The 72,089-nt window shown below is 38.8% G+C and overlaps 3 protein-coding genes across 3 annotated transcripts; 2 read left to right on the top strand and 1 right to left on the bottom strand.

Annotated features, from left to right (window-relative positions):
* The first annotated feature begins 1,079 nt into the window (after positions 1–1,079).
* On the top strand, positions 1,080–2,132 carry LOC139713363 (G-protein coupled receptor 52-like). Its single transcript, XM_071625100.1, has one exon. It carries the CDS (start codon positions 1,080–1,082, stop codon positions 2,130–2,132), a length of 1,053 nt encoding a protein of 350 aa, XP_071481201.1.
* A 7,942-nt stretch (positions 2,133–10,074) lies between these two features.
* On the bottom strand, positions 10,075–16,348 carry LOC139713362 (uncharacterized). Its single transcript, XM_071625099.1, has 5 exons — positions 15,096–16,348; positions 14,469–14,658; positions 12,480–12,662; positions 11,200–11,342; positions 10,075–10,156 (listed from the first exon to the last, which is right to left on the bottom strand). The coding sequence occupies exons 1-5, from the start codon at positions 16,346–16,348 to the stop codon at positions 10,075–10,077; spliced, it is 1,851 nt and encodes a 616-aa protein (XP_071481200.1).
* A 10,197-nt stretch (positions 16,349–26,545) lies between these two features.
* On the top strand, positions 26,546–67,629 carry LOC139713361 (RNA cytidine acetyltransferase-like). Its single transcript, XM_071625098.1, has 26 exons — positions 26,546–26,653; positions 27,395–27,486; positions 29,028–29,199; positions 29,779–29,963; positions 33,756–33,870; positions 34,771–34,878; positions 35,587–35,720; positions 36,357–36,450; positions 37,880–37,978; positions 38,495–38,631; positions 41,683–41,828; positions 42,984–43,134; positions 44,390–44,486; positions 45,190–45,306; positions 45,851–45,952; positions 47,834–47,908; positions 49,037–49,147; positions 50,885–51,018; positions 54,853–54,901; positions 55,575–55,677; positions 56,473–56,580; positions 58,051–58,220; positions 61,915–62,133; positions 63,170–63,243; positions 65,936–66,016; positions 67,500–67,629. The coding sequence occupies exons 1-26, from the start codon at positions 26,546–26,548 to the stop codon at positions 67,627–67,629; spliced, it is 3,111 nt and encodes a 1,036-aa protein (XP_071481199.1).
* Positions 67,630–72,089: the final 4,460 nt, after the last annotated feature.

Below are 72,089 nucleotides of genomic sequence, written 5' to 3'. Positions count from 1 at the left end.
AATCATTAAAAAGAAGCGTGTGAAGCAATCAGAAAGCACAAAGAAAAAAGGAAGTCATTACTTCATGAAACGCTTCTTCAAGTGAACTTAAAGATTACACACACGGTTAAGGAAAAAACAACAAAATGAATTAACCACAGACATGACAGATTTAGGCGAAGCCGTACTGAATTAAATTTCCTCGTGCGAACTTTGCTGAAGGTGTGGAAATAGATATTTCCTTAATTCTCCTGATCAACACTTAAAATGTTTTGAAATTAAGATGGGCAAAATACAATGAGATGCTAGGCAATCACATAACATCGCATGTGTGGGCGCTGCGGCATATGTGGATAAGACTCCCGACGCCAAATCGGACGACTCTAGTTCGATTCTCGACCAGTGCTGACTTCGTTGGACGAAAGCACTTGACAAAATGGACAAGATGTTTTTACCCACATTGTCCCTCTCGACTTAGGTGTATAAAAAGGAACCTGGCAACGCTATACAGTGGTAACAATATGGCACCCTGTGGTAAAGCAGTGGCAACACTGAGAGGCTACCCTGGGTAAATCAGACCGTATTAATATTATTATTATTAACAACATCATCACATTATCGCATAGTCCGACCAGCCTATCCGATCGAAACCGAAAGCTGCAGGCAGCTATATAGCGTAATCGAATCCAGCTGTATTGTACAAACGAAACCATACCTTAGACAGGCCAACAGCGAAGTGGCATTTTTGTATTATGTATTGAAATTATAGCAGCTTTCACTGAAGTTTCCCATGCACTCAGAATAGAAAAAGATAGGCCAAAGTGAATGGCTTTAAGGTCACGAAAATAGTTCAGTGTACTTCTGGTAAGATGAGGCTTTCTGTATCTAAACGCGGTGTCAAGTGACTATGGACAATGACAAGGCATACGTTGTTTGATTGTTGTTTATAGACCAAGAAGGATGAACCAGTTTTCAGGACGTCAAACGCTTCCAACAAACACTAGTTCTTACTTTGAATGTTTTCTCTTTATTGCAGTTTATGATTCTCACTACTATCATCAGCCGTTTAGTTACGCGCCGGCATCCGATGGTCTTCCAAGATGGCACAAATGCACGAACCAAGAGTTTGGAATTCGACGGATGATCCCATGGACGATTTTCCTCTCGAGGGTTACGATCGAGTCACTGCCCTTATTGCCAGCATCGTCGGAGTTGTGTTGTCGACAGTCTTGAACCTGCTGAATCTGATTATCTTACCGCGGATTCCCAATCGCTTCGGAGAGAACGGAAGGCTGTGTTTGCATTGTCTGGCGGTCGTCGATATCTTTGGTGGCTTGGCGTGCTTCGGCAGCCGCGTCGTATTCGAGATCGAGCGAACGTTTCTTACATCGAACTCCATTGTCTGTAACGCTGTGGGGGCGTCATGCACGGTATTTGTCAGCCAGTCAACTTGGATATTGTTCGTTATCAGCGTCGATCGATATATCGCCGTGACGCGTCCGATGCACTACGTATCGATTCTGACCTATCGGCGAATGAAAGCGCTGATCGTAACGGCGATGCTGATGGGGCTCACATTAGCGCTGACCCGAACAACACACATGGCGGTCAATGGATCATGTGACTTCGACCACGGCGCCACTCACTACGTCAACGATCCCGCGATCACCCTCTATTCGGCAATCGTGCTATTCTTCGGCTCTATCGCGACGGCGCTCAACGTCAGAATTCTTCACATAGCGCATCGGCATCGGAACTGGATCGCTGATTACGCGTCGAAGCAGCATCGACCGCGCCATGACGCCGCAACGTCGCCAAAGCCGGGAAAGATATCCGGTTCGAAGTACCGTGGCGCTATAACCGTCGCCATTCTCGTGGGGGCGTTCTATCTCGTCTGGACACCACACACCGTTGGAACAATAGCGGCAGCTGCCACGGGGCGAACAATCCCTGAGGCAGCCTACTTCACGATAGTTTGGATCGCCTTCAGTAATCACTGGTTTAACGCCATCATCTATTTCTTCTTCAACAAGGCTTACAGGACTGCAGTCGTCAACCTTGCCAAGAGGAGACGAAACCCGTTTTCTCAAATTCAGGAAACTGTTTTCACAGTTGACTCGTCTGTCCCAAAACAACTACCACAAATCGAATAATCAGAGAAGAACTACGTATAGGTCTATAATTATGCTGACATGATTATAGACCGTGAGTACTAAAGTATACCAATGATATTGCACTAAAAGTTTTATGTACAGACCTTGCTAATTTAATATCGATATTCTCATAAATACTTAGGGCCTATGACATTATTCACGTTATATTCGTCACTCAGGGAAATAATAATTTTGCTATCAGTAGAATGGTCTTTAGGCGATGAAGTGTTTAACTCCTCTGAATTCAATCATGTCAGCTTCTTTTACAACACTATTATCTTTGTTATCTCACCACTTCTGCTCTTAATCAAATTTGTATATTGTTCTTTCGTGATAACATTCTTTAGTAATTTGATACGCACGTCTTTCACTGAAATGTTTGCAGTAAAATAATGCATTACTCGATGTTTCAGTATCTTCAGTTGATTATTTCATGGCTAGTACACATTACGTGCAATTATCGAAGTTACCTACAACTATTTTCTAATCCTCTTCAGATGAAACGAGCCTCAAGAATGTTTGCCCACTGTCAAATCATACGATAAATTTACAAACTTGTGACGTTATAATGACAACTCCAGGGAAATAGTATTTTTCCGTACAGCACATAAAGCGTCCTTAAATAATCCTTAAATGAATGGTATAGTTTCGGTCCAGATGGGGATTCAGGTTATAACTTTTAGCACGATAATTAGAAACCACTCATGAAATATTAAAAAGCACACAATTCTTAGAGGAATTAATAGTTTATTTGATGAAAATCTGTTTTAAAATGGCTGAGATATCCAAAAACAAAAGTGGTCTTAATAAAAGGGTACCCACCTTTTATTATGACCACTTTTTACTTTGTTATTGATATCTCAACCTTTTCTAAACCGATTTTCATCAAACAAATTCTAAATTCCTCTTATTTGAGTGCATGCTCTTTAACATTGCACATATGAGTGGTTTATTGTAATGTATCGAAAAAAGTAACTCCCATCTCAATCAAATCTATAATTCCTGTAATATTTCAACAAACCAAACAATAATTAGGACGCATCATCGCCGAACTTTTAGTAGGACAGAAAAGCAAATTTCATTTCCAGAGCGCCATGATCTCTTTAAGAAACCAAAAGATTTTTAATAGATGAACAGGCATGAGTGAATGCATTTTATAACATCTTACCATTTGTATATGTAATAATTTCGAAACTTGAGAAGAAACCGCGAAGGTCAATAGGCTCATTTCCTGGTTTGGATTCGTAACTCAAATTTCAAATCCAAGAAATATTCGAACAAGTCTTTTTTTTTTTTTTTTTTTTTTTTTGGCAATGATAAATGCCCGGGCAAAAACATTAGGATGTAGTAGTTATATTTTTCCTGTATATCTGATATTGAGGTATGGTTGTCGATCGTACTTTATGTTATATGATAACGGTATGCGTGACTGTGTCATCATTATGACAACATATACAATCTATGTAAAATTGTATGAATAACATGTGCACTCTTCTGTTTATCAATATTCATATTGGACATTAAATTCCATGTTACTTACAATAAAACCAACCATTAAATACACGATTTGATTGCACAGTTCTCAATTATATTGGTTTTTTGTTTTGTCGTGCTGAGTAGTTTTTACTGGATCATTCCTGTAGTGCGACTGGGCAGTCTATTGCGTTGCGCTTTGGGTACCCAGTTAAGATTGAGACAACGATTTACAATTTGTAATGAAAGTGTTGATAATTACAATCAAAAACAATAGTAGTAATAATAAGAGGAATATCGGTAATGATAATCATGATAATAACCATCGTCTTTCTTATTACCAACATTATTGTTGTTGTAATTATTGTGACTATTATTATTATCATTATCGCTTTTATTATCATTATCATTATCATTATTATCATCATTATTATTATTTCATTATTATCATTTTCATTATCAATGTCAATTCCAATCTAATTTCATGTTAATATAAGTGTAAATTAATCGTGTGGCTAAGTCTGGAATGTATAGGGGAAGAGCTAGATAATTAGTGTGTAATAGTGATGAATGATAAAATCACATCCCGAGAGAAAAACTGGTCTTTTACGTCATACATTCTCAATGTACTGAGTAAATTACATTATAATGCAGTATTTAGTCAGCATCTTACAAATTTCATTCACAGTTTTTGTGCATGTTTGTCCATATTTATCTCATTTTTTATTTATAAGTAAATATTTATATGTTGTATTCAAATCACTTCTTATCATTTCAATATGATTTATGTAAAATGATTCACGCCCCCATTGAAAAACAGCGTTTGGTGATTGGGCATTTTTATCCATGGCAAAATAAAATGAATGAAATGAAATATGTCTATGAATAATTTACCAAAAATGTGAAATAAAATTGGTTGGATTGAATATATAATGCGCATTTGTAATGAATGAAAACAATATATATAAATATATATATATATATATATATATATATATATATACAGTATAAATATCATACATTTACTGATATATAAATATATTGCGCATGTATACACACACACATACACACACACACACACACACACACATATATATATATATATATATATATATATATATATTAATATATTATATAAAATATACATATATTACTGCCTGTAATACATTTACTGCATGTCTTTTACAGGGTTCATCATCACTGGTGGCCCGGGGCCACTAGATATTGGTGTCAGGCCAGCAAATTTTCATCAGGTTATCTTTTTGTGGCCGAATCAGGCAGCTACATTTTAGAATGAGTTTTTTATAATTCCCTTTATTTTAGTAAACTAAATTCCTTTTTCAGACCACCAAAATTTGAACTTCACAGATTTGAGTGACCCGAATTAGCCACTATAGAGATATAAAAAGTTAGTGTCAAGACCTGCTTAAAAACATACATATACAAAATTATATATATAAAAATATATATATATATATATATATATATATATATATATATATATGTATACTGTAAAAGTGGATAACATTGCGCGATTAATTCATTTTTGCGCTTGGCGGGGTAAGAAGAGTTCCTCATGTCTTTAATTCCATGGAGTCAAGACATCAATTACTGCAACATATGGCAAGCAAAAATATTTGTGTGCTTTTATTTTCGCGCTATATAGTTTCTGGTTGTGTGAAATGCGCAAAAATTTCAACTTTTACAATATATAATACAGTACATACACACACACAGTACATATACGCGTATATTCTATCTCTAATGTATTCTTTTTTGTTCATTATATCTGACTTACCACATATCCTTAGACTTCTGATATGAATTTTGTTAAACATGATTAAAAAAATATATATATATATAGAAGTATTGGAACAGGTTCACTCGGTTGACAGCAGGTTCATCCGTATTTATTGCTACTCAGAGTTTCATGTCACCTCCATGAGGCGCAATCATCAGGCAGTCTCTTCTTGAATGAATTGCGCGTTGGTACTGGGATGTTTTTCGTGGAATAGTTGAAGTTCACTCGGTTTAGATGATCCATTTTGTCATCCTTGAACGGATAGGCAAGAGTGCTAAACAGGTACCAGGAGCGGATAAACACTTGGTGATTCTATCCTTCTATGAAGAGTGCTCGATATCCTCAAAGGAAGAGCTTTAGACAGAATATATATATATATATATATATATATATATATATATATATAAATATATATATAGATATGTATATATATAAATATATATATATATGTATATATATATATATATATATATATATATATATATATATATACATTATAGTTGTTCCGCGTATTGGCAGTACTAGAAATAGCAATAATAAAGTCACAACAGAGGAATGCAGGGAATGCATTAATAGCCAAATCTTGATTTAATGAATAATCCGAATTTTCGAGGATCCTTCCTCTTCTTCAGGGATATATATATATATATATATATATATATTCGCACTGTCATCCCTGAAGAAGAGGAAGGATCCTCGAAAATTCATATTCATTAAATCAAGATTGGCTATTAATGCATTCCCTGCATTCCTCTTTGTGACTTTATATTTATATATATATACAAATGTATATATATATATATATATATATATACTTTACATATATTTATATATATATATATATATATATATATATACATATATACAAATAATCATATATAACACAATTCATATCAGAAGTGTTAGGATACAAGTCAGATATAGTAAATAATATATATACATTATTTCAAATCAGTGCATGATGTATACCATCTTATTCAGATATGGGTACAGTACTAGTACACTGCACATGTAATTTCATAAGAGTCTTATAACAAGACTGTATTGCTAGATATGATTCACAATAAAGAAAACAAAGATGATACATGTATCTTACAAGTTTAGCAAGACATTAAGCCATGTATATTTACGTGTTTATTTCTGTTAGAAACAAGAGATATGTATGCAGTAAATTGGAGACAATAAAGGCAAATGCAAAATACAAATAACAAAGTTACAGACATTGGAGAGCCCAGATATCCCAGTATCAGTGTTCCATGACTATCAACAAGATAAAAGATTGCACAAATCCATTAAATAATCAATAACAATACAAAGTATAGTACCATGAATTTGAATATAGTATGACAACAGAAATCAAGACAAAAAAGTTATTAAAATCTGTCAATTAATCCTGATTTTGACATATCATTCCTCAGATTAATCCAGAGGTCAGAAGTGATTAGCAAAAATGAGTCACCAGCAGCAAATTTGTTTAAGCTGGGAATTTCACCAAAGAAAAGGTAATAATGAGGATTTGGTTAAAGGACAAGTTCACCTTCATATACATGTGGATTGAGTGAAGGCAACAATATTAGTAGAACACATCAGTGAAAGTTTGGGGAAATTCCGACAATCCGTTCAAAAGTTATGAATTTTTGAAGTTTCTGCTCAGTCACGGCTGGATTAGAAGACTACTATAGCTTGTGATGTCATATGAGTACAACTATATAAAGAAAGTATAAAGAAAATTCAAGATATTCTCACTTTTCTCACATAATAAAGAACACTCGACTTCTCTCTTTCAGATGCCAGGGGAAATAATATTACCCCTAACATAAGTCAGTAACATGTCAAAGAAATGTGCACTTTATTCAAAAAGTCAAGATTTGTGAAATTCTCTTTTTATTTTCCTTATATTGTTGTACGCATGTGACATCATACATTGTAGTACAGTGTAGTCTTCTCCTCCAGCAGTGATTGCACAGATACTTTAAAAATTCATAACTTTTGAACGGATTGTCGGATTTTCCCCAAACTTTCACTGATGTGTTCTACTAATATTGTTGCCTTCACTCAATCCACATGTGTATGAAGGTGAACTTGTCAGATTAATCCAGAGGTCAGAAGTGATTAGCAAAAATGAGTCACCAGCAGCAAATTTGTTTAAGCTGGGAATTTCACCAAAGAAAAGGTAATAATGAGGATTTGGTTAAAGGACAAGTTCACCTTCATATACATGTGGATTGAGTGAAGGCAACAATATTAGTAGAACACATCAGTGAAAGTTTGGGGAAAATCCGACAATCCGTTCAAAAGTTATGAATTTTTAAAGTATCTGTGCAATCACTGCTGGAGGAGAAGACTACACTGTACTACAATGTATGATGTCACATGCGTACAACAATATAAGGAAAATAAAAAGAGAATTTCACAAAACTTGACTTTTTGAATAAAGTGCACATTTCTTTGACATGTTACTGACTTATGTTAGGGGTAATATTATTTCCCCTGGCATCTGAAAGAGAGAAGTCGAGTGTTCTTTTATTATGTGAGAAAAGTGAGAATATCTTGAATTTTCTTTATACTTTCTTTATATAGTTGTACTCATATGACATCACAAGCTATAGTAGTCTTCTAATCCAGCCGTGACTGAGCAGAAACTTCAAAAATTCATAACTTTTGAACGGATTGTCCGATTTTCTTCAAACTCTCATTGATGTGTTCTACTAATATTGCTGCATTCACTCAACCCACATGTCTATGAAGGTGGACTTGTCCTTTAAGGGATAAAAGGAATGAAAAAAAGGGATTGAGTAAGAAATACAAAAAATTAAGTACTGTCTTTATTTACTGATACTAAAAAAGGATATCTGTGGAATAAATTTGACTCCATATCAAAGATTTTGCTGTGTTGTCTGTGTTTATGCTGATACATCACTTTGCTGAATTTTAAAAATGGAAAAACAGAATCTAAGGAGACTTGAACCAGTACCTTGCATGCTAGGTAGAGACACGACCGTCTCTGAACAACATGAAGTATTTTTTATTACTATTTACTTTCTAGTTACTATAATTGTTATTATTGTACATATTATCATTATCATTAGTAAAATAATGATGATGATGATGATGATTATCATTACTACTACTACTACTACTACTACTACTACTACTATTACTATTATTATTATTATCATTATCATTTCTTTCAGCAGTTGATGTTGTAGTGTGACTTGAATACTGACAGGTGGTACCCACTAATACACCTGGGTCAACAAAGCATGTGATTGGTAAAAACCACTTGTCCACGGATGTATACATAAAAGAGGTTGGATTTTAACCAAGGACTTCTTTTGTACGTGTCCACCAGCTATATCAAGGCGACCAAACTTATTTGGTGCTACCAATGCATTTATCATAAAAGCAAGCTTCAAGCCATGGAATTCTCCCAACTTTGATAATGAAGTCGATAAAAAAAAATTATAGTGAACCCCTCAACAGAACAAGATAAAGAGTAATTTCACGAAGACCAAAATGGGAAAAGAAACAGTTAAAAGAAAACAGAGACAAGAGATAAATCTGGGCCAATCCCTGAGACCAACTTCAATAACATTCACCTTGTCACATCTAATATATTTTCTTGACAAGAGACATTCAAAATGTCCAAAGTATGTTACAAGACAGTGGTGCTACACTGGTTACATATTTCTGCCCACAAAACGAATTTCAGTGGTTACCCGGTAACTACACTATGAAACTGTAACAACTGATTACATAGCTGGCTGATATTACACACCTCTTATTTTTTTTCTCTGAGGTAAAGTTTCAACTGACCTTGCTTGCATACAAATAGAAAAATACCACAACAGTGATAAAAACCAATGTCACATCCATACCTCACCAATCATAATAATGTATGTGATGTACTGTAAAAGTGGAAATTTTTGCAGTGTTGAAATTTTCGCACAAGCAGAAACTAGTGCAAAAATATAAGCACGCAAAAATCTCCACTTTTACAGTACTGCACACTTGGTGTCCGCAAATGATTCTTATTTGACTTGTCAGAGATGATTGGGCAAAAATAGGAGACGAAAGAAGGATACTGTCAACACTGAATGGCTATGGTCACAAGGAAAAAACAAACAGAGACAAAATCACTATGAAGAAAACTGTCAACACCAAAAGGCCAATAGGCACGAGGAAAGAGAATGATCCATTTCTTGATCACAAAATGCTGCTACATTTAAAAGGTGAACTGCAGTATTTAACATTATGTTGTTAAAATGCGTTTGATGGGACTTACTTGTGAAATTCACAGAGAGAACATCTTTGTGATTCTTCCGAGTCATTTCTTCATCTCTGACTTGCTGAAAAATTCCTGATTGTCTCAACAAAACATGTAGTAGGATCGCCAAGTCATCTATCACGGTGAATGCTCCCAGGCCGACAAGAGCTGAAGACGTGACTTGGACAAGTCACCAAACAGTTCTCCTTGGGAATTTCACAAGTAAGTCCAGTTGAACAGATTGTCATTCTACTACCTGGGTAAATGAAAAAATCTTCATCAATATATAACATATGACATTAACACCATAAAGATGCATGTGGAATGTGGTCCAAATTCCTGGCATGGAAACTGATGTAGGAAACAAGGCCCTGGTGTCACGGGTGCTGAGGAGCTGTTCATCAGAGCAAGTGTCTGTAGTGTGGGTTGATGTCTAGTGGGCACCTTGGACAGGGGAATTCTTTGGTCAGGAACGGTTCGTACCTACAGTTGGTAGCAAAGATATTTCAAGCAAAGATTAATTTCATGAATTACAATCAACAGACTGACAATATTTATACTCCAATGATCAACTAAGCACAGATAAAAATTCTCCTTTGTTTGAGAACCATAATTAGCGGTATTATGAACCAAAACAGCACACTCAAAAAAACAAAAGAGAAAGACCCTCATCAGCAGATTTCCTCTTCATACTTTCCTATACTGATTACTTGCTGCTACTCCAAAGATCAACTACATACTAATAAAAAGTCTCATCTGGTAAAGAAGAATCATAACTTATCATACGATAATTCAAAACAGAACAAAAGAAAAATCTAAAACAAAAAATGAGAAAAAAAAAACACTGCACAGATATGTTTTCATAGTTTCCCACATTTATTACTGTACTTACCTCAACTCTAACATTGATAGGCAAAACTACAAAAACATGCCTTTACTCCTGATGCTACTAAGATTTACATCTGTGAGATCACACGTCATAATGTAGATTATTTGTTTTATTTGTTTGTGAACTGAACAAAATTATGTAATCAATTAAATATGTCTTAAATTTCACTTTTGTTGAAACAATACCTTTGCATCTGGATTATGACATCTCATTCCTGACACCTGAGAAAAACTCTGATGAAACATGGCAGTACTTAAGAGATGGTTTCCCAAAACTATTACCAAAGCCTTGGGAACTACTCATTTGTCTGAAGAAGTGATTACCCCTATAAAATTTCTAAATGAGCAGTACTTAATCCCATCAAAGTTTCTTTTCAAATATGCTAACAGTTTGCTAAACAGATAAAGTGCCAATACTGAAATTGCAAAATAAAAGTTGCAATAAACTAAAAGATGTTTTTTTGTTTTTTTCTCAATTAAATGGTTCATATAAAGCAAGTATATGTTAATTGCAGTGAACATCACTCCTCCAAATAGACAAATAGTTACTGCTTTATAGGACCTTCTTTAGAGCTTTTCAAAACTTGAAATACTCAAAGCCAGTGAAAAAACACGCTCAAAAGTGCAATCCCTCTTACCAGAAATTGACAGCCAGGTTTCGTCTCTCAATCTCGTTCGGGTAAGACTGCACCTCGTGCCACCAGAATGCAGGCATGAAGAGAATGTCGCCCTCGTTTATTGTGCAGTTCAAAGGTTGTGCGTCTGCGAAGGCTGGGAACATCTGAAATGATGAAAAGAGGTATAGCCATGACAATTCATCTCAGATGTGAGGGAGATTGGGTTAAATTAAGGCCAACAGGGACCAGGAACAGTGACTTTGCTTTAACCTGCTGATGACAGACTGATCTTGCTACAGTATAACATGCATTTCCCATAGACACCTGCCCGAGTATACTCGGGACTACTGTATGCGCCGAATATTTAGCCGAGGTTTTTATTTTCATGAATTTTGCAAGTCAGGTGCATTTCATAAATTCAAAAACACATGAAAAATATTGAGTCGACTCTGATCCCGATATGAATGTGACATGCACGTATACATTTCTCTCTTCAGTACAGGACTTCACGATCACAAATTTAACCACTCGCGAAATCATCAGGAGGTCCCGATTCGCATAAATTTAGACTTGCTAAATATATTACATAGAGTAGTCTTCGATGGGTTAATATTTGGATGGAACAGGTAAAAGTAAGGAACAAACAAAAGAAATATTGAATTTGTGAAATTGAGAGGAAAAATCCTTCCAAACTGAATGTATAAATTTCTCTTTTTTTTATGCATTATAGCTCTTTATACGATATGTAGAATTTGATTTTAAACTATAGAAAAAGTTTAAATGAAGGAAGCAAAGTGGAATTTGAACCCATCGCTTACTGGGAATCACACAATGGCACTACCAACTGAGTTGACACCATTTCATGGCAGCGACACAATCGAGTTTGTAGAAATGCCGACTGCCTCACCTCTTTTCTGTTCTCTCTGGTTTGATTTACAAGTGATTAAAATTCCTGCGTATCAAGGAAGACATGCTACAATATCGTACATGAATAAAGCGGAATATATCTTATCATAACTATATAATTTTTAAGATTAATCTTTGGTATTGCATGATTTTTCTTACTTTGAGGTAAGTTGCAGCCTTACAATAAAGGAAACCAAAGAGTGGATCATAATTACTGAATCTATTCTTTAAAGCATCCAGCTTCCTATACTGTTACCCACTTATAAACAGAGAAGCACTGTACATGAAGTAGGCAGCGCAAGGATGCAAGGACCGTGTTAGTGCTTGAACCACTGACTCTCCAATACAAAGCCCAGGGTGCCCAATCCACTAGACCTCAGGACCACACAACACACCTGGTAATTTGGCTTTAGAACGTCCACTGGTGACATGACCATCGAGGTACTATCCATGAGCTTCTTGCGGCGGAACGTCCTCGAGACTGGATCGAAGCCTAACAGCGCCTCCGGTACATGGGCCTCATAGAGACGGGTGTTGTTGTGAGGCTCAAACAGAATCAACTCCTTCCTCCCTCGCAGCTGAAATGGAAGCAAACCAAGAGTAAGAATATAAACATGGTACAGTAGCAGATCTGTTTTACAAACAAAAACCCTGCATGGCTGAGTACAAGACACTTGTCATTTTTATAAAAATGCACATGAAAATTAAAACCTCAGCATTCCAGTGTGAGATTGTGTTAAGGTATAAATTGCTTCTTAAACGTAACTGAACAATGGTGTACAGCAGCTCTTTTTCAGTTGACAGGGGGTTTCCATAAAAATATTAAATAATGGTGACTTGGAAACACAACTAATGTGTTAAAGGTGCATAGTCCCGGTAGTGTAGAGGGCACTGTTGATGATACTGCCAATCACCATTAGCACTGATACGAAGATTACCGAAGTTGAGCTGTCATCAAGAGTAAAGTGCGTAGGTGTTGCTAAGTAATGTTACCTTCGTTGTCTTCTCTGCGCATCGTGCAGTCTGTAGTAATGCCAGGGTGCGTGCATATGTGCTATTGTTATTATGACATCACAAAAGAAGTTTGCTAAAGCTGTCATCCCCCTCAGCCGAATCATGAGCCGATTAACTGTGATCCGACCACTGACTACAGTGAATCGGACTTCATCGGACTCGGGGAAGTGGGCCACAGCGTAAGCGCTAAAGAGGAGTCTATAGCGTAGGTCTCAATAGTAAACTTACGCCATGCGCCCGCGTACGCATTTGACTAAAACACCGGGACCATGCACACATCACACTCCATTCATTGTCAAATTATAACGCTTACAAAAAGGAAAAGAGCATCTTTCATTGTTCCTGCAAATGAAAGGTCAACAAAGTAAAACAGGAAAAAACAAACAAACTGGAAAGGAATTTGTATTTTCACAACTTTTCTTGAGACCAATTTTAACTATATTTATTGGTAGTATTCTGACTCCACACACCATCTCAAAATGCAAAATTTGGCAAACTGAAAAACTTTGCAAAATGTTTGGTTGCTCTAACGATTAACCTGTACAGTATGTCCCAAAAAAATTACAACGGGGCCCTCCGCAATGATATCTTTAAAAATAGTAAATCAATCTAAATACAAATTCAGGGTATGAAACTATAACTCATTGCCAACATCTTACAGGAAACCCCACTCGATTTGCTTCAGTGGTCAAAGAAAAATATGGAATTTTGTAGAGGATGTCGGGAATCTCTTCTGTCCAAGCTAAAAATTAAAAAAAAATTAATCATATTGGGCATTATCAATGCGAAAATCTAATTGTAATTTTTTGGGGGACATACTGCAGTAAGTCGCCCCAAAAATTACAACCAGATTTTCAAACTGATAACACCTAATATGATCAACCTGTCTAAGTGCTACTTCAGGGTCTTAAAACATAACATCTTAGTCTATTTTGCAGAAAACCCCATTCAATTTGGTTAAGCGGTCACAGAGAAATGTAGATTGTTGTAAAGCATGTCACGAGTCTGATTCTTCCAATCTTAGCAATTCAATGCTCTTGTGTGTGAATAATAGACAGAATTTGGACAGAATAGATTCCCGACATCCTCTACAAAATTCAGTACTTCTCTTTGACCACTGAAGCAAATCGAAGGAGGTTTTCTGTAAGATGTGGGCAATGAGTTATAGTTTCTCACCCTGAATTTGTATTTAGATTGATTCACTATTTTTAAAGATATCATTGCGGAGGGCCCCGTTGTAATTTTCTTTGGGACATACTGTACTGTGCCAGGGACTTTGGGCAGAGTGTACAACACAACATGGAATTTTTTGTGCCAAGTATCACTCAAAGTGAACAAAGAGTTTGAAAATCATCTGCTCTTTGCCTTACCTGACATAGCAGATTATCAAAGGGGTCAAAGTGGAGTTTGCCGAGGGTGTCACCATCGCTAAGCCAGATGTTCAGGTGTCTTCGATCTAAGAGATTCCTCACAAAGTCGGGCTCTTCCAGGTCTTCTTCGAGTTCTGGAAAGTAAGTCCTGATCGAGGAGTATTCAAGGTATGCCGAGACCCTTGGCTTTCTGCTGGTCAAGAAGAAACAAAAACAAGCAAATGTTGTTGTCATAGTAGCTGTCTAATGGACAAGAAGTTAAACAAAACTAAGCAAACGTTGTTGTCATAGTAACTGATAAAATACTTGATCATTGTGTAGAACAGTCAGGGAATCACCTCTGATAATTATAAAAGATGCTTGGGCTCCCTACATCAAATTCTTCATGACTATCTTAAAAAAAAGAACAAACAAATAGATTTCATCTGGATGATATCAGAGAATATGGCAAAAGATGTTGTATAGTATCATGTTTTTAATAGTTTAGCACTGATGTAATTTCTCCACCACTCGTAGCAAATCCATGGATTTCAATTACTCTGTGTTTCATTTAATTATTAAAATTCCAGCATTCAAAAATATGGGTACCTTTCTATTGAATATCACTGTTCTAGCAAATCTACGTACCTCTGTTTTGGATCTTGAGTTTGAGACAAAGGCTGACTGGAATTCTGGATTATCTCAATAAAGTCTGCAAATTTGACGTTCTGAGTTGCCGGCCGCACAACGACGAGGTCTGGATATGGCAGCTTGTCGGCAATCGCTGCTGGGATTTCAAACTTGTCATGGTCCTCCCATACTTCTGCCGGTTCCACACCCTCAAATATTCCGTCCGGTGCCAGCTTGATGTGAACTTTCTCCTCCCCGTACCATTTTTTCAGGGATTCCATTGACCACTTTCGGAAGGCTGGCCACTGCGATGCCCCGTTCTCGATGACGACGGGACGGGATTGGCTCAGGTAGCGTAGGAAGAAGTCCTCTTTGCTAAGGTGGGATACTCGCTCACATTGCGAAATCTCTTCCACTTTTTTCGAGGGACAGTTTCTCAAAATATCCTGACCGCCTAAAGTTTGACAGGATGACGCATCATGACAGCTACCTCCATCATCACTGATTAAGTCACAAACACTTGAACAGCTTTCCTTGAGATCTGCTCCATACTTTTCCTCAATGTGAGAGGAAACGCCATCATTCATTTCATTGTTACAAGTTTGGCTGCGGCTTTTCTGGAACTGGATACCCCCCATTGATTGGCCAGTAACTTTGAAGAGATTTTCCAATATGTGATGTCTGTGAATACCTTCTACACTTATGCCTCCATTGGCACTTACATACGTATTGCACTTGATATTGATAAATTCCAGAACAGCTGGCGTAGAAAATGGACCAAAATAAATGTCTGCCTCTGGGAAGTGTACTTTTGGGGGAGGGAGCAAACATTTGCGATCTGTTTTTTGTTGCTGGAATACGACTAAGGAGTAACCATGGTGATTGGACATAGTATCGTCTGGTTCATTGACCAGTTTTACTGGTAAAGAATCCTCCCATATGAACTGCCCGTCAAGAATGCCTATTTTTACAAGCGGCGCAATTCCCGCTCGATCTGCATCCGTCGGATCGTCCGCCTCGTCGTCTGCCCAAACTGCCGGGGAGGCAACCGGTGGCTGTACCGTATGGAAGAGCTGGTCGATTTCGTCCAACACCCCTCTCAATTGCGGGTTACCTCCCGACAGCAGCACGACGACACAACCTTTTTTCACGTCTTCGGGGATATCGGTCATAAATATGGATGGCAAAGCGGCTTGAACCTCCAACACACCTATCAGCTGAGCAAAAATACTGCTCATCAGTAACACGAACAGAAGTTCACAAGAAGCCATATTGTCGATTCGTGTACTGAGTATCCGAACGAAAGTACACGTATAGCGTCGATGCAGTTGGCGCGCGCGAGCGAGGGCGAATGTCGTGCATCACATTCACATTGGTCCTCATAGAGGGAAATCCCCCTTTTGATAGAGCTGGGGGGGGGGGGGGGGGGGGGCTAGATGCTGATGGTTAACATGCGGGGGGGGGGGGGGGAAGTGGAAATATGATAGCATTTTATGCAATTGGTATGAAGCAGGAATGTGTGATTACAGTAACATTGGTGTATTTCTTGAAATTTGTGGGCAAATTTCTACTGCAGAGACACGCAATAAATGAGTTCACTGAAAATCGAAGGGCATTACAAAAAACAAACAAACAAACAAACAAACAAACAAACAAACAAAAAACAACAACGAATAAACAAACAAACAGACCATGAATTAGTTTGTGTTCTCTTTTTTCTTTGATAACTGTAGTCTCATTAGTTTGGTGGCGTTTTGAAATTTGTGGGCACTGGAATCAAACAAAAATATAGAAATACACGCGCAACACCCTCTAATGTAGAAATGAAAAAAAAAACACCTCATGTTTGTTTGTTTGTTGTTTTTTTTTTACTTTTTGACACTTATATAGGGCTTAATACTGACGTTAGTAAGCGCATTAATCCGAAAATACATCAAATTGAAATACAGCATTATGTATATATGATATAACAGCAACAACAACAACAATTAGGATTGAGTAAATAAAGTTTTCAGCAATCATTCAAACTTATCGATACTTTCAGCATTTCGAATATAAAGAGGGAGTTCATGTTCCAAAGAGATGGAGAAATAACAGAAAAAGCTATCAGTCGCCATAATGGGTAGGACCTACAGGTGCGGGGATCATGTGATAATTTGAGAGTGGAGGAAGAACGGAGAAAACGGGTTGAAAAGGAGGAGCTAAAAGAAATCAAGTCTTTGAGATAAGATGGGACAAGATTGATCAGGCCCTATAATCTTATAAACAATGAGAAGGATTTTAAAGGTGATACGTTGATGTATGGGGAGCCAGTGAAGGTCACGGGAAAACTGGAATAATGTCATCAGATCTTTTAGTAAGGGTTACAAACCTAGCGGCTGTATTTTGAATTCTTTGTGGTGGTGAGATACTCGAAGCAGGGAGACCAACAGGAAGGGAATAATATTGCAGTAATCAAGAGGAGAAGATACAAATGCGTGAATAAGAAGTTCAGTGGAAGACTGATCTAATAATTTGTGGATTTTACCAATTTTACAACTACCCCAAGCAGCAGAACAACACTTAAATTCTGCCCTCCTACTTTCAGTTAGCTTTGCTTTCATTGCATGTCGGACTTACCTTCCCTGCGCTCTATGAGATTGAACAGAATGTACATGATTAATAGGGTTATAGATTAGAATTTTAGTTCAGGATTAAAACTCTTAATCTATTACACGTGTATCATATAGCTTAGGTTAATGGGAGGTTCAGATTCCATTGTGAGACCGTCGGAGGAACTACTGAAGACCCAAACACAAATAAACCTCATAACTTAAAATGGAGTTTATAACATTTTTCTACTTTATTTTGTGGTTGATGTATAATATTATGCGCTGCTGCGTTATAGTATATATAGGCCTACATTAGTGGGTGTTTCTACATTGTGTGGGCGCTGATGTTCTTTTTTTCCATTTTTAGTTGAAAATCTCTGCATTAAAGTGGTTGATGTTTCTTAAATTGGGGGCGATTATTTTCTACATTAGCGAGCGTTTCTTCATTAGTGGGTGTTTTAATTTGTGGGTTCAACATACACGCACCCCTACAATTTGGCCGACCCAAAAGAAGGTTTGAAAGATGGTCCAGGAGTCTCACGACCTGATCCAGATCCCATGTTTGATGCCGCCATACATTATAACCAACTGAAAAGTATTTGATGTATGTATAGGCTACATGTGCAGGCCCGTAGCCAGGGGGGTGCGTCGGGTGCGTACGCACCCCCCCCCCCAAATTCTGAAAGGTCCACTTTTTCATAATAACGGTTTTTAGCAATTCTCAAGATAACAATCCAAATAAATATAAAGACATATTATATGTTACGTAAATGTGGAAGAGTACGTTTAACAATGTTAAAAATAATTGTACGAAACCCTTTTGTTGTATGAACCATCGGATCGTCCCCATGCACACAAACACAAATGACTGATTGTTATGTATCAATTTGTGCGAGCTATCATTATATTGGCACTGCATGCCTTGGCCCTTGACGCGTGTGACCGGTGTTTTTTTTTCCACTGGCCGCCCGAGTACGTGCGATTCGTGGATGACATTGAGGTTGACACTTGCATTTTTTCACAGGAACAGAGGTAAGTGGATGAAAATCTAATAGCCTCAAGTTTACATATATGATAAAAATTAAAGAAATTTCCTCGAAATTACTATAATCGAAAACCTGAGACATTTTATATCTACGTCTCACAAAGATATAGTATACATGTATATATAAGTACATGTTGGCATGATAATGCCTGGGGATAGATTATTATGTCAACTATTTTCAATTATGAATACATGCTCCAATCAAATTGTGAAAAGGTGGTCATGAGTTAGCATTTCTTACGAACGATCAGGAGAGACAAAACAAAATGAAAGGCCTGTCTTACTCCAGTTCTCTTGTAACACTCATTGGGCCATTATATGCATGCCTAACGAATTATAATAGCTGCTTTTTCTAGCCCTTTTGCTAGTACCAACATTCGAGAAAAGATCATCTATCAAGTAACTGTACGATCTCCGTGCATAATCTAATGCTTTTTACAGTACAAACGATTTCTTGAGCCTGCACCGTTTCAGGCTCTGTTCTGGATACGGCGGTAGAAACTCATTCTTTTTTGTTGTTTATTTTATCATTATTTACTAATCTCTTTTCTAACTTACAGGTAGCGGATTTCTTTGCAGGCCAAATTCGGAAATGTAGTGTTGATTATTACTTATACATTTTCTCATGTTGTGACAGTTCTATTGGTTCTCATTTTAAAGTGAGCCAAAACCTAAGAACATTTTCACTTATAATTTCCAAAGAGTATTATGCAGGCACGCAAACTCATTTTAGTTGTATTTCATTGAAATGTAATGGGTAAAAGGGTATGAGAGAGAATGAAAAGTGCTGAGCTATGAAGTAAAATGGTAAAGTAAAAAGTTTGTCAGATAGTATTACAAAAGAAACTCTTTCTTTTTTGTTTGTTTATTTTATCATTATTTACTTATCTCTCTTCTAACTTAAAGGTAGTGGATCTCTTTGCAGCCCAAATTCGAAAATGCCTAGAGACAGCTAGTAACCAAATATGCTACTATAATTTAATAGATAAGAAATAACCATTCCAGTATGTATCTTAGTGTGCACAGTAAGACAGATCAAATCAAATAGGAAAACATCTGAGCACTAAGCCTGAGGTCTGAATTTGCACTCAACTTCTTCCAATGGCTAACGGATGTTTAATTTTTGAATTTCACTGACCTCCAAATTTCACAAAGAAAACCTTCTTAGCATGATGGTTAATATGACATTTGACTGATATTGGAGATGTTTGCGAATCGGATCTACTACCTTTAATATTATTAAATCTAAAATGATTATTTGAAAGTTCGGAAATGCTGGAAATATCCTACCACAAGGAGGCAAAATATAAATGGTTCACATTTACAATAAATTTTTTAAAAAAGTTTTCTTATTTATTTTCGTTTTTGACAAACTCGCATACCAACGGCTGATATACTGTATAGTAAAGTGAATGTTTCATCTTCCAAACAGCATCCAATGGGATGGAAAACTCCAACTGAAAGGTGGACACCGTGACCATACTCGCTAAAGAAAACGCGCAATAGGGGTCGTTTTTTCTCACGGATTAGATGGAAAGTGTGATGTACGAGCGTATATGATCAAAGGGTATCAAAAAGGCCGAAATTTGGGAAAATGGTATATTGTTCAATCTGATGAAGTACTTCTTTAGGGTGCAGGAAACATTTAAGGAATACTTGTTTTTAAGGCCCGAAAAAATCATATGATCAATACTCGTTTAGGGGGCATTTTGAAAGTCCATGTATGAGCATGGTGTCCACCTTTTAATTGTCGCTACCCCTCCCGGGACAGTATCAAAGGACCGTTTTGTTAATCAACGCAATCCCCCCTTCCTTTAAAAATCCTGGCTTCAGGCCTGCTAACGCGGGTATACAATAGAAAAAATAAAAGTTAAAACAACACCAGGAAAATCACTATTCTCAATTTTGCGGCGCGCTACGCGCGCAGAGTCTCGAACACAATTAAACTTTGCAACTTCCTGGCAAAATGAGTTTTTACTATTTCCTAGATGAAATACCGTAACGCGATTGCATGCAACAGACAAAAATACAAATTTCCTCGAGACTTTAAAACGTCATTAAAACAGTCAACATTCACAATTTGCGGCGCGCTTCGCGCGCAAATTCTTATACAACTTTTGTAGTTCGGTCGTCCAAAGAATATATATATATATATATATATATATATATATATATATATATATATATTGTGTGTGTGTGTGTGTGTGTGTGTGTGTGTGTGTCATCATTGGTATTGGTACCGAAGGTCCGTTTTTTTAGTGACCGCACCCCCCCTTGAAAAATCCTGGCTACGGGCCTGCATGTGCCAAGCTGGATCTGTCTCACAGATAGGAAGAAAATGAATTCATGCCTCATTGCATTATATCGTCCAGGTATAATTTCAAATGTTTGAGTATGATCATTTTTCGCCGCCTCTTATAGGCCAAATTAAAAAAAGAAATGGTAGGCTCTAATGATGATGATGATGAGTAAGATGATGATGAAACAGAATTTATGGCACCATTTATCTGTAGAAACAATTCAAAGGCACCCTGCTCCCACTCACATCATTCACGAAGATGGGCGGTACGCTTATCATTAAGATAGGATGCAGGAATATACATTGTGCAACTGAGTCGCTGAAATTATATTAAAAAAGATATTAATAAAAAATCTCTCGAACCTCCAGCGGGTCGACGAGATTGTGAAATAAAGGGGAACAATAAAAATGATACATTATTAAATAAACTTTGAAAGAAAGAAGGAAAAGAATACATATAGGCCTGCCTGTCCAGACCCATCCGTGGTGATGTACGTATAGGTCTATATAGTTGGCTACATTGATTTTATTTTATCTTATTTGCATCAAATTCTTACGCTTCCACAAGCAAGATACTCTATACACGAAACCATGGCTATCAACCACACTTATTAGCAAAGTAGGCCTACTGTGATGCAAATTTATTTGCACAAAGGGCTATATCAAAATGTGCAAAATCCTATTATCTAGAATACTTGGTCAACGTATGGCGATACGTGAGAAACATAGTACTTCGCATGCTCTTTTATATTTCGTTGATAGAGTATAGTTCATGCCATTGATAATCATTCTCATTTAGTTAGTATTTTCTTGGACTTCTCCGAGGCCTTCGACACCATCAATCATGACATTTTACTTTATAAATTATCGCATTATGGAGTACGTGGGAAGGCCTTGGAGTGGTTCAAGAGTTATTTGTTCGATAGAAAACAATTTGTTACAATTAAAAACAATGATTCAGTTATCAGAGAAGTCAAATGTGGCGTCCCACAGGGAAGTCTTTTAGGGCCGTTATTGTTCATTATTTATATCAATGATTTTTGTCGTGTATCTGATGATCTCTCTTTTATTCATTTTGCAGATGATACTAACGTATTTTTTGCCCATAATGATATTGATTTTCTTGTTCACAAAATTAACATTGAATTGAATAAAGTGACAAATTGGGTCAGAGCTAAAAATATATGAAAAATATATGATTTTCAGCAATACTGTTGATAGTTTAAGCACAAATATAGTTTTAGATGATTCTCATCTACAAAGAGTATCAACTATTAAATGCTTGGGGGTTATTGTAGATGATAAACTTTCCTGGAAATCACATGTTTATAATATTTGTAATACAATATCGCGTAATACAGGTGTTATTAATAGATTGCAATTTCATATTCCTCAAAAAACATTACTTATGTTATATTCGTCGTTAATATTGCCTCATTTGAATTATGGAGTTTTAGTATGGGGCAACACGCATCAGAATTTACTTGAAAGAGTGTCCCTCTTGCAAAAGAAAGCCCTCCGCATTATCTGCCATTCCATTGTACGTTCTCATACAAACACGTTGTTTACCTCCAATAAGCTCTTAAAAATTAAAGATTTATTTCTGTATAATTTAGGCCAATTTATGTGTAAGTTTATTGTAACAATTCACTTCCGTCTATTTTTAATTCCATGTTCTTAAAAAAACAATCATTTCATGAATATCCCACTAGGCGTTCCAATGAATTTCATTTACCCCTCTGACGCACGATTCTTGCTAAAAATACACTTATTCATATTGGCCCAAATTATTGGAATTCTCTGAATCATGATATAAAAAACGCCCCATCCATACATTCTTTCAAGAGGAGACTGAAGTCCTTTCTATTGCAGTCGTATGACTTTCCAGGACACTAGCCATTTGGCCTTCTTTCTCACATACAGACTTACGTTTTCTTCTTTGAAGAATAAATTGTAATCTTTTGGATGTCTGCTGCTATCTACAACTTTCGCCAAAAGAGTCAAAGACATGAATGTCTGTCTTATTCCTGTTCTCACGTCCCTTCATTTCCTTGCTTTTCTCCTTTCAGACGCTACAATCAGTTTTTCCCCTCCACAACCATTTTCTGTTTCTCTTGATACGCTTCTGTCGAAGATCGCTGTCTCTGTTGTGCATTTTCGTTTGCTATTTTGTCTTCTATTATTGTTCATCGTTTCCATTCCGTTTTGTCCCGTACAGCCTTTTCTTCAGTAGTTGTTTTGCTGTCCAGTCTTGTTTCATGTTTGTTCGCGTCTGTTAGTCTTGTCCATCCCGTTTTGTCCCGTACAGCCTTTTCTCCAGTTGTCCAGCAGTTGTTTTGTTGCCTAGTCTTGTCCTATGTTGTTCACGTCTATAATAGTAAGTGTATTTATCTGTGAATCTAGTTCTCAGTGCGCATCCAGACTTCTTCCTCTTTTTTCCCCCTCTCCTTTTGTATTTATGATGCTTCAATTAATCTTTCCATTGATGTTATTATTCCAGAGGGGCCCACATTAATCTCTGTCTTTTTAGTGGGTCCCTCCATTTTTCGCACTTTAAGCAAAGTTATACATGTACTTTATTTCGATCACTTCCGTTTTTTTTTTTAACTATAATGTATAATTACTATAAGGTCCTCCTCAATTGTTTTATATTCTTTTCGATACATAATGTTCTGTTTACCTTATTCTCTGTTGTCAAAAGAAGTGTAACTTTTATGTTTTGTCGAAAAATGAAATAAACTTTGAATTGAATTGAATTGATACAGGGAGGAGGAAAAGAAGGACGAGGAGGAGGGGGAAGAGGAAGAGGGGAGTCGGGAGGAGGAGGAGGAGGAGGAGGAGGAGGGGGGAGGGTCGGGAGGGTCGTACGACCCCCCCCCCCCCCCAAAAAAAAAAAATAATCAAAAGGTCTACTTTTTGTAACAGACATTTTTGTTTTTCGAGGGCTTTTTACCCTGTATATACAACAGAGGAAAAAGTGACCAGGTGGTGTTCCAGCAAATTGTCAAAAACCTCGTAAATTTCGTAACTTAGTTTTAATCTGCCATACCTTTTTTTTCTTAGGCTTAAGCCGCACTGCCATGTTTATTGATTTTCCTGTCTCCCGTCAGCAACTCATCGAACTGGTTGACTAGACTACACACTTACAGCTGGCCTTATTACTCGCGCCTTACCCTATGACAACCACGGCCGTTTGAATTATGGCCTAACCTATTGTCCTGTAAGGAAGAATGAATGTTGTAATTCATACTCATGTTTTCAACTCCTGTCCTTTTGGATTGAGATTGAAGTGCATATTCTACTTTGTTACTACATTCGGAGGCAAAGTTGGGCAGGATTGACTAGCTCTGGAAGTATCGTCAACTCTAGCTAGAATACTATACAGATGGTCTGCAAAATCTTTTACTATAATTATTATGCACTCTTGAGGAAGGTGTAGCTAGTCAGCAACTTTTTTAAAATGCAGTTTTCAACTTACCGATTCACGAACTTGTAAGTGACCATCTAAAGGGGGTATCTCACTGAGCGGCGAGCGTTTGCGAACGTAGCGAATTTGGGAATTCTCCAGGGTTCGTAAACGGTTGCAAAAGGTTCGTTAACATTCGCAAGAAAGTTCGCAAACGGTCTTTATTGTCGCAAACAGTTTTTCTTGTCGCAAAGAAATTTTGAACATGTTCAAAATTTCTTTGCGAACCTTTGCGAATTTGTATTTTCGCTAACAGTTGCAAACATTCGCAAACATTCGCAAAACACTCGTAAGAATTCGCAAACGGTCGTAATACGGTGTCGCTAACATTTTTATATGATTCGCCACTGCTAGCGAACAAGTAACCACATGGTTCCTATATAAAAGCTTCTGAAACAGACAAGGTTCCACTCTAAGAAAGTTCTTGAAGCTCTTGACATCTCCATCATGATTGTAATTGCTTCAAAAGCTTTTCATATTGACTAAAGTCTGTCCTCTGCAACAAGCACTCTCTGACTCTCTTTCTTTTCTTCTTCCTTTCTTGTTTTTCTTTATTCTATTTCTCTTATGCAGCACAGTTAATAGCTATAGCAGCAGCCTGACAAAGCAGCTCTTCAAGGATAGCAACACCTTGAGCCTCTTCTTGGCAGAAATTTATTTCCATATCCTGGAAATCCATCTTGAACGGTTGTCACAAGAGATCTGAATTCAGTGGAAGGTTTTATGTCGTTTTATGGGTCTTACTATACACAATCGCCTGGTACTTTTCTAGGTCCAAGAACATTAGCAAAATTGTCGCAAAGGATTTGCAAACAGTTGCTAATATTTGCAAAACTGTCGCTAACATTTGCAAAATTGTCGCTAACATTTGCTAACATTCGCTAATAGTCGCCACCTGTGTTCGCAAACACTTTCGCAAACATTCGCTATAAGTGTTGCTAATTGTCGCTAAACATCGCTAAAAGTCGCTAACTGTCGCTAATGGCAGAAGCGAACTTTGATTTTTCGCAAACATTCGTCAGAAAAGTTGGCGAATCTCAAATTCGCTACGTTCGCCGCTCAGTGAGATAGGCTGCCTACCAGCTTAGGTTTTATCACCAGTTTTAACATAAATGGTTTTTTTTAAGTATGCCGAAAAAAAAAAAAAAATCACTTTTGTATGCACCAAATGGCCCCATTTTAAGATACTGTCGACATAGTACAATTCAAAAACTCCCCACCGTGGGGGGGGGGGGGACACCACCCTCCCACACCCTCCCCCGCTCGGTCGCTCCGCTCCCTCGCAAAGGTAAAGGTCCAAAAATTGTGATTATGACCCCCCCCCCCCCCCCCAGAAAAAAATCCTGGATACAGCCCGCGGGGGGGGGGGGGGGGGGGGGGGGGGGGAGGGAGGAAGCGCCGTAATGTTGACTCCCGTTTCCAATATTCCTCGGACCAAATCCGACTGTGCACATACGTACAGAGCTAGAGTACTCTGCAACCATTCTAGGAGCACACGTGTTTCAATTGCACACGTGCGCCGTGCACGCACGATTGACACAATCCCTGCAGAGCCAGCACATGCCAGCCTTGGTGGTTAGTAGGTTATCCACAGCACGTCGGCTCCGTATCATCAACTACACCGTATCGTAAATGTAAGTGCAGAAATTCATTTTCTCCTTCAGGTAACTTCTTTACGAATGGCTGTCGATATTGTGGCGATTTGAATGTCTGTGTCTGTGGTGAAGGACAGGAAATAGGTTACAATTGTACGGCCTTAAAGTTAAAGCTACTTAATTTAGCTAGATCTACTTCAGTTTCGCAATAGCCTTATCACGGCCCCACATATTGCGATTTGGGTAAGTTCAGATTTGTGCTGTTCACGCTCAAACAAGCTCATCAACAATCATCCAGCAGTTAGCCAAGCCAAGATTAGAAGGGAATGTGATATGAAACCATATCTCTTGTAGTGTTGTAGTATTGCTTTGTAATCACCCCCATTCTTATTAGATCTAACCAGGTAATTGACAGTAGAGACGAAATTGGGACCTGTTCTTGCTGCTGTGAATTGCTTGCTTGGAGTTGGAGATGGTGCGCAAGAAGATTGATAATCGCATCCGAGTGCTGATAGAAAATGGCGTTGCTCTTGGTCACCGTTCGTTGTTCGTCATCGTTGGTGACAAAGGAAAAGATCAGGTGAGACTTCTATCAGTGATATGATATCTTGTCAAACAGCAAGTTCTGATTTGGTTGTGAAAGAGTAATCGTGAATATCGCATTAGGCAAAAACTGTCAGCTGCTCAAGAACTAGTTTACTCATTTGTAAGTAAAGTCTGATGTCAAGTTCAGCCAGACATACAAGTTTCTTAATTGAAACAGTTGGAATAATCTATTATCAAGCACTTGATAAATTTCTTCTTGATTTTAAAAATTAAATCATATCAGAACAGTTGTTATGTTTGAAAAACAATGCGTTTTCCCTAAACTGTGAAAAGAAAAGGACAAAACTTAGTGTAATATTCTTCTGTTTTGTGCTGGTGTTTTTATCTTCTATTGAACAAAGTTAACCATCACATACTGCATAAACACAACAAATACTAGTAATCACTTTACAGCACAGCAAAACTAGAAAAACAAAACATGTATGTGATGTATGAAACTGCAGATTTAGATGCATCTGTATCTGCATGATTCAGAAGCTGTGAAGATGTATACAACGTGTATGTACCTTGATGATACCCACATTTTAGTCATCAACCTTTTCATTTTCGTTTGATTTTCATTGGAGGATCATTTCTGGAAGAATTACAGTTTACAAACACAAAAATACAAATTGATTGGATGGGGTGAAACCCTTTTCACACCTACAATGTATATTATGAATGCATGCAATATTGTGACTGTGTGCTGTCACTGTTAGTGTGTCACTTGTTACAGGTCGTCATTCTGCATCACATGTTGTCCAAGGCTGTCATCAAGGCACGGCCATCCGTGCTGTGGTGCTACAAAAAAGAACTTGGATTCAGTAGGTAAGTCTCTGCACCCTTTTGCTTCTTAATGGGATGGTATAGTTTCCGTTGAGAAGGCAGTTTCTAGATTCAGTAGGTAAGCCTCTGCACCCTTTTGCTCCTTAATGGGATGGTATAGTTTTAGTTGAGAAGTGGGTGTCTGGATTCAGTAGGTAAGTTTCTGCACCCTTTTATGCTCCTTAATGGGATGGTATAGTTTTAGTTGAGAAGGCGGTTTCTGGATTCAGTAGGTAAGTTTCTGCACCCTTTTGCTCCTTAATGGGATGGTATAGTTTTAGTTGAGAAGGCAGTTTCTGGATTCAGTAGGTAAGTTTCTGCACCCTTGTGCTCCTTAATGGGATGGTATAGTTTTGGTTGAGAAGTGGGTTTCTGGCTTTAACTGATTAGAAACCACTAATAAGAAATTTCTAAAGAGCATAAATTGTAAGTGGAATTACAAACTAAAAGGAATCCTCATCTCTACTAAAACTATACCATCCATTTCATCGATGATTTAGATCCATAGCACCAAGTTGTGTCACAAAATCTTTTTTTTTTCACATTGTGCTCAATTATCCTTCCTGTTGTCTATTTATAGAGGGAAACAATTATCTCATGGTGGAATGAAACTCTCAATATGCTGAGATGCACATATATCTGGTGCAAAACCACAGTACAGTAATTGATGTAGCCACACCATACTCCCAATGTCTGTTTGATAAAATTTGGGGTTTTTAATTCAGACCAAGCTACTCTAGGATGATACTGCTAGCAGTGATAAAATAGACTACAGATTGTCAATTACTGAAAGATTTTTTCAAACTGCATTAGATTGTCATGTTTTTCATGAAGTCAAGCAGACCTTCATCATGCACAATATAAACCAAACAGCCATAAAAGTGCCACTGAACCTTTGCTTTTAGGATAATGAGTAAGGAGTGGGACAAGTGCCTCCCTTCAGGATACTCAAGAAATCTACAACTAGAAAAACACTCCCAGAGCGCAGACCTCCGCCAAGCATGCACTCATTTCCACCACTAATCTTGTTCTCCCATAGAGATATCGGTGATTTCCAACCATACATACTTATGGCATTGTGTGCTGAAAATCGCCCAATTTCCCAATATAGAAGCCTTTGTTACGTCATAAACCCTCTGCTGCACGGCGCGTCTCGCCCTAACAGAAACTAGAGCACGCACTTTAGTGTACGCATGCAAACCTCAAATACATGCAGCCTGAACTCCAAAGTTCATTGACCCTACCTGCCAAAATATCAAAAATCCATCGTAAATTCCCCCAAAATTCTCTATTTGATCACTACCAATATTTAATCATCTGTTACTTGTATCATTCTAAACCTTTCCTGCAAGTTTCATCCAAATCCGTTAACTACTTTTTGAGTTATTTTGCACACGGACAAACTAAACTAACTAACAAACAAACAAACACACAAACCAACGGTAACGAAAATTTAACCTCCTCCCTTGGCGGAAGTAAAAATCAGCAGAAGTGTCGGTAATTATCTTTCTATCATCGCAATTTTAAAATCTATCTTTCTCAAGTCATCGCAAGAAGAGGATGAAGCAGTTGCAGAAGAAGATCAAGAGTGGGATGCTTGATGTGAAGGAGGACGACCCGTTTGAACTCTTCATCGCGGCGACCAACATCCGCTACTGCTACTACTCGGAAACACACAAGATTCTGGGAAACACCTACGGGATGTGTGTCCTCCAGGTATGACATGGATTGCCTGGTCAAGATTTGAGCGTCGGGAAAGTGTGACAGTTGAATACTTTTTTTAAAGATGAAATGTGTCTTGTAAGTTGTGACTCTTCAACCGTTTATGTGCCCTGGCACTCATGATCAGCTCTACCTTCCAAGGTTTTTCATCAAGTTAATAGTAGTTTAAACTAAATCTTGGCCAAGTTGTAGATTAGCAAGCCCACTTAGGTGTAACAATGTGCCTCAGTCTAACAGGATAGCCATGGTGACACAGTAGGGATTAAGGAGGATTAGGTAATCTCTTTTTGTTGAGTATTAGATTCCAGACAAGAAGGCATATTAAGGGCTATACACCGCACTACTGAATACATTGTGAAACAAGACATCCTTGGAAACGATGTTCTGCATTAATGCTTGTAATCTCTAAATTTAACATGTATCTGATGTTGAAAAACTGATGTTGAAAAACTGGCTTTATTTAAAGTCCATTTGTTGTACATTTGTACTTGAATAAAAATGGTATCAAGAATCTACTGATACGAATCTTATCAAAGAAGAAAACTTTGGTTTCTCTGTTATCCAACTGCACAGGACTTTGAGGCCATGACCCCTAACCTTCTGGCCCGTACCATTGAGACGGTGGAGGGGGGTGGCATCGTGGTCATCTTGCTACGCAGCATGGCGTCCCTCCAGCAGCTCTACACCTTGTCGATGGACGTCCACGCCCGCTACCGGACGGAGTCCCACCAAGACGTCGTGGGACGTTTCAATGAGAGGTGAGGCTTGTGATATGAAGATGGCAGTCTTCACAACAAGTTTCTGGTGACATTTCTGCTGCCAAATGATTGATATATGGTGAAATTTCTACTGCGAAATGTTTTAGATATGGTAAAATTTCTACCGCCAAATGATTGTGATAACGATAGCAGAGTTGACTAAGGCACAATGAGGATGATCATGCATGTCAATGACTGTTGTGTCAAGATGTTCTTTATTACAACTAATTGACAAATTTTCCTCCACTAATGTAAATAAACACAAATTGTTCAGTGTTTTAGTAAGAGCCATGATGAAAAATTATCTATAGGCATACATTATCGGGATGGATTTAAACTTACGATCTCCCGATCTAATGACAGGCGTCGTATCCAATAGACTGCTGAGCCTCCGCTTGATAGCTAGCAATGGTTCTTGTCCCTTATGGCAGAATGATGATTTGTATGTGGTTGTTATGATAGAGATGGTGATGATTAACAATGATGCTAATACTTATTCTGTACTGTATTTATTGCTTTAACTGCCATCAGCATAAAAACACATAGTATTCAAACAACTTGAATGAAATTCATGAGCATTATGATTTCGTCATTCGTGACTCCCATGTTGTAAAAATCTATCAAAAGCTCCCTAATATGCAACAGATGGGGGACTATTTTGAACAGTAGAAGAAGAAAAAAAGAATTTCGGAAATGTCACCACTATGATGTGATATAGACTGATGTAAATTCTTCTCATTCATCCAGTCGAAGTACAAGATCAAAGATTAGTTGAATCAAGAAACTGGAAATAAACTCACTGTTGCGACGTTTCGCCAATTATCAATTGGCTTCTTCGGGCGAATGAAGCTCCCGATGATGGAATGGCCCTTAAATAGTGCGAGATTGTGCAGAGCGCACTGGACCTTGTCCAGCGCGCGCTGGACAAGGTCGCTGGACAAGGTCCAGTGCGCTCTGCACAATCTCGCACTATTTAAGGGCCATTCCATCATCGGGAGCTTCATTCGCCCGAAGAAGCCAATTGATAATTGGCGAAACGTCGCAACAGTGAGTTTATTTCCAGTTTCTTGATTCAACTAATCTTTGATCTTGTACTTCGACTGGATGAATGAGAAGAATTTACATCAGTCTATCCGACACGAATTCGGTCAGGAATGTGTGAGATTGTGCAGAAACAGCGAAAAGACGGCTAGGAAAATCACGAATTTCCGTAATCACCTGCGGTTCAATCTACGTTGTCTACACGACAACATTATACCCACCAGCGTTCAGCTAAAGAGTAATGTTCGAGGTCATAAAGCACTGAACATCTTGAAGAACGCCGAGAGGAAATTACTCAACGAAAGGGTCAGACAAATCAATCACAAGTTAGATAATTTGAAAGCACATCAAAATTGCTTGGAAAAGAAGATAGGAGAGCAGTTTCCAGCCGAGGTTGTCCGACAAATCAACGATTACACTACACATGCGCAGTTGGCACAACACGAGCTCACCAAACGGCGCCATATTGGAAAATTCTCGAAGCTCCGTGATACATGTGAATCACGAGCGGATTTGGATCATAACTGGAGACGTAGCAAGCCTACATGTGTGTCATCCACTGTCCCATCGAGTTGGGTGAGAAATCTGTCATCTAGGGAATTATCACATGAGGAAAAATCTCTCTTAGGAAAAGGTCTAAATTTTGCGACATCACCTACACAACTACCCGTATCGGAACTGATTACCGCTACTGAGTCTGCCATCCGACTATGTAACATCAAACCTGATGCTGCAGAGGAGTTACGGCATGACGTGAGTACCCTATTATGTCACTCTGAATTACCGAAACCGAACATCACAGAAAAAGAACGACGTGCTTTGGAAGAGTTAGCAGGGGATAAGAACATTGTTATTGTACCAGCAGATAAAGGGAGGTGTGTAGTTGTGCTTGACAAAGACAAGTACACTGACAAATGTTTAGATTTGTTGGACGATAAGAAGACCTATAAGACCATAGGTTACAACCCTACCAATGGATATAGGAAGACAGTAACTGGTGTCATTAACAAGATCCACAAGGAAGGTGGTTTCAGCGATAGACAAAAACAGTTCTTGACTCCACCTACAGAACCTACAGTACCAGGATTTTATGGCCTGCCAAAGGTACATAAACCTGATCCCATTCCAGTGAGACCTATTGTAAGCTGCATTGGCTCGGTGACTTACAGCCTTGCCAAACACCTTGCCAACATTCTAAGTCCCTTAGTAGGGAAGTCCCCTCACCACGTGAAAAACAGCCAAGACTTCATTGAGAAGATTTCACACATCAAACTAGCGGATAATGAAACATTAGTATCATATGATGTAAGTGCCTTATTTACATCGATTCCCTCATCAGAAGCAGTTTATGCGGTTAGGACATGTCTTAGTCGGGATGACAGCTGGAAGGATCGTACTTCACTTTCCATAGATCAGATTGTTGAAGCGTTAGGGGTTTGTTTGAGTACAACCTATTTCTCTTTCAACGGCAAGCACTACATACAACAACATGGATGTGCTATGGGTTCACCAGTTTCTCCCATAGTGGCCAACATCTACATGCAAGAGTTTGAGGCCACAGCACTGAGTACCTACTCTGGACACAAACCACGTATCTGGCTCCGCTACGTGGATGACGCTTTTGTCATCCTCCATGACGAAGAGAGTGCGTCTTTCTTTGGTCATATCAACTCCTTGGACAAGCACATTTCCTTTACACAAGAAACATGCAAGGATGGACATCTGGCATTCCTAGATGTTGAGGTCCACGTCGATTCAAATGGTACCCTCTCCACTTCAGTGTACAGGAAACCGACCCATACAGACCAGTATCTTAATTTCCAGTCACATCACCCCTTGGTTCACAAACTTGCAGTCATCAGGACCCTCTTCCACAGAGCAGACACCATAGTTCACAGTCCACCGGAGGTTGAAAAAGAAAAGACCAACATCAAAAACGCCCTGGCTGGATGTGGATACCCAGACTGGGCATTCTCTAAAGCAGACACCCCGAAACGACAAAGCAAGAACACACAGAGAACCTATAGTACACAGGGACGGAAAGTCACCATCACTATCCCGTACGTGCATGATCTGTCGGACAAGATCAAAAGGCTGTTTCAGAAACAGGGCATCACTACTGCCTTCAAGCCCCACAACACATTAAGGCAGAGATTAGTTCACGTCAAGGACCGAGTCGCCAAAGAAAAACAGAGAAACGTAGTCTATGGCATCCGATGTGCCCAGGAGGATTGCCATGATTTCTACATAGGGGAGACACAACAATCACTAAAAGCTCGCATGAACCAACACAGAAGACCCAGCAACTCAGAAAGCATCCCGGATTCAGCAGTATACACACACATCAATGCCAGCAAACATTCGTTCAACACCAATCAAGTGATTATTCTGGATAGAGAATCCAAGTGGTTTGAGAGGGGCGTCAAGGAAGCCATTTGGGAACGTGTGGAGAGACCTACACTTAACAAGAGAGGAGGTCTCCGCTTCAATTTATCGCACGCGTGGGACCGGGCCGTTCGCAAGATCCCAAGCCGTCTTTCGCGCGCTGGACAAGGTCCAGTGCGCTCTGCACAATCTCGCACTATTTAAGGGCCATTCCATCATCGGGAGCTTCATTCGCCCGAAGAAGCCAATTGATAATTGGCGAAACGTCGCAACAGTGAGTTTATTTCCAGTTTCTTGTTTCAACTAATCTTTGATCTATGATGTGATATGTTTGAGATTTGTTACGCCCTGCCCATGAATCCGCAGGTTTCTGCTCTCTCTGGCATCGTGTGGCAGCTGCATGGTGGTCGACGACCAGCTCCAGATCCTACCGTTGTCATCGCACACTCTCAATGTCGAGGCCGTCCCACCAAAGTCAAAGGTATTAAAAGGCAGTTGAATGTTAATGTTCAAAGCAGCTTAATCTTAAATACAGTTTGAAAGCAGTGACCTAGAATAAACATGTATTCATATGGCATATATCTTTGACAGTATAAAGAACACTCATTTGCTCTTGAATATACACTGTATAGTTTTAGAAAAGTGGATTATGTTCAATATATCTTAATATGATGATATAATGCTCGCAATCTACATGTATGATGTGTGACATGTGTCTTGGTTTTCATTTGACAGAGTTGTTGTATCACATTTGTCATCATAATAATTTTAGACACAAATGATGACAGGAAAACTGGGAAAAGTGCTTCTTCACAGTGAATGAATATGTAGAGTTCAAAGCTTGACTATGTGAACAAAACATACTTTTTCTATCTTTGATCATCTATTCCTTTCTTGGTATTTCTGATTGTCGTAAATTTCTTCTGTGTATGGGTGTAGAATGCCATACTTAATTGATTGTTTATATCGAAGCGCCATGAATCCCTTTAAGGCCCTCTTGTGTGTTAAACAAGTAGCCACAATAATTGCTATGATTATTGGTGAATTACTACATTGTAAGTCAGATGTACTACAAATGGTAGTCATTCAGAATTTGTTGGTTTAAGTAATCTGCTAAAACAGTACAGTGGACCCCATTACAATGAACAAGGTTATAACAAAATTCTTGTTACAACAAAGTGAAAATTCATGTTCCAAAGTTATTATTTCATATACTTTTACAGTTCAGCTTTGACAAAAGTTTTTACTATGTAACGAAAGATAAAACTGCCAGTCCAGAGGACTTCAGTGAAATGGGAATCCCCTATATCAAAGAATCAAGGTTTTGTCAGTGTTCTTCTCTGATGTATTGTGGCGTTTGTTTAAACTTATTTCTCCTCAGGAAGATTCTTTGACTCCAGCTGAGGCTGAATTGAAGGAGCTGAAGTCGTCTCTTCAGGACACCCAGCCCGTTGGGGCCCTCGTCAACTGCGCCAGGACTTTGGACCAGGTATCACCAGTAACCAAACGATTCCGAGAAGCCACATTTCTTTCGTTTGGTCCTCTATCTTTTTATTATTACACTGATTACCTCGCAGTCATTGTTAGTATTATTGTATATGCCATATATTTAGAAAATCTAAATTATCTTGAATTGGAACTTCCCAACAATTTTGCAAGTGATTAAATTTGCAATTTTGGAGAGCAGTATTGAGCAGAGCAATGTATGCGTGCGCGTCAAATTCATGTTGGGATCAGAGTTGATATTTTTGCATGTTTTAAACGCGCGACTCGCACCTGACTTGCCAAATTTGTGGAAATACCGCAGGTAATAAGATCGCGAAATATATTTGGCATATACAGTACTTGAGGCACCATTCTGCAACAGACTTCCCAAAAATCTCTGTATCTTTTCATGCCTTGATGATAAAGAAAATATAAAAATTCCCCTGATTCAGGAATTGTTTTGCTCATACATGTAGAGATGCATGTACTGTATTACACAAGTATCTCCCTAATTGCATGGTTTAATCTCCTTGATATTTGATAAGTGAATGTTGACAGCCCTGAAAATGTTCCAGCCGTGTCTTGTAAGCCTAATTCATTCACCTGATACTGTCAAGAGGAGAAAAAATGTATATATATTTTTGTGTGATATAATGATCAAATTGGCTTAGCCCTTCTTTGTGCCCTCCCTCCTCTGTCCACTGATTTCCAGGCCAAAGCTCTCCTCAAGTTTGTGGAGGCCATCTCGGAGAAGACGCTGCGCAGCACAGTTTCCATGACGGCGGCCAGGGGGCGTGGCAAGTCGGCCGCACTGGGGCTGGCCATCTCCACAGCTGTGGCATTTGGGTAAATTTCGTGATGTTATGTAAAACTGTAAAAGCAGAAACATTTACGTCATAAAACTTTTGTGAATTTGTACCGCCTGTCATTTTCATGGCACAAACCTTTAGCAAATTCAATTTGTTGACTGGCACTTAATTTGTTGTGTAGACGAAAACTTTTGCAGGCATTTGACGTTTGCAAATTTTGGCTCTTTGCAAAAGTTGTGAAAGTTTCATGCTAGTGAAAATTTCTGTTTTTCCAGTATCCCATGCACCTGTGTGTAGCCATGTTATTGTGCTTCTAGAATGAAATTGTTTTGTCAGTATGCATGAATGAAGGTGACAGTATATGAATGAGAATTACTGCTGTAAAGTTCAATCTGTGTTTGAAAAGAATAATTGCATGCAGGTCTGAAATTTACAGAATTAGAGATCTGACTATAATCAATACTCAGTCCTTCGTGTAACTTGTTTTTGGTCGATATCAATATTGGATCATCATAAAATAGTCACTTTTCAAGGACTACCACAAAGACACAGAAATGCTGCCAGATTCAGTACTTTTTGTGTTCAGCTTGGTATACATACTTAAGGAGTCTTGCTATTTTTCTGACTTGTCTTAATTTTAACTATTTTCCTTCCCCCTCTAATATTTTCCCAGTTATTCCAACATTTTTGTGACAGCACCGAGCCCAGAGAACATCAGGACTCTGTTTGAGTTCGTCTTCAAGGGATTTGATGCCCTGGACTACCAGGTGAATTACAGGAAACAGTTCATTAATTTTTACACAGTTGAACTGTATCATGTGTCTGATGAAGCATTACATCTCTGATAATTAACGTGATGATTATTATGTGTGCCACGTTAACACGCCTGACTCAGTCAACAGCCTGGCAACTTTACATATTTTGTTCAAACTCCCAACAGCGCCAAAACTGAACAATGATTCGCATACTGCCCATATTAAAGGAAAGCATTTTTTAGCTTTGTCATAACAATAATATCACTGCGAAGTTTGCAATTTTCTCTTTGCAATTTTGCTGCACTGCTTTCTGAGCATAGAAGCTTGTTCAAAAAGTTTCATTGTTTTCAAAAAACATCTCGTGCATTGCAATATGAGAATAACATGACGTTTCAGGATTTTTCACTGTGGCAAACAAAGAGTTTGATAAAGGAGAAAAGCAAATATCAAGGACAGCCACATACTAAAAATCTTGCTATAGGATTGGTCAAGAGCTGATCACGTGATAAAGCGTAGTTTCGCCCATCACATCACCTGAGAAGAAAAGTTCGTTACACTCTATGTTGATAGTCCTTTTCGTTTCGCTGATTTCTTCTACCCATACAGTCCTAACGCGAGATGAGTACGCGCAAAAAAGTGCGTTGCACTGTGGACTATCACTTAACTAGGTCAAATGATAGTCCACAGTGTAACGCACTTATATTTCAGTGCCGCGGTACACGGATCATTTACGCGCATACATCTAAAGTAAACTACGTAGCCTAATCCCTGAGGATACCTTATTACAGCTAAAACGGTTTCAGATGTGGAATAAAATGGGAATATCTAGGACCCTAGATGTGAAATATAAAGCAAATAATCAACTTTTAGTTTCAGGCAATGAGACAAACTATCACTTCCTCGGCGATCTGAATGCATACGCTATCTTTCCTCAGCTGCGCTTCGAAAAGATAGCTACATCCAGATCACCTCGGAAGTGATAGTTTGTCCCATCACCTTCACCAACATTGATTATTTGCTTTAATACTAGTAGTTATTTGTTAATATGAGTGTTTCATAAGCTGTATGGGGAAGAAATACAGTAAACTGTCAATGTATCTTAGACTTCCACTAGAGCACCATTGTCTCTTAAATTATCATTTGTTTTATTATGACATTTTTTATCATGATATGTTATTATGTATGTAATATTTCATCGTTTGTTCTATTAATTATAAAGTCAATATTGCACTATCACATGTTTTGGTAAAATGAAGTAGATGCTGGTTTCACCCTTACCCATTGAGGACGGGCTGATTTTGCTACTACACACATTTCCCATGGACACCTGCTCTAGAGTACTCGGGACTCATCTTCAATAGGTTAAATGAGTCAAGCATGCCAAAATTTGGCTTAAAAGATTGAAAAATGACAGAAATCTCCATCTGTCTTTGCCTCCAAGGAACATCTGGACTACGAATTAGTCCAGTCTACCAACCCAGAGTTTAACAAAGCTGTCATCAGGGTCAACATCTTCAGGGAACACAGACAAACCATCCAGGTGAGATATTTCTCCCTCCTCGGGTCTGAAGATGTAGGAAAATAGATTTTGGCACAATGATGTGGTGTCATGCTTGTCAATTGTTAATTTTTCTCTACACTGAAATTCATTGCATTTCTTTTATCTTTACAATGATAATTTTGTGCTCCATGAGAAGTGTGTATTACTACGGTATATTGAAAGATGATGATAGTTGTAAAAATATGTCATAATGCTGATACAATAGACAGTTTAATACTAGAAAGTACACTAGACAGACAAACCATTGCTGATTTTCTAGCTTCATATTCATATTTTCTGGAAGTTTGAGGGAAAATATTACAAACATTTTCAGGAAAGTAATTGATATAATAAGCACAACATATGATCTGGACCAAATTCACGGTTTTATGTAAAATGTTTATGAAGAGCTATTATATCACGTATATCAAAGTTGGGTATGAACACTTGCAAGCATACTCACTATTCCATTTCCCGTCCATTCCCCTCCCCCTCCCCCCCCCCCCCCCCCCCCAGTACATCCATCCCGGTGATGCCCACAAACTAAGCCAGGCAGAGCTGGTGGTGATAGACGAGGCAGCGGCCATCCCTCTACCACTGGTCAAGAGTCTCCTCGGACCTTACCTTGTCTTCATGTCGTCCACCATCAACGGGTAAGAAAGAAAAGATCCTTCCGTGTGAGACTTCTCTTCCCTGTGACTGTACCTTAAAGGGGAATACTAAAGAAATAGAATTATATATGAAGTGAAAGAGTGGGACACATAGAACAATTTGTCGTTTACATCGTTTAAAATGGCCTTTTTGAAGTGGAGTTAGAGGATTTTGAAAATTTACACCTGTCACCCCCCTGAAATCTAGGTCACAGCGTAAATTTCGAGGCTTTGCTGATGACGTCATGGGATGAAAGGAATCGCGCAAGGTCTCGAGCGCCGCAGGCCCCCGCGCGCATAATGCATGCATTGTATCATACAAGTTGTTGTAGATAGTATTTTCATACAAAGCTTAAAAGTTTGTTTTTCGATAATGCACGACATCGTACGTTAAGGCTATGCAGTGATGATCAGGATGATTTCTTGGTGGAATTTGAATGTGGGAGTGATGATGAACTGAGTGATACAGTACACACTAGTGATGATAACGATGATGAAACTAGTGATGATGACCCTGGTGAAGTTGGAGAGATAGATGTTGATGACTAGCCGCACGGCGGGGCGCAGGAGGGAGACGCTACGGGCGAGCTAGTGGGGAAGGCCCGGGGCGGTCCGGTTGAAGCGGACGGACTTCAAAAGTGGAGATTGGCAGTACGAGCCCTTTGCCACACGGCAGGCCAGGGGACAATGTTGGTGACGCAGGACCAATACCAGGTAGACTTCAAATTTTAGATGGGTAAGAGTTTTTTTTTTTTTATTCTGAACTGAAAATGAACCGAGCTTAGTGCTGAATTGATCTCGTATTTCAGAGCAGCAGTAAGCCTAACTGAACACAGCCCAGTCGCTGTACAGTAGCGCAGCGTCTGGTCGGGCTACGTATTATCAATCACATCACACTCACTCCTATACAGCCCAGTCGCGACAGGTATTCGCACAGCGTACTTACAGCGTCTGGTCGGGCTAACTCACTCCGTACTCCCATTCACAGCTCATCAGCATTCTATCTAGCAAGAGCTAGGTACTGCACGATCCATTCATTACTTCACCGAGTCCATCAAAGTTTTATTACTATCGATGAAAATCGCAGTGCTCTGTATCGTTTATTTTATCACCAGATAGGCCGGCCGGCCTAGTCAAGACTTCAACTTAGCCGATGCCCGCGCATTGATTGCGTGGTATCTAGCATTAGCGATCCACGTACGCCGAATGTTTCGCGAGGTCTTTTTTTTATTATTATTTTCGCCAATTTCGCGAACCTGGTGCTTTTTTCGAATTTAAAAACACGAGAAAATATTAACTCTCTTTCCGTATATATTTCCTTCTTCCGTGGTGTACTCCACAACCACGAATTTAAGCACTCGCGAAATTATTGGCAAGTCCCGATTCGCGAAAAAATAGACATGTACAATATGTATATGGCGTACACAGCTGTAGTACTAACGAGGAACTGCCGATATAATACATTGTACGTATCAAAGAGGTACGAAGCTCAGGCTTCTCCGCTCTTTGATACACGGAAGCTACTGCACTGCGACATACGCGGCCGATGATGGGCGCATGCATGTGACTGATCGACTACGAAGCACCATCGTACAGGCACTAGGCCTGACAGCTTCTGTATTCTAGGCCTCAATAACACGTAACAGACTCTATTTAAACGAGGAAATGTGTGATTTCACAGGAGACTTGAAGTAGAAAACAATTTAATTTCATTTTTGTGACATTCTGATAAAAAATGTCTTGGGATTTCGGGGTCTGAGCCTCGACATCACGCTCTCATCGAGAGCATACATAGGTAAGCTTAGGCTGTTGTGTGATACTTCCGGGTTTGCCTTTCATCCCATGACATCATGGACACGCCCCCAAAATAACCACGGATCTTCCGATTGAGCATGATTCAGGATACAATTTTTCTAAGCAGCCGTTCTCCAAAACGCAATTTTCTAAATGGATGAATTAAAGGCCGCTGTGTTTAACATGCTCTATGCTTGAAATGGGGGAATAATCCAACAAAATATGCGTTTCCTTTTAGTATTCTGCTTTAAATGGTGCATGTCTGTATTGCATCTTGGAGTTTCGTTGTCATTCATGAAACAGTGAACTACTGTTATACAAAACATGGTTGTAATAAAATTCTGGTGAAATTGAAGTAAAAATTCAGGCCGCAGCATTATCCACTCCTATGTATTTTTATTGTTTATCTGTTCGGTTATAATGAAAGAAAACTGCCGGTCCTGAGAACTTCATTATAACGGGAGTCCACTGTATAATTATCTTATCTTGCAGGGCCTCTTTGCAGGGCCATGTACACCTTCTAACTATTCATATTTTTGACATTTTCAGGAACATTTTATGTTGATCACCAGGAAATTGGCAGGATTTTATTTTTCTGAATTGCACAATTCTTCTTTTTCTTATTCTTCAAATCGTTCTAATGATGGTGATGATAGTAATAGTAATGATAGTGATAATGATATTGATAATAATCATAAAAATTTAGTAGATAATGATTATAATAGTTGGCAATAATGATGATAATAAGTAGCAGCAGTGTCAGCTGTCATGCAACGTTGAAACAGAAATGAAGTGTAATAGACACAATTCTGATTGCGAAGAGGAGTTTTGTGTCTTCTATTATTTTCTGTCTGTCTGTCTATCTGCCTGTCTGTCTGTCTGTCTGTCTGTCTCTCTCTCACACACTCACACACACACATACACACACATGTATTGTGTTGGTACTAATCAGTATTGTACACACTTTGGGTTACTATGATCCCATTATACTGCTGAGCTTGCACAAAGTGTAGTACTGATGATGGCAATTAATGTATTTACATCAACAGTTTATGGCATGCCTAAATGAAATATATGAATATTTTCTCGTACTGATGCTCGCCATCTTTAGTTGGGAAGGAATGTGACATAAATGTCATTCCTTTTCTGAATATACTGCATGATTATGCTTTATTCTCTCAAGGTGTCCGTCCATCTCATTGGTCAAAGTATGCTGACCAAGACGTCATGTCCATTTCACATCTTCTCTCTTCCGTCCAGGTACGAGGGGACTGGACGCTCGCTCTCCCTGAAGCTGCTGCAGCAGCTCAGACGACAGAACGCCACGTTCGGCTCGGGGAGCTCCGCGGAAGCCAAGGCGACAGCTGCCACGGCAACCAAGGCGGAGGGCGGATCATCTGCTTCAGGTATGGTGGGGATGGTTCAACTAGATTTTCAGTAACAGAAGTTTGCCATTTCTTTTGCAACTGATTGACAATTTTTTTTTTTCTTGGTAGAGGCAGAAAAATGTGCAACACATCTAATACTAATACTGTATGAGCTGTTATTTTCGCAAGGGTTTGATATTCGTGAATTTCATGAATCACTGTTGGACCGCAAATTTAACAACACACAAAAATATCGCCATGTGCTAGAGTTATAGTGCACTTACAATAGTTCCGGTGTCAATTTGCGAAAAAAAGCATCTCGCAAAAATGTCTGTGACCTCTTCATTTGTGAAAATAACAGCTTATGCAGTAACTAGTGGTGGCCCCTTGGCCCAGGGCCACTAAAAACTGGTGTCTGGCCACCAAATTTCCAGAAAGTGTGTCTTCTGCTAGCCCGATTGGGCAACCGAGATTCAAAATGGATGTTATGTTTCCTTTTGTATTGGGCCAACATTTTTCTTTTTCAGGCAACCAAACTAGGTCTGGCAAATGACAAGATATCAGTGGCCAGAATGGGCCACCAGAGGAAACGGTTAGTGTCGAGTCCTGAGATAGCCCAAAGCAAAGTGAATAAAAGATATATTGCCCAATGATGTGGGCACCACAAAGTACTTGCAACCAGAACCACCCAGTTCAGAAGTCATCAGGAGTGTAAACCACCGTACCACAGTGCTGCAGCAGGACAGTTGGTCCCTTGACATTTGCTCGTGCTACAATTGCTCCCATGAATTACACTGTACCTGCACACTATTTAGAGCCAAGCATAAATTCTGCCCAAAAATGTAGCCCCAACCCTAATCCTAATCCTTACATCAAACTAAACATAAAACCCTATCCCAAATAACCCTAACCCAGGGCTGCCCACTAACCCATTTGCTCTACTGGTCCAACCTGTTTGTCGGACCAGTAGGTACCCAGTTTTTCTATTTTTCCCCAGTTTTTCTATTTTTTTCCTGGTCCATTCCTAAAAAAGTTTCTGATCCAACAGTGATTTTTACTGGTCCTGAACTGTCGGACCAGTGCCAGTTTGCAGAGTTGCCTAACCCTAAGTCCTTGGAGAAATTAAGACCGGAGCAATTGTCGCAGGAAGCAAATGTTGTGTCACCCTCACAGTCATCCACTCATCACTTCCAGGTCGCGTACTTCACGAGGTCACCCTGGAGGAGTCCATCCGTTACAGCGCCGGCGACAGCGTGGAGCGGTGGCTGAACGAACTCCTCTGCCTCAACGTGGCCGAAGTGGCGAGAATATCGTCAGGCTGCCCTCTACCGGAGGACTGTGACTTATATCCTTTTACTTCGCTCTTTTCATGCAACTATGACCCCAAGCATGTCTTCTCCTTCTTTTGTTGACTCTTTTACCTTTTTGTAATGATTCTTGCTCTTCATAATTGTATGGCATTTTTTCGTGGTCACGTTTTTATTTCTTTTGTCTCTGCTTCTATGGTGTTTCTTAATGCTTTATTTTTTCTTCTTATATGACATGGTGTACATTGGTGAGGGATGTGACTTCAGTTTGAAAATATTTTATGTGAATGATTGATATTTGCAAAAGTGCACAAATCCCCTTTGCTTGTTGGATTTGTTGGGCCAATAACACAAAAGCAATCTTAGAACTCTGTCTTATGAATTACATATTCCCATAGTTGTGGATATGAAGAAAAGTTTGCTGAACATTGAATTTTACAGTGAAAATTTTGTGGCAGTCATTATGGAATGCCTCATTTTGAATTCTTGGCTGCATTTCGCTGAAATTATCTAATTTCTAGTGTCATAGTTCATTAGGTCAGCCTGCTTCTCAGGAGTACTCATCAGAACTGTTTCGTGTACGTTTCATTTTAGTGTATCTCCCCTATGAAACAATAGAAACTGATACATATATTCATGCTTTATTTAGTTAATTGTCCTAGCAATTTGAATTTGGTGTGGTAACCACAAATATCTTCCTCTTTGTCATAAGTACATTGTATATTGCTACGGTGGGGGGGGGGGGGGGGAGGGGCACAATCTACAAGCTTCGCTTTTCAGCGGATCCCCTATCTCCATCCTTTGATTGATTTATTATCATAATGCTTGTTTGAATGATACCATTCTAAAGTATAATGTACCCCCCAGCTTTTATTGATTACTTTATATGCTGAAATTCTTTACTTTCACATACACTTTGCATATATTCAAATTCATGAAATTCTTCCATCAAGATGCTTTTGATTGCAACTGATTGACTTTGCATATCTTATTGATTGATTGATTGATTGATTGCAAGGTCTTTATTCAAAAAAATCTGAGTGGGGGACTAAAAGTCGAATTACACAGATATACAAAGATAATACATTAGAATAAACAGAATAATATCATAACCATAGGTACAAAATACATCACATTCAAACATGCTGTATATACAATTAATACGATTTGAACATTACAAATGATCATAAGCAAATAACCCACATTATGTTTGTGATGGAGAAAATCAAAATTGAACTGAACTGAACTGAACTGATACTGTGCATAGAATCATTTACCTTAACCCCGCAGCACATATTACATCAATCGAGACACCCTGTTCAGCTACCACAAGGCTTCCGAAGTGTTTCTCCAGAGACTGATGTCCATATACGTCGCTGCCCACTACAAGGTTAGGAAAGAAAAAACACTGAGAACTCTTCCCTTTGAATTAATTTCTTCAGACAATTTTGCCAAGAGTGATTCCAAGGAGTAGAAGCAACAACTGGCATTTTATTTTTCTACATATTAAAACTGTGCTTCACAGAACGTGTTACTCAGCAAACTTTGAAACAAATCAACCTAATCTTCTTTTTTTTTAAAATTTTCTTATTTTATAATCTGTAACGTAATTGACTGAGTTGATTGACAGTACTGTATATATGCGCTGAATATTTTGCCAGGTTTGATTTTCAGTGATTTTGAGAATCGGGTTCTATTCCTGAATTCAAAAACATGTGAAAATATTAACTCTGATTCCAACATGAATGCAACTTGTACGCATGCATTTCTCCTTCAGGACTGGACTCCACAATAGCAAATGTATCGCTTGCAAAATTGTCAGAAAGTCCTGATTCTTGAAAAATTAGACTCACTATTAGTATGGCTAATACAGTAATTAATACCTCTAGGTAATGTTTGAATAATTTTTGTAGGACTGGATTATTTCTGTGTTTGTTTTAGGTCTAGCATTAGTCAAATTGTGGGTGATCTTAGAATTTGTGAAGAATTTCCACCATGCAGACATAAAAAGTATAATTTTTATTACGTAAGTGTTACTCAGTTTCATAACACATTTGGCCCCCTTGTCGGGAAATTTCATACTCCCTGCACAGAACACGCCCAACGACTTACAGCTCCTCTCTGACGCCCCCGCCCATCACATCTTCTGCCTCTTGGGACCGGTGAACCCCACCCAGAACTCACTCCCAGAGATCCTCTGTGTCATACAGGTCAGTCCTCTCGCTGTATGGATGTTGATAATGTTGATGATAATTAGTGATGGTCAGGATGATGGTGAGGATGATACTGATGATGATGATGATTATCATCTTGATGATTGATGATGATGATGATAATTGATGATTTATTATTTATGTATGTATGTATGTATGTATTTCAGAGACTCCAACTCTCCCGTTTTCGACGGGAGATCTCCCGCCGAAAACCCATTTTTGCAAAATCTCCCGTTCTCCCGCTTGAGATTTGATTTCTCCCGCCCTGGTTCTGTGTCTCCCGGTGGAAAGGATTTCTTACTTATTGCTATCGTATGTTGAAAAAATAAGCCTTAGTTAGCACTAAAGAACATCTAGAACCCTAGGAACTTCGCGCTTCGCACACATCAACTTGGAGTCTCCCGTTTGCTAGGGGTTTTGGACGGGAGAATCTCCAGATCAGAAGGTGCTTGGGGTTGGAGTCTCTGGTATTTATTTACTTATTTATTTATTTATTTCTTTATTTATTTATTTATTTATTCATTTATTTTTCTGTCCGTAGGTGTGTCTAGAGGGAGAGATCTCCAAATCAACCATTATGAGCGGCTTGAATCGAGGCAAGAGGGCTTCGGGTGACTTGATTCCATGGACAATCTCCCAGCAGGTATTGTACCAGCATGTTAGGAGGAAGTGATAATCTCTTAAAGGAAACTGAAACCCAAAGAGCAATGTGGATTGATTGAAAGCAGCAACATTAGTAGAACACATCAGTGAAAGCTGAGGAAAATCGAACAATCGATGCAAAAGTTATGAATTTTTAAAATTTGGGTGTTGGAACCTCTGGATGAAGAGACTACTAGAGGTTATGATGTCATGTGTGGACAACACTATAAAGAAAATATGAAAGGAATTTTACAAAAATTCACTACTCTAGTATAATGAAAGGGCACTTGACTAAATGTTTTCAGAAAGCAGGGGGTATAATTGCTACCCTGAACTATGTCAGTATCAAGTTGATGGAATGTGTAACATTCATGGAAAGTTTCAACAATAATGTGTTAACTAAGTATGCTGTAAGCTCTATTTGATTGTATCCAAAACCAAAACATGGAACACTATCTTTATCTCCAAGCTTCCATAGTTTTTGTAGATTTTATCTACAGATGTTACATATTTAGCAAAGAAATAGAAAGTTTTAAGCCCTAAGAACACATTTCTGTATGAAGTGACAATGGTTTAGTCTTAATAAAATGGGAAAAATCAGATGCAGTTACTGCATATCGTCGCTGGGGTATCTACAAAATGTCAAATGTTCAGGAGAGCCAAAAAACATGGCAGCCAAAGAACTATGTCAAATGGGAGAGCCTTCCCTTTGACATGCCATTGTGGCTTCATTTTTGGGGTAAGATGGCTGGGATTTGGACAGGACATCCCTTAACCCTAACTAGGCCGGGCTATTTAGGTAGATGATAGAGCCGGGGGGGGGGGGGGGGGGGGGCCTCCCAGGCCCCCCCTCCAGATCTTGGCCGTCGACCGCGCGATCGCGACGAAAATTGGCACACGCATTGCCTATGATGTAATCTAAAGTACCATGAAGTTAATTTTTTCAAAAATTATCATTTACACTAAATTATGCTAATTTATGCATAATGATGCATGAAATCAGACAATTTGGTATAAATCACTAAATAAAGCTCAAAACAGGCACATTTTAGGTGTGAATATTCTTTTTAGTGTCCTTAGCAAATGTAAGAGAAAAAAATTGCACAATCAGAAAAAATTTCCTAAGTAGTTTATTGTTTTTTGAATTTCTTATGTATTTCCTCTTTTTTTTTTTTTTTTCAATGAAATTTGTCCGTGACATTGTTCCGAACAAGAAAATGCATTATTGATTGATTTTAATCAATAAACCCCCAAAATAATCATGCTTTTATGAAATTTGCCTCTAAACACAGTTTGCATTGAAATTGTACACAAATTCACGTTTTTGAGCAATTTTTGGTTTGACATGCACGTGCATATTTATGTGCAACTTCGGAACTGCGCACCCGGGCATCGCAAATTTGGTGTCAAAAGATGCGGGAGACTCGAAAGAAAAAAGTCATGAAACGTTGCGGCGATAGCTTCTCGCGATAGCGATACATCGCGCGAAACGTTGAGGGGGGGGCCTCGGAGGCCCCCCCCGGCCTAGTTAGAGTTAACTGATGTGTGTGACCATTAATCCAAAAAAGTCATTTTCACCAAAATTGCAGATACAAGGTCTTGTCGCCCCAGCGATGATATACGCTTTTGCCCATGCCTGCTGCACAGTAACTCTGCATTACGGGAAGTGCACAAGTCAACACCAAAAGTGTGCATCCGCTTGACGTCCTCGTGTTTTGAGTGTGGGGGCACAAGATTACTGTATTAATTTGCATGTTGCGTATGTCCAGCATATGGACCCGTCCGCTAGTGATGAAATGATTACATTTATATGCGATTCAGATGTTACTTTTACAAATGACTTTCTGCATAGAGTAGTCAGTGTGTTTTGATTCCATTTCAGTTTCAGGACAATGATTTTCCCAGTCTATCAGGAGGCCGAGTGGTGAGGATAGCAACACATCCAGACTATCAGGGGGTAAGCTATGGACAGCATACAAATGACGCACAGGTCTGAGTGCATCAGTCGGAATTGTGTGCATAAGGTAACTATAAGGAATGCTTAACCCACGAGGTGAAGCCGAGTGGGTTTAGGCTAAACTCCATAGTTACCGCATGCACACTATTCTGACTGACGCATGAAAGACATGTGCGTCATCTGTGCTATAGAATGGGGGGGGGGGAATTTTTTTGCCAGAAATCCATTTTTTGGTCATGTTACCTGATGGCAAATATACGGGATGCATTTCCTTTTGGCTTGCAATAGATGAAAGCCCAAAAATCTTGCATCAAGTACTTCAAAATCAACTGGATTCATGGCAAAAGTACTGGATGCATGATTTTTTAGCAAATAGGCATCTCGTACTGAGTGCGCAAATGTTTATTTAGTGCTTCAAGTGTGCATACTCTTGCTACAAGTGATAAGTGAAACGATAACATATTTACCACTGTGTGGTAGCTTGAGGCCAGTAGATATCAACACACAGCTCTCGACCAATGGGATCGCAGGATTTTGGCTACTCTTTCAAGCTATTGGTCTTTTATCTCTGTCTCTCTTCTCTGAGACGAGATTGAACTTTAGCCCTTTGTGTACCAGCGACTTTGGGTGGAGTGTCCAATGCTGTGAGGTTTTCTCTGTCAGTTGGAACTCAAAACACACAGCGGGTTAATCTCCATAATCTTACAGACTCTGTTTAAAGGGAGAGTCTCCCCAAATGAAGGCAGCAATATAAGTAGAACACATCAGTGAAGTTGATGGAACTCTTATAAGTTGAACCGCCTACTCAGATGGTGATCAGAAATTAAGACTATAAATTGTTTCATCTTTACACTTATCATGATGCTCGTAGACATGTTTCAGTCACCATTCAAAAGAAGAGACCAAGTTAGGGAGTTAAAAGTTTTAGAAGTTTTTTAGGTTCCCCTATCCTATTTGTATGAACAAACTGGCGTTGTCTGTAATATTAAATTTGCATGTTGTAATTTCTTGACCATACAGCATTGAGATACACCGCTAATAAAAAGTTTTCTATCAAATGATTTAAGTAAATTTTTGTAACAAAAATCATTTGATAAAACCTTTCACTCTTTTCTCCTCTCTCCCAAGATGGGCTACGGCGGTCGAGCTCTGAACCTCCTACAGAATTACTACCGGGGTGAGTTTCCCAGCATGACGGAAACAGCTGAAACCAAGACTATCAGCACAGTGGAGAAAGAGGTAAGGCTTCAGAAGAATGCGATAGTCCATGGTGCACTGAAGCATGGACATGGCAGCATTTTGTAAGTTTAAATGTTTTTTATAACATTTTGAGCAGTTAGTGAAGACAATATGACATAAGACTTGGTCAAAATTGAGTGCACATTCTGACATGTCAGAAATTTTCTCCTGAAAAGGGATGATATGTGTGCCTTATTCTGTCACTGCGATTCTTGATCACGAGTTCAACCTGTTCTGAAATTATCTTACAAGTCAAAATTTGCACAAGATTATACCTGTGAAATATTAGTTAGGTTCTCACGCTGTTCCTAAACTTTAAGTTTAGGTTAAAAACTTAACTCTCGATGATTAGCTTGTAGTTTAGCACGGTGTGGATGCACTCAAAAGTTAGCAATCTTAAAGTTTAGTCATCTTAGACAGGGTTCATCAAGGTTCATCTAGGGTTTAAGCTCTCTCCACAAGCCACGGGGGGTCCCCACTTGTAGTTTCGCTTTGTGTGGACAGTCACACAATAATCAATGAGCTCATGAGTTAGCATGAACATTGCGTCTCGTTCGCTGCGCTATTTCATATGGGCACAAGGTCATCCAGCAAAGACTCTGCACTTCCGTTGTAATCATCGAATGGGGCTCGCTTGTAAGTTGTAACTTACAGTTTAGGTGCGTGTGTGAACTTGAGTCATGAATACACGAGTGGAGCTAATCATCGACTGTTAGATTTTTGACCTAAACTTCAAGTTTGACATCTGGGTGTGAACGTAACTAGTGAGTGTACAGTGTTTATAGTACAATGTATATTGAATGGCAATAACCATGGAATATTGCTTTAGGTACACTGTACATTTAGGGCCAATATTGCGTGAATCGAGGATGAGTGCAATGATGGCCCTAGTGAGAGACAAGACAGAATATGGTGTATTATTTCACAGCCACTGACAAGGGTAGCCTATGGGGAAGTGATACATTATTCTATGCGTTTTCCTGAATATGCTGTTGTTTTGCACAGTGAGAAATCAAGCAGACGAGAGTGAGTACACATTTTGAGTGCACCGTCAAACATCCTGGAGCGACAATATTTGTGTTTGTCAAGATATTTGTATAACTGTCATAGAATTTGATCATAAAAGCAGAGTGCTACATATTAAAGCACTTACCCGTTTGCCCAAGTCAAGTGAAAATCAAAGTCAGGCAAGTGTTTTGGAACAATGAGAAAATAATGCTTGCCTGAATTGGGCAAGCAAAATAATTAGTCACTCTTTTTTCTTTTTCCTTTTCACAAATGTAAAGGCAGCTATACAGAAGCCTCAAAATCATGACTGTTTAGTAATGCAATGTACTTTGATTCATCTATATTCTAAGCAACTTGCCAACACTTAGATGTAGAATCTGTGTACACGAAGAAGTCCTAATGCAATGCAACACCAACACTCGATCAAACCAAGTTTGTTACTCCAACATGTTTGAGCATGCAAACCAACATGTGCTTTATCAAGCTCTTGATATACAGGTGATTTTGTACATCATTTATATATATATATATATATTACTGAAGGCAAGTTAAATTCATGTTCGGGCAGTGTTTTGCAACAATTTGAAAATTTGCTTGCCGGACTGGGCAAATTGTTAAAAAAAAAAAAAAGTTGTGTAACACTCTGATAAAAGTTAGTCTCTTTCATGAAATCGTCACAGTAAATATTCATTTCCAAAACCAAATGTCCTTTTGTTTTTAATATGCAAGGCTGTCGGCTTGCTGGAAGAGGTGATCTCCCCTCGAAAGAACTTACCCCCTCTACTGGCCAAACTGAGCGAGAGACCAGCTGAGAGTCTGGACTACCTTGGAGTGTCCTACGGTCTGACAGCTGACCTCCTCAAGTAAAGCCACATCAGGGGGGCATTTCATGAACCAAATTAGTCAAATACTTTTCTGACAAACTGTTACAAGCTACTGAAATCCTCGTAACTAATTGGCTGAGAGCAAATTTTAACTCTTCATAGGGGCATTTTTCGTTTGTCGGACAAAATTCTTCATAAAATGCACCCCAGGGGGGCATTTTATGAAGAGTTTTGTCTGACAAGTTTGTCGGACAAATTTGCTCTCAGACAATTAGATGCAAGGATTTCAATAGCTTATAACAGTTTGTCCGAAGAAATATCTGGCAAATCGTTTCATGAAATGCCCCCTGGTGCCACCCACTGTTCATCTTTTCATTGCTAGGCAGCAGAATTTTTGTGAAGCATTTTTTTTTCAATTAGTGTACCAGTGTATGCCGCATTATTCACATCTTTTTTTTCTACTGTATATGCCTTATATTTTGTGAGTTGTTGTTTTTTTTCCGATTTCCTTAGTCTGATGCTATTCACAAAATCAACAACATGCCAAAACATTAATTCTGATCCTGAAATGCGACATGCACGCATACATTTTTCCGATCATCACTGTACATACCAATCACGAATTTGATCCCTCGCAGAATTGCTGGTTCGCGCAAATTTAGACTCGCTAAATACTGTAGATGTCGCATGTAGTTTAACTGTACATACTGTATCACATATAGTTTAACTGTACATACAGTACATGTGCAATTTTTTTTTTTTTCCTTGCCAATCACTCTACTTTCCACACTGTCACCTACTGTCACACACCCATCCCAGTTTAGCTTCAGGGACAAGCTGGTATTGGGATTATATCTTACAAGGTCCAAGATATATTTTTGACAATTTTCTTTATTGCTTTTTGTCCCCGCCGAACGAGTTCGAGCAGGGGACTATGAAACGGGCTCCGTACGTGTGTGTGTCCGTCCGTCCGTCCGTCCGTGTGTCCGTCCGTGTGTGCGTCCGTGTGTGATCAAAATCTTCAATTTGCTACTTCTCTGTCATTTATGAGCCAATTTTGATTATGTTTGCTTTATAGCACTACATGGGAGCTTTGAAACTTCTACACAGAGTTTCAGTCGTGACCTTTGACCTTGACCTTTGACCTATATTGTACATTTTGCTACAAAATGCTACTCCTTCGCCATTTCTAACCCGATTTCGATTCCGTTTGCTTTATGTGATGGCACTAGGTGAGGGCTTCAAAACTTCTACACAGAATTTTGACCTTTGACTTCTTTGACCTTTGACCTTGATTTTTTGACCTATATTGTACATTTTGCTACAAAATGCTACTCCTTCGCCATTTCTAACCCGATTTCGATTCCGTTTGCTTTATGTGATGGCACTAGGTGAGGGCTTCAAAACTTCTACACAGAATTTTGACCTTTGACTTCTTTGACCTTTGACCTTGATTTCTTGACCTATATTGTACATTTTGCTACAAAATGCTACTCCTTCGCCATTTCTAACCCGATTTCGATTCTGTGTGCTTTATGTGATGGCACTAGGTGAGGGCTTCAACACTTCTACACAGAATTTTGACCTTTGACTTCTTTGACCTTTGACCTTGATTTTTTGACCTATATTGTACATTTTGCTACAAAATGCTACTCCTTCGCCATTTCTAACCCGATTTCGATTCCGTTTGCTTTATGTGATGGCACTAGGTGAGGGCTTCAACACTTCTACACAGAATTTTGACCTTTGACTTCTTTGACCTTTGACCTTGATTTTTTTACCTATATTGTACATTGGCTACAAAATGCTACTCCTTCGCCATTTCTAACCGGATTTCGATTCCGTTTGCTTTATGTGATGGCACTAGGTGAGGGCTACAAAACTTCTACACAGAATGTTGACCTTTGACTTCTCTGACCTTTGACCTTGATCTTTTGACCTATATAGTACATTTTGATACTAAATGCTACTTCCGGCGGGGACATATTTTACGCACCGCGTAATTTCTACTTTTCCTTGTTAATAATGTATTTGTGCTATTTTTACCTGTTGAGGAGTGAAAAGGTGTTGATGGCACTTCATGTGTAGAGTTTGTTCTTCATTCTGTTCTGTTCTATATCATATTGAGATAGCACAGATTAAAGTCTGTACAAATTACACACACACAAAAAGATGTGAGTCAAGGATTGCTTTAACTGTCATGATGAGGTATTATACAAATATCGACTGCTGCAGAGGGAGATGGTAAAACTATTTGCACCGAGGTGATTTCTCAACAGTGCTATGTCCCGAGACGAAGTCGAGGGACATGGCACTGTTGAGAAATCACCGAGGTCAAATAGTTTTACCATGGCCCGAAAGAAAGCAGTCGATATTTGTTTTATATCCCTCTCGAGCATTTTACTAGAGTGATGACGGTTCCCTTTTGGGAAAATGTGCAGGTTTCCTGAACGTTAAATCTAAACCTTAACGCTATATAGACTGTAGCAGTGCAGCAGCAGTGCGTGCAGCGCGTAGCGAACGACACCGTTGTTGATTCCTACACACAAGCTACATTACGGCGTTACTGCAAAACTCTGAAAGATCGAGGAGGTCCAGGACTACGTTAGCAGTAGGTCTAAAGCGGCTTGGTTACCCAGATCATCTTCAAAATTGCTTTTAGTTTATTCCTCATTCGTACCTGATCTGATATGGTGTCCTTCTGCTGCAATCATTCCTCCGTTACTTGAAGCGCAGTCACTTTGTCAATTGAGCGAGCTGAACTGCATTGATCACACTAACGATCTGAATACACGTACACACACTACGTACACCACACACGCCATCGCACCACCACAGATTTCTGTAATACCGTCGCGCAAATCGCTGCTAGCGCTAGCTACAAGCGGTAAGCCACGCACAGGACTGTCGCTCAAAAGTATCGCTACTACGCGCACTGCGTACATTCTTAAGTGAGAAATGTCGATATCGATCACACGATCACGATTGGGTGCAGATCGTGGATTCCCAAAAGTACTATATCACGCTGGCTAGTAACCAATTGCACCGCATCCAGCTGCTCGTAGCTAGCTAGTAAAACTACACCATGTTCGTGCTCTGTACAATCCTATGGCAAGAAGCTTTACATGAGGGATATAAAAGTTTTTATCCTTCAATCAGTGAGAGTTCAACAGCTGACTTTGTTTCTTTGTGTATCAGAAAAGGGATAAATCCCTCCTAGAAACACATTCACAGTTATAGAAAATGATAGTTCAAGTTCAAGTTCAAGTTTGTGAAACATTTATTTTCCATCTTTTTCATGTAGGAAATCACATGCATGAAATTATCGTACAGGAAGGCAGAACCTCAAAAAAGCAGAGCTTGTGGTGAGCTGCCTTACAAAATACATTACATCACAAACACAAACACAAAAAAACAACAAAAACATAAGAATAGTTCCCATGGCAATATTGAAATGAGATATTCCTCAAAGGGAGATATTGTAGTCTAACAGAGAGGCAACAGTGAGTATGAAAATATGTGACGAGCTACAGGCTATGGCAAATGTTGCATATATCTGAATTATCCATTGCATATTTTATAACTGCCAATAATATGAAACCTTTGCACAGATGTAAACAAGACAATGAATGAAGACAATGTCATAATAGTTGTAACACTAATAGCAACGTTTCAAACCTTTGCAGCTGTGTTGAACCCACAAACCCATTCCACGCTCATTGGATTCAGAGACGAGCGTTCTTATTCACTCAGCTCCCATGACAAACTTTCACCTCTCAATGGCGAAGAACACTACATACAGCTCTTCTGTCGTGTTGAAGTTTGTATGCTATGTATTCACTGCTGTTCTATATTTCTTGTTATGATCTCCAGATTCTGGAAGAAGGCCGGTTTTGTTCCAGTCTACTTGCGGCAAACAGCTGTAAGTATCGTTTCAGTCACTGTGTTTTGACGTGATGCTATTAATGCTTGTAGACTTGATCAATTTGACAAAGGTCGCCTTTATGACCCGAGCTAGAGCTACAGTGTTGTATGTAGGCATTTCATGTTCCTCACAATGTAGATGCATCAGAGATAAGTACTGTAAAGAAAAAAAATATTTGTGGTATGAAATTTTCAAAAATTTGAGCCAACAGCCATTTTCGTGGCGTGAAAGTTTTGTGAATTGTCAGTGGCATTCAATACATGTTGTGTAGAGAAGAAAGCTTTTCAATGTGTGTATTTTAATTTTGTGAATCTTGGCTCTCGCGAAATGAATGAAATTAAAATGCACAGGAACATTTCTGGTTTTACAGTTTTTTGCTTGTTTGTTTTTTTGTTTGCCTGGATGGAGCACAGAACTTTCTTTCCTTTAACTAGAATGGAAGACATGATAACATGACTATACAGCTGGTTCATTAGATCTCGCCGGGGCTTGGACCTAGGTCCTTTTGTTTGGAAGGCAGATACATTTAAGCACCAAGCCAGCTTACCATCATAATTTATGATCATTAGACTGTGACACATCCTCCCATGGATGGAAAACAGTGATGGTGATTAAATGATGTTATCATGACAGCCTTAATCCATTTTCATCATTGTTTGTCCTTGTCCAGAATGATCTCACGGGGGAACACTCGTGTATCATGTTGAAGACTGTCCAGGAACCTGACACCGAGGGTGCCGATCAAGAACCGTGGCTCGTCGCATTCTGGAAAGGTGATTTGCCCGTCAGAAGTGTCTAAATGCATATCATCAAAATACCTTGAGAACACTTCCTTTGAAGATAGCGTGATGGGCATAAGTATTATGCTCCATATACTTGGACTATAGTGCCCGGCGCCTGTTGATTTGTCTTTACAATAAACTTTATTCCTTTATTTCAAATGAATTCACTCCAAAATTTAATGAGAGTGTAAATAAGATTATCATTTGAAGCTATTGTACTTAATCAAATTATCACTGTTGAATTAAAATCAGCAAGTATCTAACAGCTCATCATATTTCATTCTAAAGTCAGAAAAAATTCCTGAAAATAGATCAGTTACCCAGACAGGTGAAAGTAGTTTCTGCCAATGTTCCAAATTGCCTTCATCTTTTAAATTGAGATGCATGTTAGAGGCAGACCAGTGAATATTCAGAGAATCATATCGTGCATGTCAATGTATACCAATGTATATTGATTGCATTTGAGCATAATTTTCTTCTCAAAATGGGCAGGGAATTGAATTGAAGTGAATGAAAATTATCTGCATTCATGTCAAGCATTATTTGATGCACTGATATTGCAAAATTTGACTTGATTGAGATTCCCAGGGAAATATGCAAAAAACTGATGTGACTGTGTTTGGAAAATGATGAATGCAGCCAGGACAATTGGCTTAGGAGAATGAATCGTCAAATTAGGGCAAGATCATCACAAGTTTGTTGTTCAAGTAGAAACACTTGAACCAGAGGACAAAGTTTTTGTCTGACATCCTACCTCATCTCTGATTTTCTTATCCTTTTTCTTAGATTTCAGGAGGCGGTTCTTGTCCCTCTGCGCCTACCAGTTCAGGGCTTTCACACCGGCCCTTGGTCTCAGTGTGCTGCACCACAAACAGTACAAATTGGATGCTAGAGGTAAGCCTTATAACTCTTAACTCGCTAACACAACTCTACATGCATGGGACTGTTTGTATTTGCACCATCAGATACAATTTGACATTCTCTGACATGCTTTATACAGTACCTTTCCTTCAATGTGACTGATTTTCATTTGTTCTTTTTGGGGGGGAATTACAGAACTCATATTTCCTTTTCTTGAGTAGTTACAAGTAGAATTTGGGATATTATTACTGGTTGTGGTTCAAAACTTTAGTTGTGTATACATGTACCACCAAAATCTTGTCTCATAGATCTCACTACTGAGTGTTGACCAAATTGTCTCGTTTTAGGGAATTTGAGTCTGTTGTTTCATACCTTGAGTCTGTGACTGTGTATGGGCAATACAAACTGTTTGAATTTGAACTGTCTTAATTTTGGTGTACAAATGTGACCCGCTACGATAAAAGGATCTGAAAGTCAGGGGAGGACAATTTTCTGAAAATGGCATGACATTAATCCCTTACTCTTCTACTTTAATTTCATATATAGCACAACTCATAAAAGTACTCGGTTGCAGAGATATTGATGATTTTATTAGTGCATGTCAAGTGATTGAGGAAATCGGAGTTCCGAGAAAAACTCCTGCAAAGTTTTCCTTTCGACGCTAACGTGATCAAGGGAAGGCGAGACAGTTTTCACCGCTTTACAATAGATGGCATGCTCGTAGCGACCTACGCGATGTTCATTCAAGCTTACTGCCAGCGGTCTACGCACGACCAATCAGTAATCAGGATGCCACGCACCGACCAATAAGATCACTCCCTTGTTGCTAGGGGTGGAGTCTACCTGCGGCGCTAAATCCGAATCTTCGGACACGTTTCTGTTACGTTGAAAGTCGGAAAATCATAGCCCAGAAAAATGCTGATTTCTTACCTTTCCTTTGTTCATTTAGCTTCCAAATTTTTGCAGATGATAGACAAAACATTAGACTACAAAATCATGCCAAAAACAGAAATCCAATTTTATTGACCAATTTTGATGATGTGACTTTAAATTCGATTTTATCGGCTCAGCCGTCAGCGACTTTAGGATCCTTTTGTTGTAGCGGGTCACAGATATTCAACATTTGGCTGTGTGAGATAGTGTATAATAATTAGATTCATGATACAAAGGGATGCTAACTGTTACTGTTATGTTGAGGAATTCGGTTCTGTTTTATGCCAGCAATCTCGCAAGTTTCTTGGAAAATACTGCCTGTCCCAAATTATATTACAGGTACTTCTCATTTCTTTTTACGTGAAGTTAAAAATAACTCTTTCCACGTAAAATATGCCTTTTCAACAGTCATAAACTTACAATGCTGTTTTATACACATTTGGAATTCCTGGATACATTGAAAAAGGTTGTTCATTTTTGGAATTGCCAGATGCTTGATGAATAATTTTTTTTTTGGAATTTAGTCTTGCCCTTTCCTCCTCTCATTCTTGTGTTTCATTGCTACGTCAGGCATGACGGCATCCGAGTTGGAGCTCTACTGCACCAAGTACGATGTCCAGCGACTGGAGCTGTACTCCAGAAACATGGCCGACTACCATCTCATCACCGACCTTCTGCCCGCCGTTGCCCAGCTTGTCTTCCTCAAGAAGCTTGACCTTCACCTCTCTGCGGCCCAGTCGGTATGATCAGACAAAAAATAAATACATAAATAAATGAATAAAAAGATACTGTCCATCCACTGTCATGCATTTAACCCTAATCAGGCTGGGGGGGGGGGGGCGGAATCCGCCCCCCCCCTCGACGTTTCGCGCAATATCTTCGCAACGCGATAAGCTCCCGCCGCGATGTTTCACGACTTTTTTCTTTCAAGTATCGCGCAACTTTTGAGACCAAAATTGTTGCGCCCGCGCGTACCGTTTTGACGCGATGCCCGTTCGAAAAAAATTTGTCAACCCCAAAATTAAAACAAACAAAAACAAAAGGTCAAAAAACAAAGAAATATATAAGAAATTCAAAAAACAATAAAATACATAAGAAATTAATTTCGATACAGATTTTTTTTATCCTATGTCTCAGAAGAATGATACAAAAAACATTTTTTAAAAGAAATTAGCTTAATTGGAGCATTAATAAGTGATTTAGAGCCCAAAACTGATTTTATGCATAAATTACAATAATTAATTAATATAAAATATAAGAAAAATTTTTCGGAGAAAGCAACCATACATTTTGATAGAATACGTCGCGGGCGTCGTGTGTGCCGATTTTCGGCGCGATCGCGCGTTCCATAGGCGAGATCTGAAGGGGGGGCGGAATCCGCCTCCCCCCCCCCCCGATATAGCATAGCCAAAAAAGCCCAGCCTGATTAGGGTTAAAGGGACTGTAAAGTTCTGGTTGCGGTGAGGACAGCTTGAAACGTTTTGCGAGATATTTAGAAACTACTCTATGAGATGTTAAAGAGCATACAATTCTAAGGAGAATCAAAAGTTTATTGGATGAAAATTGGTTTTGAAATGACTTGAGATATCTAAAACAAGGTATGAAATTAAAGAGATCCTAATAAAAATTGTGGCCTGTCAATTTTATTAGGATGGCTTTTTTGGATATCTCAGCCATTTCAAAGCCAATTTTTGTCAAATAAACATTGAATTCTTCTAGAAATTACATGTTCTTTCATATTTCATAAGAGGTTTCTCATTTTCTCACTAAGCAATGTTAGAAACCTGAATCCTCACTTCAACCAGTACTTCTGTACAGTCCCTTTAATGCTGCGTTCCCATTGCTGTGCGATTGCTTTGGTATCTGCTCTGTAGGCCTTTAATTGGCCGTCAGTAGCTGATCATTAAAAGGGATGGCTTGTAACTGATCAGTGGGAATCAGTGGGAATGCTGAGGGATGATTGTTCCAATCCTTGTGGGATTCATTTAAGAGTACATTATATATCTATTGTTGTGTGAAAATTATTTGCTTCAGAATGGTCTCTTATTCAAGTAATGTGCAGTTTAATGTTTCCAGGTTAGCGTGCGTGGTCAGTGACGGGGCATTAATCTGCACATTACTTGAATGTGAGACCGTTTTGAAGCAAATAATTTTCACAAAACAGTAGATATATAATGTACTCTTAAATGAATCCCACAAGGATTGGAACAATCATCCCTCAGCATTCCCACTGATTCCCACTATTCGGTTACCAGCCATCCCCTTTAAATATTTGTGTCCAGTATGTCTATAAACTCAATCTTATCCAAATTCATGAATTTCTTCCGTCGATATTTACGTCGATGTAGGGCAATTTGTCAATCAGTTGCAAACTCAATCTTGATATCAACAGTTAGGGATTAATGAAGTTGACTGTGTCAGATTGATTTCAATGATGTCACAAATTGTGATAGACATAAGCAAAATTCCATGATCAGCTAGTAATGGCTATTCATGCTGTGCATAGTGGATTGCATGACAGTGTCTGGCAACCCAGCATAGAGCTCTTCTTGTATTTATTTAGTCCATAAGGTGATAAATGAGTGAATTCCTGTTGCCCTGTTGGTGACTGTGAACCAAAAATATGTCCATCAGTTTTGTTATCTTTCAATTACTCAGTATATGTGACCCTGCACCTCAAAACAAACAAAAAGTCGCCAGACATGAATTTTTAGGTAAGACCATATTCTGAAAGAGCAGACTTTAAGTTTTAAAATGATGTATAACTCAAATCAAATGGACACTCCTAACCTATCTAAATATTGGAAAGAAAACACAAACTCAGGAAAAGTGTGAACTGAGAAAAGAGGCTCTGAAGTACAGTGTCTATTCAAGCGCTTAATCTTTACCAAACCGTGCTGGCTGTGTGATGAATGGGACAAAAAACAGGAAGTAAACCACCAGAGTAACAACAATGAAGGGATTATCAGATTAAACTGCAATTAAGCATGCCTCATTAACACATTCTGTCCATAATTAATGCCAACTTTCAAAGCAGTAGCACTATCCTTTCAAAAGTTATTAGAGTTGAAAGTGAAGAGTGTGGACAAGGTTTTTCAAAAATGAAAAAGGGATTCTAAAGACACACCTAATCACACTATTTTACCAAAAATGTTCGAGATAAACTGCTAAAAAAACACACTTTCCTGCCCGTTTTATAATACCAAATTTTAGCACAATGTAAAAGAAGACCCGCTCTTTCAGAAAATATGAAAAAGTAAAGTTCGGCTATGTTGACCCATTTCACTTATTTTCTGTCCTCACGCAAAATCAGTGTGTGCGACTTTATGTTCGTTTTGAGGTGCACTGTCACATATAATCCTGTTGTAGCATGTGTTACTTGCAAAGGAGTTGTTCTTATCTGATCATATGATTTTATAATTGCTGAAACTAACAGTATTCCTTTTCACATGCAAATTTGCAAGTGTAGACCAAGGTTGAAGGTGTACTCTCCTAAGAGTCAATATTCTTTCAATTCAATACTCACACTTCGTGGCAGACAGGTCTCGGGTATATTTGAGTTTATATTATGATTTGGCAACATTTGTTCTCGAGTATTGTATAGGCAAGTAATAATTGTAAGGAAGCATTTGACCAATGGTTTTATGTATGTCTCTCTAAAGGACTAGGCAAAGGATGAAATGTTTTCCCACATCCAAAACGAGTGAGAACTCTGTTTCATTATTAGTTAATTTCCCAAATAATCAACTGTATCCCATCACAGGTTGTAATAGAGATAAAGTATGATAATGGGGGCATTTCGTGAACCATTTTGTCCGACAACTTTGTCGGACAAAATTGCTCTCAACCAATCAGATGCTAGGATTTCCGTAGCTTTTGACAGTTTGTCAAACGAAATATCTGACAAAATTAATCATGAAATGCACTCCTAAAATGGATGTAAAATATGCCCAAATTACACATTTTCCATAGTGTTTGTGGAACAATGGCATTTTGCAAAGAAAGCAAGAACAAAGAAACAAAACTGCAAACAGATTCTGGGTTTGGCTTTTAGAATGAAATGAAATGGGTTTTGGAATGACATGAAATTTTTGGATTTTGAGAATGATATGGAATGACATGATTGGGTTTTGAGGTGGCATGAAATGAAGTTATTGAGTTTTGAGAATGAAATGATTAGGTTTAGCAAATAAAGTGAAATAGATTGATGAGATTACAAGAATGAAATGAAATCAAATGAAATGATTGGGTTTTGAAAGTGGAATTAAATAAAATGAGTTACGTTTGGTAATGAAATGGTTATGTTTAGCAAATAAAGTTAAACGAAATGATGGGGTTATGAGAATGAATGAAATGAAATGAAATGAAATGAAATGAAAATGAAATATGATATAAATTAGCACAATCATTCTATGTCTGCTACATTTCACTCAGGCCATCTTGTTAGGTCTTGGTCTTCAGCACAAGACTGTGGACACGCTGGAGAAGGAGCTGGACCTGCCAGCCTCCCAGATCTTGGGTCTCTTCAACCGTCTGGTGCGGAGAGTGGTCTCAGAGATCAATGGTCTGCTGGAGAGAGAGGTGGAGGCAGGGATGGCGGAGGAGAAAGCCGTTACCATGGAACCCACCAGGCAGACGATGGCTCAGGAATTGGTAAGACTTGACAGAGAAGAAGGGTTTACTTTGTCTGTGGCTGCTGTCTTTGTTTGCTCGTTGTTGTTTTTTGTTGTTTGTTTGTTTGTTTGTTTTTGTGTATGCATGTTTGTTTGCTTGTTTGTGTGCTAAAGTGTTTTTAATCATACATCATCAGAAGGAAGTCTGTGTAAAAGCTTTTCGTATTGCTAAGTTGTCATGCTGTACCCACCACATATAAATGAATGTGTTTGAAGTTGTGTAATTACTTAAAGAAAGAAAGCTTTACAAGATGAAAATAATTGGTCAGTTTGGATAAACTGAGCTCCTTATAGAATGTGTAATACATTTCTTTCTAACTCATTTATCATCAAATTTCGTTATTCTACAGAGGCTAGTTTAAGTAAAATAATGGAGTTCTGATTGATGGTAATTCTTTGGACAGTAGAATTTGGTACTGCGATTACAAGTTGACCATAGAATTCCCATGCAAGAAAGTTGTGAACTGATAATTCATGATAAATCATTCAATTAAGCAACTGCATTTCAACATGAATCTTTGAAATAATGCAAATTGGCCACAATAAGGAAGAAAACAGGATTTCTTTCATGTCTCGCATTGTGTCTTTTAGTTTATTTTAAAGGCATTATTTACCATTTGCAAATGAAACAAAAACCAAGTTTTCAAAATGGTTCTAAAATGTGAGTAAGGGATATAAACAAACAATGTAAAAACGTTATTCAGTATAATCAATGTTAATTATTGTTAAATATACAAAATGTGAACAGTAGTTATGAGAGATTTTTTTTTTCTAGAATAAACCATCTACAGTTATAGTGTAATGAGAAATGAAGTGATATCTCCTTACACTTTAAGCTTTATTACAAAATTTTGTATGGTAGGACGTTTTGTGATACAACTGACATACACATGTGCATCAAACGTGAAACTTCAACATTTTTTAAATCACTGCTCCCAATGGTAGACAATGCCTTTAATCAACCAAGTTAGCAAAATGAGAAAAAAATGCTTTCTTTTTCTTCATCTTTATCATAGGAAGAAGCAGCTGCAGAAATTGAGGCCAAACAGAAGAAGGAACTAGAGAGATTGAAGACAATGGACCTCAGCCAGTAAGGAAGATTTCTTCAATTTTGTTCAGGGCACCGCTAAATGAAAGTTGTCAGCCCTGACAAGTTGTCAGTCTCTGACAATTATCGTTAAATCCTCGCTTTTGATTGGCTGAGGAGCTCAGTCTCTGACTGTTACTAATAGTGATTTTCAGGGTTCCATGACATTTGCTCTTGCAACAATTGCCCCCATGAAACATCTGCATGTTAAAGCCCAAACAAAGCACTGGTACGCCTGCAAAAGTTGTCAAATTTCGCTCCCTGATGTGAACGTATGCTTAGGAAATGCGCAGGATAGCGATGTTATTACAAGATATTCGATGGGTAACGACGAAAATGCGAAATATTAACCAAAAAAGGTTCAGTCTCAGGACTTACCCGAACGGGGTCAGGCTAAACTCGGACTCGGGGGTAACTCAGCTTCGCTTTGACGGCGGGATGAGTTGTAATGGTTGTCCCTCTGATTGTACAATGTTGTCCTATGGTAGCGGCCTGTATAAACTAGCGCTTCGTGTTCTGGCTACTCGCAGTAATGGTCCGAGTTGTTACAACGCGCGCATCAAAAACCTCTTTTGCGCGCATGCAAAATTAGTGTGCGCCTATCAAGCACCTCTAAAACAATCAAAGGCGCTTGATAAACAACAACAAAAACTCCAAAGACCGCGCGTCTCAGCAATTGAGGACCGCGCGCTGTCATTTTTGTTTTGTTTTGTACAGGATTACGTTAGCACGCACTTTCCTGTCCATTCAATTCAGTTAGGCCTCATTTGGTATTATGCAGTGGCCAGTAGAATGTGGCGATCACTATACTGCGTGTAAATTGTCTGAAGTAGGGTCGAATTTTTCCCGAGACCGAGTTAGTCTGGAGCCTTCTGGAATAAAAGTCGGTTTTCCTACTATTATTATTTTTCTCAAAATACTCCAAACCGACTCATCATTCCGGCAAACCGCGTCGGCCAGGTAAGTTTCTTAGTGGACTTTTTCGATATATTGCAAGCAAAAATGAAATGGTGCTAGACGGGTTCTCAAGCACTTACCGAAACTTAGTTTTCACTTTAAGTCAGACATAAATTCTACCCACCAACAAATAAAACCCTTTACCCTAATTCTAATCCTCACATCAAACCATTCCAAAAACCCTATCACAACCCTAACCCTAAGTCTTTGGAGAAAGTAAGAACAGAGCAATTGTTGCAGGAACAGGGGGGCGTTTCATCAACGAGTTTGTCGGAGTTTTCACCGACAAATTTGCTATCAGCCAATCAGACCAAGGATTTCATTAGCTTTTAACAGTTGTCAGTGTAAATCCTTGCGTCTGATTGGCTGATAGCAAATTTGTCGGTGAAAACTCCGACGAACTCGTTGATGAAACGCCCCCTAGATGTTGTGTCACCAATTGTGAGAGACTGACAACTTGTCACGGCTGACAACTTTCCTGAAATGGTGCCCAGGCCTACATGATGACGGCCAGAGGATAGGTGTTGAAATATAGTGTGAAGATGTGGGAGATGATGGTGTTGATGAGCAATGGAGACTGTTTCCATGGTGATGATGATGGCAAGAACATTAAAGATGGTGATGCCAACAATGGTTGTGTTGGAGGGAAATTCCATCGTGATATGAATTTTGTATGAAAATAGAAAATCAGAGATACCTACTAGATAAGTGAAAGTGTAGGGGGAAAAAATCGAGCACGTAAAGAAATTTATGAATTATAAAAAGTTTGGAGAGAACAAGTGAGCTATTGCGGGCGCTCTTCGTCTAGCGTTCTTCGTGTGTCGTGCGTTTTTTCTTTTCTCAAATACATAGGGATAAGCTATGGTAGTGCTTTGTGTAATTTAGATTAGTCACTGTGTGGAAGGTAAACTTGCAATACTCTGGCGAGCACAAGATCTTTAGTATGTCTCTTGTTTTTTGTCCCCGCCGAACGAGTTCGAGCAGGGGACTATGAAACGGGCTCCGTACGTGTGTGTGTCCGTGTGTCTGTCCGTCCGTGTGTGCGTCCGTGTGTGATCAAAATGTTCAATTTGCTACTTCTCTGTCATTTATGAGCCAATTTTGATTCTGTTTGCTTTATATGATAGCACTACATGGGAGCTTTGAAACTTGTACACAGAATTTCAGTTGTGACCTTTGACCTTGACCTTTGACCTATATTGTACATTTTGCTTCAAAATGCTACTCCTTCGCCATTTCTAACCCGATTTCAATTCCGTTTGCTTTATGTGATGGCACTAGTTGAGGGCTTCAAAACTTCTACACAGAATTTTGACCTTTGACTTCTTTGACCTTTGACCTTGATTTTTTACCTATATTGTACGTTGGCTACAAAATGCTATTCCTTTGCCATTTCTAACCCGATTTTGATTCCATTTGCTTTATGTGATGGCACTAGGTGTGGGCTTCAAAACTTTTACACAGAATTTTGACCTTTGACTTCTTTGACCTTTGACCTTGATTTTTTACCTATATTGTACATTTTGCTACTAAATGCTACTTCCGGCGGGGACATATATTACGCACTGCATAATTTCTGCTTTTCCTTGTTTCCACTCTCTCAGTGAATGTAAATTACTGATTCTTTATAAGAAAGGGTCTTAGACAAGAGAACATGGTTCTCCCTTTCAATACAATGATTAGTTTTGGTTTTGCGAAGAGATGTTGATGGTAGAGATCATAGTGATCATCTCTTCAGGTATGCCATCCGGGGCGAGGAGTCCGACTGGCAGGAGGCTCTCAAGTCTGGAAAGAGCAAGAGCAGCATCAGCATCAAGGGGTGAGAATTGTCTCAGGATGCGATGATGATGATGAGGATGGGGCTCGTGAGGTTGATGATGGTGATGATGATGGTGATTTTGATGATGATTGGGATAATGATTATTACCATTATGTAGTTATTGATGGCAAAGTTGATAAGATGATGAAGATAATGATTCTGATTCTGATAATGATGATTATAGTGATCACATAGATTGTGGGATGGTGGTGATGATGATTATGATGATAATGATAATGAAGGTGATGATGATGATTGTGGTAATGGTGAGGATGATGATGATTGAGACTGATAATGAATATTGATGATAAAGTTGTTGGTGAGATGATGATGATGATGATGATTGTGAAGATGACATGAAAAATGATGGTGAAGATGATGATTGTGATAATGATGATGATGAGAATGGTGACAATAATGGTGCAGTTGATGATGGTTTTGATGGCGATTATGTACAGTTGTAATTGATGATAAAGATGATAAAATGTTGATGACAGAATGATATAATGATGATGTTGATGATAATAGTGATGATGGTGAGTTTGAAGGTGATATTTGAAATTGTATGGAGATGTAACCGGATTTAAAGGCACACAATCGTGGCGAGTGGTTTGTGCGGCACAGAGACGAACACAACACGCTGCCTCCCCCATTCTGTATCAAATGTAGTGACCCCGAATGAGAATAGCGCTGGCTCAATGGGTCACAGCGAACAACACGCTAGACTACAGGAGTTCTGTGCTACAAATTTCCTGACCCAAAATTGCTGTCCGCGCGAGCCACGAGAGCTTCCGAATGGACGCACACTCTCAGTGCGCATGTGCATGAAGAGAGGCCAAAAGAGCCACGCGTCTTCTGGCCTCTCTCCTCCAATCACCGCAGCTCGCGGTCACAATGTTTGTGTATGATGCATACACACACACACGCACACACACACGTGTCTCAGTGGCAGCATTGTCCCACACGTTTATGGATATAGAACCGAGTCTGGCATTGCGCAATTGCATGCACAAACTTTGGTCGTTCAGAGTTTACGTACCATTAGGGATGACGATCGTTTGCCTTTAAATGATAGTGATCTTGATGTTCATGTCTTCATGCTTATGGAGATTTAGATGGATGCAGTATGGAATGTATATGGTATGAATATGTAGATGAAAATACCGATAAAGGCAAGAAAGTAGTAAAGGAATGGGAAATAATATTATGTGAATGATCCTGAAAGTAGAGTTGAAAATACATATCACATTGATTATGATATCGGTTACAAAGAGACAGATGTTGATCATTGTTACATTGATGCTCATAGTCATAAGAAATAATTTAAAATGAAAAAATAGGAGGTTGAATCTCTCTCATGCAATGTCTAATTAAGTGTCATTCCCTTATCCATTTGCATTAATGGTTTTGTATCTGTTACTGAATTTACAAGTTGTTGAGCTGTGTTTTCATATTTTTTAGAAACTTCTTTGCCGTTACACAGGACCCTCCAGAAAAAGTTGCCAGAGAAGAGGAAAGGGGAATCTAAGAGTAAAGAGACGGAGAACGGACAGAGTGGTGGAAAGAAGAAGAAGAAGAAATTCAAGCATGGAGCAAGACCGGCGAAATCCTAGTTGCTATGGTTACGTCGAACAGTGATTTTTTTGTGAGACTCAGTTTTGCAGAAAGGAAACTATATGGATGGCAGAAGGACAAATCCTTGACAGTGACAGCATCTTGAAATTGAGCTCCGGCTCTGATGACATCACGGTCATGTGACTCCTCTTGTCCTATTCTCATGATGGCGTAAACGTACATCACTTCCGGTATTATAGATGGAGTGAAAACAAACAGCTCGCCTTGTACGGTACATGTGGGATGTGCGGAGCTAGCTGGAGTGTTGAATCATTGAGCATACACAAGCGTACAATGTACAAATCTACGTGGTGATACAGACACTCAGCGATCAAAATCCTTTATCTGCCATTCTGTTACGTAATTTATATTTAATGTTTCTTGTGGCTTTGAGAAAGGTTAAGATTGACGAGATCTGACAGTTTCATGGAATTTCAAAGCCAAATATGGAAGAAGAGTAGACAAATTCATATAAAAAATACACTGATCGTACATTGATCATCGGTTTGTTTTCCACTCCAGCCGTTGCTAAATCCTCAGATGTCCGACTACGATCGTACCTTTAATAGTCCAAGAGAAACCAGGAGGGCATCACTGAAGGGAAAAGAGAAATTTTGTTGGGAGTCACTGACTGGTTTGTAACTGGAGCTTTGGGTATACATCACATGGTTTAGATTTTAGGAGAGCAGATTTTTGGAAGAGGTGTCTTAATAACCCTCTCTCTCTTGGTTAATCACAGATGAAAATGGAGTTCCCTATACACCCCAAAACAGTGATGACGTAGGAACGAAATGCATCATATGAGATAGTATAAAAAGTTGACTTTAAGAGACAAATTGCCAGATACAGAAGAAAGCCTTTTACTTCCCCATTTTCTAACCTTTTTGCAGTTCTAGTACCACAAGGATCACTGTTGCTGTTTTCACTTGTACTTGTACCTTCATTATTCATTGTTGGAGATGCTGATTTCAGGGTCAAGACATGTTGGGTGGGAAACCCCCCGCTATATATGTTCTAGCTACACAAAAATGCAATCAATGTCAAGAAGGTGACAAGTTGAATAGATGTGCTTTAAATTTCTAAAGTGGGTGAAACTGCTTGAAAGCCTTGTGGAGAAGATAATCCTCCCTGCCACATCAATGTTTTTATGAACAAATTGTATTGTTTTGTAAGAAACCTTGGCACTTCCTTACACACGGGATGCTGCAACTTTGGTAAAAAAAAAAATTGAGAAGAAAAGTGCCATCATAGAACAAAATTTTTAATTCCAGGTATATAAAAGTTCATGATTACTTTCTTTTTTCTGGAATTTAACCTGAAATAGTATATAGTACAGCTGTACTGTATTAAAGTTCTACAGTTTTGAGGCAACGACAACAGCAACTAGGAATTTTATGTCGATGTAGGGCAATTTGTCCGTCAGTTGCCACAGCAGCAATGCTGTTGAACTAGTCCCTTTGAATGTAAGAAGAGAGTTGTGGTTTTAGATAAGGCATCCTTATACGAAGATGCGCATGTGTGTGCATCTGTACGGACTATTGAATAAACATGCATAAGATTCATGGCATAGTTCAGCGTTTAATCAACTGTTTGAAAATGTCTCGATGACTTCATATGATCGTGTAGCTGCATGTGTATTAATTGTGTCCACCTGTAACAAGAGACTGTTAGAAAAGACTCACACAAAACATGCACACACACACACACATACACACACACTAGAGGAGCTAGAAGACACAGGAAAAACATGTAACATGTATACAGTGTAACTCATGCATGATTCTCCTGTTATCATGTGGCCTCATTACCCTGTAAATATGCAGTTTTAGGTCTGTGTAGTCCTATTGACCGATTCTGTGACGCGCTATGTGTATTTTTGGCATGGGCAGCGCCATGCTGCGGTGTCTCAGCCGACCCCCCCTTCCACTCCCCCCACCCCTCTTGTTGCGTGGTTGCTTTAGCCAATGAGCGTCTCGTACTGAGTGCGCGAATGCTTCCTTAGTGCGCGACTCTTTGTTACAAGTGCGTGATAAACAAGTTGCCCGTGGGGTGGGGAAGAGCGGGGGGGGGGGGGGGGTTGATTGAGACACCGCAAAATGAGCTAATGGCTGCGCCCAGTGCCACAAAATGTCTGCTGTCCTCAACGAACCCGAATCGGTCAATAGCCAGGGTGAGTAACTGGAAATGCAGTATTGTACCAATGATGAAGAATAGAAATTAAAAAAAAGAAGGAATTGTCACCTGCCCCAAGAATGTTTCAAGAAAATGCATCAATTGTTGTTTTTCTTTTTTCTTTTTCTTTTGGTTTTTAATGTTAATAGCCCAGCCTGATGAGGTGGGATAGTACAGTATTGGTGGAGATGAGAATTGGGCTTTTAACTTTTTGCAAAATACCAAGAAATCACTTATGATGTAGTACAAAGCATACCATTTTAAGATGAATTCAAAGTTTATTTGATGAAAATCGGGTTTGGAATGAATGAAACATCCAAAAACAAAGTAAAACAAAGCGATCGTAATAAAGTGTGGGTCCCACACTTTATTAGAATCGCTCTTTTTTTTGATATCTCAGCCATTTCAAAACTAATTTTCATCTAATAAATGTTGAATTCCTCATAGAATTACATGCTCTTTCATATTTCATAAGAGGTTTCTCAATATCTCACCAAAAAATGTTAGAAATCTGAAATTAGGTCTCAACCAAAACTGTACGATCTCTTTAAGTGTGTTTGTAACTGGTAGTGTTCTTTAAAGAATCGTTGGAGGAATATAAAATCTGTAGATCATGCATGTGATCCACTTCTCGATGGCAGAAACTGCCATAGTATTTCCGGCGTTCAGAAACCATCATTGATTTCAACTGGAGCCTCTCAGTGCATGGTATATTACAGGGGCGGATCCAGGAATTCCGTAAGGAGGGAGGGGTCACCTTTACAAAATTAGATGGGGGGGGGGGGGGGGGTGGTGCAAGCGCTGCCCATTTTTTTCTTTTGTTTAAAAAAAAAAAAGAGTGGGCGGGGCACGCCCCCGATGGGCTCTGTCCTGGATCTGCCACTGTACAGTGTATTAAAGTTGTCAAACTACATGAAGAGTTTGTTCGCAAAAACCAATAAGTCCATTTTTGAAGATTTTGAAGTACGATATCTGTGATAAAGTACAAAATAATACCTTTTCAATGATATATTGGTCACTACATATAAAGGTACATTTTTAAAGTTATGGTCAAAAGAAGCAGAAATGTTCTTATTGTTCTCTTTATTTTTCTAGACCTGTAATCGCCAATACCTCCATTTGGCAGATATGGACTTATCGGTTTTTGCAAACAAACTCTTCACATGTATATTACGGTTGCGACCTACATTGAAACACACCATAGTGTTTTTGTTATACATTGTAATTGCCTTTTGATAGACTGATGGCATAATTATAACACAGTAATCGCTATAGAGAGGAAGAAGCAAGACCTCTATTTCTCTTTATGAGGCAATAAACTGACTTTCAGCATATTGGCAAGCGTTGTATTAAATTTGTAGACGTGATATTGTTTGTAGGGCCTGCTTATGTAATTTCAAGTGACTGCTGGTTTCCAAGCAACGGCGACACTTCATTTCAGTATACAGTCTGACCTCTCCTATCCAAGTCCAGTTGACTAGATTTACTGAAATAATTCATGACCAAATCCCTATCACAATCCTAACCCTTTAAACTCTTAACCCTAAAAAGACTGGGCTATTTTGGTAGCTCGAAAGACTGGGGGGGGGGGGGGGCCTAAAGGGCCCCCCTTAAGATCTCGGCCGTGGATCGCGCGATCGCCGCGAAAATTTGCACAGGGGTAGTGTGCGATGTAATCTACAAGATGGTATATCTAAATTTTCCAAAAGAGTCTTCTTTTATTTTATTTTGATTAATTATGCTAATTTATGCGAGAAATCAGACTCTTTGATCTGAACCAGTAAATATAGCTCCAAAAGTGCTCATTTTTGGTCTAATTATTCTTTGTGGTATTCTTAGCAAATGCACTTGAAAAAAGATTTGGTATCAAAATTAATTTCTTATTTATTTTATTGTTTCATGAATTTCTTATGTATTTCTTTGTTTTTTCGACCTCTTGTTTTCGTTGTTTTTTTTAACAAAACTTGTGGCAGACACTTTTTTAAGCATAATTCTCCTAAAACAAATTAATTTTAGCCATTGAGAGTAAAAATAAGCATATTTATATGAACCATGTGAAAAAACTCAATTTGCATTGACTTTGTACACAAAATCACATTTTTGAGCCATTTTCGGCCTCACATGCGTGTACAAAATGTTATGTAACTTCAGAACCGTACCCCCTGGCGTCACAAATTTGGTGTCAAAATGTGCGGGAAACTTGAAAGAAAAAAGTCATAGAGCATCGCGGCGAGAGCATTGCGTGTTGCAGAGTAATCCCGCGAAATGTCGAGGGGGGGCCTTTTAG

Source organism: Diadema antillarum, unplaced genomic scaffold (assembly GCF_040938485.1).
Source record: "Diadema antillarum isolate AM-2024a unplaced genomic scaffold, OU_Dant_1.0 seq00001953_RagTag, whole genome shotgun sequence".
Taxonomy (NCBI): domain Eukaryota; kingdom Metazoa; phylum Echinodermata; class Echinoidea; order Diadematoida; family Diadematidae; genus Diadema; species Diadema antillarum.
The sequence above is the reverse complement of the archived record's forward strand: the minus strand, read 5'-3'. Positions and strand labels throughout refer to the sequence as shown.

What these genes read in the sequence shown, in the direction of transcription:
- LOC139713363 (XM_071625100.1), top strand. Translation starts at nt 1,080, where the DNA reads ATGGCACAAATGCACGAACCAAGAGTTTGGAATTCGACGGATGATCCC.
- LOC139713362 (XM_071625099.1), bottom strand. Translation starts at nt 16,348, where the DNA reads ATGGCTTCTTGTGAACTTCTGTTCGTGTTACTGATGAGCAGTATTTTT. An exon ending in TTCTAAAGCCAAATTACCAG is followed by an intron (nt 11,343 to 12,479) that starts GTGTGTTGTGTG and finishes TCATCATTTCAG; the next exon opens with ATGTTCCCAGCCTTCGCAGA. An exon ending in AACCTGGCTGTCAATTTCTG is followed by an intron (nt 10,157 to 11,199) that starts GTAAGAGGGATT and finishes TACCAACTGTAG; the next exon opens with GTACGAACCGTTCCTGACCA.
- LOC139713361 (XM_071625098.1), top strand. Translation starts at nt 26,546, where the DNA reads ATGGTGCGCAAGAAGATTGATAATCGCATCCGAGTGCTGATAGAAAAT. An exon ending in GGGCGGATCATCTGCTTCAG is followed by an intron (nt 41,829 to 42,983) that starts GTATGGTGGGGA and finishes CATCACTTCCAG; the next exon opens with GTCGCGTACTTCACGAGGTC. An exon ending in CTGACAGCTGACCTCCTCAA is followed by an intron (nt 51,019 to 54,852) that starts GTAAAGCCACAT and finishes TATGATCTCCAG; the next exon opens with ATTCTGGAAGAAGGCCGGTT.